The 72,089-nt window shown below is 36.9% G+C and overlaps 1 long non-coding RNA gene across 1 annotated transcript; it reads right to left on the bottom strand.

Annotated features, from left to right (window-relative positions):
• Positions 1–20,918: 20,918 nt before the first annotated feature.
• On the bottom strand, positions 20,919–52,442 carry LOC146747505 (uncharacterized). The gene is made up of 2 exons (XR_014929037.1): positions 52,383–52,442; positions 20,919–21,507 (listed from the first exon to the last, which is right to left on the bottom strand). It is a non-coding gene; the product is annotated as an uncharacterized LOC146747505 (long non-coding RNA).
• Positions 52,443–72,089: the final 19,647 nt, after the last annotated feature.

The following is a 72,089-nucleotide window of genomic DNA, read 5'->3' as shown; positions in this document are numbered from 1 at the left end:
GAATGATCGATGAAAAGTCAATATTTAAAAATGAAACCTCTGGTTTATTACAAAGTTTAAGGTAGAATAATACTCGCGAGTTTGTGACATGTGCGCATATTTTAGCGCATATAGCAGCGGCAATATTTCGTGTCAAAATCTGTCAAAATTGTTTTGGTTCACTGTCGATATTTTTTTTGAGAAAAATTGTAAAAAAAAATACTCATAAGATGCAATGTATAGCATCGACTTCAATACATATTTGTGACAATGAAAACACATTTCATCGTTAAAATCCCACTAACAAATATTGTAATTTTTCTAAGACTTCGGAACCAAAAATTTTTATTTCATTCATTCTTGTATTAAACATGATATATCAAAAATGGCGATATTTTTACTTTTGTGTAGCGTTCTACCTTAAGACAGTTTTTGTTCTACTGAGCATGTAACTGCACGTATATGCAATGCATTATGGGAGAGAACCACACATTGTATAAACAATTACCACACTGGAAAACTCACTTATTTATATGTACTTTTTTTGAAATGTTGTCACACTATAAGGATTCATATCTACAATAATATATAACTTCGTAGTCCCATGTCAACGAGCACAATTTTGAGATATGAAGAAATAATCTTACTACAGAAGCAAGTTTTGACCATTTTCCATGACATTTTGGGCTCTTGTAACACACAGATTTGACTGTTGACCCAATTTTTGTTTCATTTTCAGTATTTGGTTGTAAGAACTCATGGTGATGAAAGTATGATGACCATATGTCATAAAAATTCTTGCATTCGGCTCAAACCTTCTTAAAAAAGTTTATATGGTTGTTACGAGAATACTGCAAAGTATGAACGAAGGCAGTACGGTGATCATGTCATGTTACCCCGTCCTGCCTTAGTGCTTATTTTGCAGTATTATTGCGTAAACCTTATTATAATATATTAGTTAGACATTAAAATAGCAACACACTATCCACCATGACGTAATACCAGGACAAAGACGGAGATGTGTGAAATGATTAATAATTTTCATCATTTAAGCGAACATCCTCGTTCGGAGTCCTTTATTTCAATTATATAATACACCCGAACAAATTAATATACGCACAGTAGTAGCTTGAGATTCACCAGTGTTGTAATAGCATCGTATACGCTGGTATTTTATTGTAATGCTGTACGCTGACACGCCACAGTCTCATTCGTCAATAACAGAGACGTGATTGTCTATTTCTACAAGCTACCACTGCACGTATATTCAATTTGCTACGGTTTCGTTGAGAATAAATAAGCTTGATGGGAGTATCGTTGCTAATTAACTGTGGAATGGTGTACATTCTGTGTTCTTGCTTTACTGGACGCATACACGTAGTTCTAACTACATGGTTTATAAGTTCAGATAATAAAATGACAAGCGGCCTATAAAAGGCTTTCCTAGCACTGACATGTTAATTTCGCTATCGGCTTCACTTATGATAATATTATATTTCGTACTAGTGTGGATTTCGATAGCGAAATACAATCAACGAAATGTTCGCTAAAAAGCATGTTTCTCGAATCTGTATGTTGATTGTGGCGTTATCAGATCCAGTCATGTTGCAAGAATTATATAGATTGATGTAATGTCTGTGCCTATTGTCTTGTAGTATACCAAATTATAACCCAAATCACTCTTGAAAGTTGATATCACATTAATTCATCAGTGTATACGTGTATCTTGAAAAGATAATCTTTTAGTATAGTATAACTCTGTGACCTAATCAAACGAGTTCATTGACCGTAATATTTACAACAAGCAACACTTTAGCGACGAGTTTTAATCACATTAGGGCGCAATGGGACATGCCCAAATGTGAGTAATATTCATATGCATAACTCCATATGCATAATTCAAAATACAGAAAAAAAAAACCGCGAATGAACCAAGATTTGCTTGCCTTTAAATATGTTATCAAGTTCCTCCGCATAATTGGTTTCCCCCTCAACGAGGATTCACATGCATATATCAATCAAGTTATAACACATATGTGATGACAACACATCCTACACACAGAGGCGGCGACCGGACAAAATCTAGACCCTAGAGGCAAATTTTGCTGACATACAAGGGTTTCAGCTTGATTTTGGGGGCAACGCCCCAACATTATTTTCCAAGGGGGCGAACGCCCCCTGACCGCCCCTCCCCCGTGTCGCCGCCACTGACACATTACTTCACATCAGACTGAGTAGATTACATTGTACTAATATGCTATGGATGCACAAAGAAGTAACACACTTATCCATGTTAGAGAAAAGTGAATGCACGCAAATATCGGTGTCGGCGATTGCATTTTTATTGCAATGGCCCCAGAAATGTATTACAGAATATTGTGTTAATGCGTACATTTCAGACTGCAAAAACACATTTTTGTCATACACATTACGAATGTACTATTAATTTATATACAAACATTCAACATATCAGGGCTAAATAATTTCCATTCGACGTATAGCCATATTAATACTCTTTTCATGTCACATCTTTGCTTAGATATATTTGTGGCGCCAATTAAATATTCATGCGAAAGTCTGAAGTAGGGCCTTGCTAACAAAGACATCTGATAAATTATATTGATAAACTTAAAATATTGTAGTAATGGATACTCACGTGCTACATAATCATAGAAATACTATTACAAATTGTTACTTTCTTCTTTGAAAAGATATGGTTAGTTGAATATACTGGAGGTAAATATTATTTATTATTATTTTTTTATAATTTTGCGGTATTTTACAGAATATTTTAATCCTACCATATAAGGAAATGCGAATTCCAAATATGGAATGATTACGCGCGTTAGTGTCTTCAAATAATAAAAACAAACATGGCTACTACCATGGTTTGACTGGACTCCACACAAAGAAATTCGCTGATTCTGTTCTAAAATTTTTGGATTCCGGCACTCCCATGATGTATCATTGGAAGGGAAATATGTATAATAATAAGGTTTTACGAGAATACATCAAGTATGCACTCAGACAATACGTCGCGCATCGAACTCCGCTGCGCGTCGATCGATACTTCAGCTGTACTGTCTTCGTGCATACGTTGAGGCATCCACGTAATAACCTCATAGTATATACATATTATGAGGACATTCATACTCCTGACATGTATAATAAAATATGTTATTATGTAAGAACTAGTATTATGTTATGATTCCGAGGACATTACACCTGGTGATGTTTGGATGTATGTATTTGTACAGGTAACCCCATTGGGCCAGATGGGTGTTGTGAGACATGTTACGTGGTGTAACGTACTTATACACTGGCTACTTTACTAAACCAAGACCAGCATGATTCCCTCATCAACAAATATATCTCTAATTCCTATCTTCTGTTTGCTAATCTTCTAATAGTGGATATGATATGGTATTTTCCAAAGCTAATCTGAATGGTGTGCGGGCTGCTAATGACAACGCTTTTCGCGTTATATTTTTTGTCAGCCGCAACTTGAGTATTTCTGAAAATCAGATTTTAAATGGTGTTATAGTGAGAATTGTTTAATTATGGCAGCCATGTTGAGGGACTGTCACAGCAAAAATATATTGAAATATAGCAAACGGGAATATCTCATCGACAATGTGAATAATCTGAAATATATTATTATCACATAAAAAACAACAATAGATGCTAACACAGAAATATTTCAGTAGAAATCGATATATCTCGGTGCTCGGTTTTCTTATTCCCACATCTCATTAAAGTCTCTAATGTAGATCAGCCATATTAACTGCTATTATTATTATACATCTTGTTAACATACTTATTACAGTTCAGCTAAACTATTGCTTTCGATTTCAAAGTTTAGCATCAGGTGCTGTCCGAGACATACTTGAAATCTGCACAATTGAACACGTAAATTCTTTGTATCATTTCCTACTCAACCTGTCCCTACGATAAGCTTGTTACCACTTTTGTGTGATTTCAGACAAGCTAGAAAGTCTGTGCTGAAATTTTCTCGTATATAATTTAGTGAAATGTTTGTAAAATTCTGACAAAAAAAATGATAAAGTTCTGAGCATCACTAATCATGACATTATATCCCCCATACCAGCTATACATTAAAACTAGGGCCAGTGAATCCAGCGTGAAATTCAGTATGCAAATGAAGTTGTAAAATGGTATCATGCCCAGCGCAGAATGAAAACTGTCAAATGCTGAAGGCAGCGCTATTTTTTTCTCTGTTCTTTTGGTCATAGAAATGTTATACACGAAATACCGGAATTTACGTTCTGGTGTTACGGTACCGTACTTACAACATAATGCCTTTACTTGGACGAAAATATCGGCATTTTGTGTACAAAAATATTAATTAAAACAAACACCATATGTTTTTCCGCCGAATGTTGGTACATCATATTTATATAGTGTCCTGTATTTTGAAACAAATGACTAATATATTTTGGCTACAGCTATTGATGAAAAACCTTTAACAGATTGCAAAATATATAAAGTATATTTTGTGAATACTGACAAAAAATGTTCAAGGGGTTAATAGTTTCTCATCGAATGTTACTGGGTGGCTACAAAACAAACAAACAAACAAATTAAAGTAAGTGGATACTACTTCTGAATCAGGTTGATCGTAAGGAAAAAGAAAAAGTTAAGTTTTTATTCGCATTGTTATATTTATTTATCGTTTTATTTGTTATAACAATTGATTGTCACGATATGTTTCTCGGGTCATGGGTAGAGTCTGAAATCAATCAGTCTGAAACTTTTGGAATATCTTGTAGTGAGATTGTTCATGCAAGCGATAAACTGTCCACTGGATAACTGCGGGGTTTGATAATTAGTTCGCTGAACATTTTAAATATTTAGGTGATAAACTTTTTACATTTTGGCACACATAATATCTTCAAATATATTTCATGGCTCTATTACGAAAAACCTCATGAAATCATTTATCCTTTTAACTTGTAAAGAATAAAAGTGACGCTTTAACATGCAAAGATAACCATAGATAACTATAGATGACCATGGATAACTATAGGCCTATGACTATTTCTACCGTAGCGTCAAAAAATAATTGAAATAGATAGTTTCCAGTTTAGTTTTAACAAGATTATATTACGGACCAAAACATATTTGTTATGAAAGAGACTATCAACTTCTACAATCATTACACTGGTCCAGTATATGTCTGCTTTTTGGATGCGAGTTAATCATTTGACTTTTTTTTAAAAAAACATATCGATAGAAACATTCCATGGTACATTATTCGCATCATTCGGTATCGTAATCAACAAATTTGTGTCAGGTGGGGTAATGACTTCAAGTTCATTTTTGAAAATGAGTCGTGACATATTCCGAAATGCATTGGTCAGATGAAATCAGTTATTACTAAGTGTCACATCATTTTTTTTACTTACAATTTGAGTTATTATTACAATTTTCTTCGTTTTTTAATTCACGCTTGTGTTACATTTGCACTAGGAAATTCTGTGGTAATTTTGAGCAAGTTGCAAATAACAACTCGGCTCACACAGTTGAAACACTTTTTTTTATTTCCATCAATCAATCATTAATACTTATTGTAAGCAGTTAAGCTATCAAAACAACTTCCCGTATTTATGAGGATAATTCCCAAATGTGTGCCACATAATAATAAGATGCGAGTGTGAAGATAAATGAAATTGACAAGTCTATTGTATTTACGTTGGATGGGTAACCGTTCAACCGTTATTGGCGATTAACTAAATATTTTTGTCTGTTTTCGACGTTTAAATTTAATCGAATATTTTGATATCGAAAGGGTTGTCTTTTTTGGAAATCATCCATTTCGTATATTCTGTAGATGTTTTTTATCAATCATTTTGATTTGTTAGTGAATTTCCGTTTTGAGTCGAGATAATCAATGCTGGAAGTTATGGTTTATCATGGGAAATAACTGAAATCACGTGACGCACACAGGAGTAACAAACACAGTGACGGTAAGGGAGCAGGCCTTGCTGGAAACAGCCCTCGACTCCAATAGTAGAACTTACAAAGTAACAAATATAGAGCGATACGATGAGAATATTAAAACCCATGCTCTATAGCAATGGTTTGGACTATCTGTCAATCACATTATTAACTATTCTCAAAAAGTTCATCAGTATGCATAATTTTGTATGCTTCATGTACATGTTCACCTTCACTGTAACCTTGTACATAAAGTACAAATTCCCCAGTGTATTTCTAGAGCGGTGGACAAATATTGCTCTTCTTTTCCATCCGGTTACCATTTATGCATGACTGGTCCCTCAGTATGTAAATGATATGTAAATTCGAGTTTGTCATTATCGTATTTTTTTGGGGGGGTGTCAGACAACAAGTTTTTGTAATCAAATTGTTTGATTTTTATGAATGACAAATCTATTTCAACAATCTTTTCAGTTGGAAACTAGTTCACGGCATGTGAAGTCACGTGCATACTCATGTTTGCACTAACTTGAATAGTCGGCAAATGTTTTAGGGTTTCTCGTACGTGGTGTGATAGTTAAATGACTTTTAAATCAATTTCCATTCTATTAGGGTACATAAACAGATAGAAAATATCATACATCATTGAAAGTACAACCGCTGAAATGTTTAAAAATAAACTTTTAAAAGAGCGTTCGTTCCCTCTACTTCTCCCATGGCTCTAAGCCAAGTGGGTCGAGCGATAAATATGCTAGAATTGATGACACCATTACACCACAATATGATATAGTTGAAGTAAATGCAGACATTTGGTAGTAGCTTATTCCCTCTTTCCCAGCCTATTGACAATGATCTAGATGTGCATTAGTACATTATTTGCTATCGATAAAGCACTTAGAACCTAGTATGTGTGATCAATCGAAGCGTACGCGGTCACCACCTTCTTCCGGCACCGATATGATATACTGCAGTGGGGACATGCGGCAAATGAATTGAATGGCGCACGACAGTTTTTTTGCTAATTTAATTAAGGTTCTAATGATTCGTGTTTAGATTATAACTATTCACGTTTGAAATAATCACCCGCAAAGTTATAATTTCTCCAGGGTAATAATTATAAGTAATTGCAAAAGGCTAGACTATCACATGATTTTACCCATTTGTAATAGAAGATGTGTTTCCCGACTGCTTTGTTTTCATCTCCTAATGTCTTCACGTAGGGAGCAGCAGCCTACAAGGCATGTAGAAATGATTTTTCTCCCACAGAATTCAATTGAAAAACTTCATTTCAAGGACAATATAAATTAATAATATTCTATTAAAGGAAGCGCCGATAACGGTGGTCATATTGAATTAGTTTCCTTCATGCCACTTTTTTTACTACATACGTTGTGTCCAGCTTATAAGGAAGAAAGCGTTAATCGCGTTCCCAATAAAGAAGATTATCGTAGAAATTGATTTGCCTTTATCTTCACATTCTTTAGACAGTGCCACTGGCAGTGATTGGGTACATCGGTTACTATGGAACCTATTAATCTCGCAAATGTTGGGCACAGAATATGAAGTCGTATTTCCACTCCGGACACCAATTCTATAGTCTGCAATCTAATTTCGTCGGTACGGGGATACATTCTCATAGTATCGTCTTGATGAGCCCGTGCATATAGAATAAGTTATTGGTTTCAATTCACTCAATTCTGTAAGTAGTAACGTGGTAAATGAAACTTAGTGAGTACTGATTGCGCACGCGTGAAAGTTGCTGGGTGTTACAGAAGCCTTCATCAAACCACTCTCACCGTCGTGTAATCATAATTACTAGTATATAATTAACCGGACAGCGTCGCACATCAGTACGGCAATGGTCGTAAAATTATAAGTAATTCTTTTAAAAATGAATTTTAATTTATCTTTTTTACTTGACAAAGTACATAGGAATAATATCAACGTCATATAGAGTATTTTACTCAATTCAAGGCCAATCACTGTAATTGATAGGAAATCCATGAAAATTAACATAGTACAGTGGATCATTAATTGGAGACGGTGGGAAATTAAACAGTGGTAATTTAATATCACAAAAAGATAGAGACAGCAAACAAACATACAAACGAATGACATCCTTATTGCAATGCCTTGTCACAGATCATACGAGTACATCAACGCATGTAACGTGCTTGTAGACCGCCGACAATGTAAAATTGCCAAACAGAGAAGGTGCAAATTTCGTTTTAAAATTCGACATATACACTACATTAGACAGGTTCTCGCTATACGTTGCGATTATATATCGAATGCTGGAACGTGCTTTGTCGGATTGAACGCAGTTTGAGAGCATTACAATTAATTGAACGCTTTTCATATTTGTTCTCACCTTTTCAGAATTGATGGTAATTAACAAAATCAAAACTCGAGTATATATCTTATGATTGGTACTTACGTACTCAGATGTTCTTCTTCTTTGGGCGTGATCTCATTTTGGGGCCGTTTTCTTCCACACTTGAAATGCATATATACAATCTCTTATATGTTCTTTATTTATTCCAACTGCGACAAAACGGAATATATTTGTCTAGGCAATCAGTCTTTTTAGTCAAAGAAAATAATTGTACCTGACAGCTTCATTAAAATATATATGTCTTATCAGATGTGCTTGGGGTTGAAGATAACTGAAATATTACTGTTTGCCAGTGAGTGGGCGGGGTGAAGGATTTATATACCAATGGCTGCCACGGTTCACAGGTATGCGTGAATCAACGCAGTGCAGAAGGTGTTTTCCCAAATGACCCCCTCATGTGGGAAATTATTTCTTTATTATACGACGTGTTTTATTTGTTATACATAGATGTGGTTGATTAGTAAGAATATGTTGCAATTATTTTCAACGTGTTTTTGTTGTTGTTGCGAATAATGTATGTAAGGGTCTCATTGGACCTGACATCATCCGGATTTCACTCGTTCTACATCGACATTCAACAAAATAAATCGGTAAACTCATGTTGCTTTTTAGAAAATTGCTTTGTCACATAATGGTCTCTCAAATTCTCCATTGAATTTACCTTAAACAGTTTCCACAGTTGTATCCTTGTTGTCGAAAAATCTAAGCAAAATTAAAGATTTAAACAAAGCATAAATAATGTATTTGAAAACATTTATTTACCAAGAAAGAGCAAACAAAAATAGGCTTTACACCCTTCCCCGAGCGCTCGTCTACAGAAGACTGCACACCTTACGTATTCTTTTCAAATCGCCGGGCAATGATTTGCTTCCATAAATATCCTGGATAAAGTACAGAGAGCACGAAAACTAGTTCTATAAATATAAAGAAACACATAATTGAAGAGTTTAATTATAGTGAAGTAGACTACAGTAACAAGCGGTGTAATTCCCACTTGTGCGATTTAATATTTGGAAAGAGCGAACTCCGATTGCAAATAGTTAATACTATCCCACCGGGGCGAATTACACAATAGGGTTTTAAACCCATTTGCTGTAAATGCAAGAAGCGAAATATCTATAATTTAGACTAAAGGTTATACAGGGGACAAGGTAATCGCAACCACAGTCTCAAACAGAGAAATATACATAACATTTAAGATATACTCATTAGCACATAATTAATACGTGACAGGTGAACTATTATATTCAAAGTGATGAACTCGCTTGGTGATATTCCAGAAGGAATCGATTCCCTATGGTCGGTTAATTTATTTTAGACACTGTTAGAGGCATTTGACAAATTGTATTCGTTCAGTTTAGTTTTTTGTAGAATCGCTTTTCTACACGTTTACGGCCTAGAGTATTACATTTATGTCAAGTTCAATACGATGGTATATTAACTTACAATATTTAAACTGAATTATTTTTTGAGTTTCAAATATTCAAGGACATGCATACAAGAGTCACGTTATATTAGAATGAGAGGAAATTAATATTGTAATGAGTGTGTGAGTTTCATTTCATTTTTGCCGGAACTACAAATGGAAAAGGAAACGTTCGTCACCATAGAGGTGAGATACGCCCCGGGATATGCGTAACGTTAGGTGAAATAGCCAACAGCTGAGTGCGCAACTGCTTCTGTGTTTATGTTATTTCGAGTTTTACCTTTAGTTCTAATGGAGGGTGGGATCTCCCCTGGAGATCAATATGATCTCAATTTCTGCTTCAGACGATGTCGCTTTCTTTGAAGACCAAACTGAATTTGACATCGGAAAATGTTTAATAAGTGGAGCTGTGATGGGACTAGTTTTTTTATTCTATATAGGTAAAAACAAACCCCGCCCATTTCATTAGTGCACACCTGCGTGCATTAGAGAGATCAGTTTGAAACGGCGAGTGTGTCACAAAAAAGGTACCTGAAGGAAATAAATCACAAATCTACGCTCCATTAGAAATGCCAATGTCCAACGACTAGCGCCGAATGTATTTCCATCACACACTTACGAATTATCGGTTTATAGTTCTAAGGCCAGGCTCAGTAATGACATCTCCCTGAAGACAAAACTAATTTAATTCGCACCTGGCTGAGATGAGATATTTATTTGCCAATAAGTAAAATGCCCTGACATACGCATGCGTACTATAAATGTTAATTGACAGCGAATATTATCTTTTGTTTTCATTCGTAGGAGTGGATAAATCAATTTGATCACGATATTAGCGATCTGAAATAAGCTAATGCAGTAGTGTTATTTGAATTTAAGTTATTGGGAGTCTTAGAAAACAGTGATACAAAATGTAGGGTATTATCAGGACTTTCAAGCCATCTTCGTTTTTTTAGGGTTTCATGAGACGATCTGTCTGGTTGAAATATTTGTAGAATAACATATCGTTTTAATGTTCAACTTCAAGATTAAAGAGAATAACTTCCACTTGACTGACCTAATCATTATAAATGATAAGGGCACTTTGCAAGTCATCATTATGCTCAATAGTGTATTGCATTATAATCTCATTGGCTTAATCTGAATATTAATTTACATTGTTGTCAATTGGCATGGGTATGCTTGACTCAAAATGTCGTACCGGGTTCAGCACGAACTCACCAACTACTGTGAGAACGTTGCATAAATCAGGACATGTACATGTGTATAAAACAGCAACGAACACTTAATCCCAATATTTTATCGTCGGATGCGAACGATTAGTGCCAACTAGTCACTGCGCACGCGCGCAAAATGTAAACACATATACCCTTCTATACACCTTCACTGTAAATATATACAAATAGGCGCTTTTTATTAATTAATTTACGAAATAAACGAAATCAGCAAAAATTTATTATATGAACAATAACATTTTATCGTTTACGTGGTCTACGGTTTACTTATACCAGTTTATTATCTCAATATTCTCGAGCAATCTTACTCAACATTTTACATTTTTATTTTTAAGAGAACACCTTTAACAGATTGGTTCATGGCATACATAAAATGTAGACACGTAGACAACTGTAGACAACTGTAGACAAAATTGTAGACAAATACTTTTAATTAATTTACCCAAATGTATACATTTATAACTACATCTGTTCAAAAAAGGTCAAATATTGTTCTATTAAGTGATGATTAATATGGATTTATCACTGCCCATGGCACGGTGAACGTCAAAATATTCTGGGTGAACGTCCCAATATTCTGTGTCAACGTCATAGCGTGAACTCAATTCAATAGTGACTTGCAATCAAAACAAACTACAAACACCAAGCTCAGTATTACGATGTGGGTGAGTTTTGAAGTACACGGTGTAGAATATGATGGAAAAGATAGCAATAGTGAGGGGAAAAACAACCCCAGATTACGTTTACCAGCATCACTCAACTGCAGCAGTTATCGGGTCACAAACAAGGGCAGAGCGTAAATAATTACGACATCGCATCGCAGCGTGAGATGTCGAATATCCTGAGCAACGACCGTCAAATCATGCAAGAAAAATCGTCAAATCCAGTTACGACATTTAATCAACTGAAATCAACGGAGAATACATACGAGTCTCGAAGGACATCACTCTTTGGCCGCGCGATGATTTAATGCGAACGTATCCAGCGATCAGGTTCCATCGGTGATTTTCACCGTAAGAAAGCAACGTCACCCCGCTGTTATATACGATACCTCGAGTTCAGAAAACTCTCAAAAATGATAAGACACTTATCATATTGATGATATTGCCCAGAGCAACTTACTTCGTTTTTGAATTAAATTTGGTCGTGGTTTATTTTATTTGTTGTTGACCAATTTTCAGAGATATACCTGGGATATACCTGGGAGCATGTACCGGCGAACAACACTTCAACACATTCCGTAAACTCGAATTAACCAAGGATTAATTTCAAACTTTTGAATTACAATAATTTTGTATTCAGTACTAAAATAACAAACAAGTCAGATGTTAAATTTAGTATTAGTATAACTGTGCTGGTTTACTCGTCGATTGTACGTTAAACACATTCCATGGATGAATCGGTTCATTACAGTTTCAAAACTTACTATATATAGTTTGTGTAAGTATTGTTGTACTTCCAATGCCCTGAATAAAGCCATATCAATTCAATAATCCTGCATTTGGTTTAAATAGCGATGATTTCGCTGCCACTGAGCATGACAAACCGAAACCTCAAGTCGCATAATTGAAGTACATTAAAAACTAAAAAAAAACGATAAATAAAAGTACCACTAAAAAAATGCTATTAATATTAATTTATTTAAGTTTTGAAAAACAATCTGCTATTGTCATATGATAATCGGCTTTCGGTCAATATCGTCGCTTGGTGGGATCTCTTGTTGTTTGGGTCGCATTACAATTGTCTTCGACTCGTGTGAAGCGGCTCCATATACACAATGTCGATACAACCCCGCCAAGCGCAGTCATAACCGTATTACTGTTTAATATAACTAACTTTGGTTGTTTCTGCCAGTAAATCTGGAAACATAGTCCATATTCTCACTTCCCAATTTGGGTTATTTGTTTGCATACAGATAAGTAAATAACGTATACTGTGGAATACTTTATTTTCACTGAAATTAATTTTCACTGAAAAGGCTTTTTGGGCATTTTGTATGGAATTCATTTTCACTGATTTTTGATGAGTTTAATGTGAAATATAGGAAACAAATATATTCACTTGATTTTATTTTCACGGAATCATTACTTCAGCGAAAATAGCGAAAATAAATTCCAAGCAAAAATAAAGTATTCTACAGTATTCAACATTAAGAATACTACGTAGTCGTCGGTCCTTGGATTATAATGTTCATATCTGTTGATTTAAACAAAGGTGTTTTCACCAACAATCAGACATTTTAATTTTCTCAGACCATGTCAACCATACGACATTGCACAACGCAATGTGATAGTCTTTCCTGCTTAAATTACTTGTGGAATAATGGTCATTTGCTTGAGCAGACAACACGTGGCATTAATTTGCATACATTCGTCACCGAGATACTGTGATTCAATTTCCCGTAGAGCATCGTTTAATTTGAAAAAAAGCAGCCTTCATACGACTTCCCGCGTTAAATTGGTCTATTCAGAATCTCTGTCATTTTAACCACTGTGGAAGAAAGAACAACATACTTAATAATGATGTCAGGATAAACCAATTTAACTGTGCACAATATTCTCAGTAATGAAAGCGGCCTTCAGTATTCCGTTTCTCAGTGACTCTTTCCGTTCTGTTCAATTAATGTGATAACCAACTACCTTTTAAGAAATTTCATTTGTTCTTGCTATATAATCTTTTGTTTAAGGTGGTTCATATGCTACGACATAAAGTCATACGGTTAACATAAAGTAATACTCGACTCATTCATTTTGATGGCTGTACGCACTGTTCAAAATAACGTACCTTGGCTAGAATGCGCATCACCAAATCATACTGTATTATAATGAAACACGATTTGAGAAATTGCAATCGGTGATGATTAAAGACGTGAACAAATGCAACAATAAAGATAAAGGATCAGGGCAGAAAACAGGATGGATTCTGACTAGAAAATATGAACCAAGTAGTGAAGCAAAGTGTGGTTGGCTATCTTGACAAAACTTCACGTCTGTTGTATATCTATGAGAGTCTTCATAATAATCTGCAGTGTAATCTATCACAAATCATTAAATAGTTATTTTGTCTCTAATTCCAACAATTGGAATTTGACACCAGTGTGCCTCCGCCATTGACAATTGCCATGGTTACCACCCAAAGAGAAGTAATCGATTATGCACAATTTATTTTTACCAGCGGTGTGATTAGTCACATCGTACTATCTCGTCATCATCACTTCTAATTGTCCAGACGTTGTTACTTCACATCGAATGTCTACAGGCAAATATGAGTCATGCATACGTATGTCTATAATAATGTTGTTATCAGTACGTACATCATTCGAACAATAATGCTGTGTCTGTTTAAAATTATGTATAACTTGATTACTTTTTCATAATGTTTGATTTATACGCGTGAAATTATCGCTTAATGTAAACCCAAATGTTAACAAAGTCTCAATTAAAATATTTAAAAAAAAATATTGTAAGCGATTAAAACATTTTTTTTAGTTTAGACTAACGCATATTTGTGTGTATATTTATTCCTATATGGTCAATATAATGCCGCACGAGATAATGCGCCCTCGACGCGGCTTAAAGGGTCAATCACAATTTGTGACAAGAAATTTAGGAAAATTAGCTTTTTCATATATCACCGTATATTTTTTTAATTGTATTTTGTTAACGTATGCATACTGTGGTTGTTTGTTATCCTCTTTTTCCCTCGGAGTGCACGTCTTGGTATTTTTCACGACCAGATAACAGTCTCCACCGTGATTCAATTTCGTTTTAAGTGTAGTTAAATATTGACAAAAATGTTCTTCAACCCTTTGCACCAGCACACTAATAATACCATGGTGATCTAGATTTACGATCAGTAACTGCTAAAAACGGATGTTTCGTGGTCGTCGTAGTAACGGATTCAGTTGGTAGGGTAAGTGCGATTTGGAAGCCATGGGAATTTCCAATTTCGAACGATAGAATTCGTTATAAGTATTGTATATATCGGTGGCGGCCGCTGAATGTGGTCTGCATTTCAATAATTAAATCGCGTTTCTATGGCAAGATCGTTCGATTTCACAGGATTATTCTAATTTGGTTATATAATATCGAAACAAATATTCAGGATAGGTATTTTGCTTGATTTTACCCGGAATTGTGTTTCAGATTGAACGATTTAACTTGTTTTGTATATATTACATTATCAATGATGTTCGTTTCATAATAGGGCTGGAAGACTTGCATAAACTCGTTTTCAGGAGCTGTCGAAAGAAGAGTGAATATGTAGTGGGAAAACAAATCATCTTATATTGTTGAACTTGAAATGTATATTCACTATATTTCTCGCACTACAAAAATGTCAAATTAATTATTCGTTATCTGGAATATTTACGCTCTTTAGAAGCTATTTACGTGAGAGTTAGTGACCACGGCACACTGGGAACATCAAACTTGGAGCTACATCCGTGGTATGTCAATCTTGAAAATAAATAATTTAAAAGTTCTCTCGAACTAATATAATATATAATTCCCTGCAATTATACTGCCACAAATGGAAGTTGGTCATTAACATTACATAATCTAAAACAATCATATTTAACAAAGCAGGCAGACGCCTAGACAAATATCAATTTTATATAAACCAGGATGCACTTGAAAAGGTGACATCATACACTTACCTTGGAACAAATTTAAATACAACAGGTAAATTATACAAAGCCCAGGTAGACCTAAAAACAAAGCTTTTAAGGCCTGCTTCAAAATTAATCAGATGTTATTTCCGGCAACTTGTACTCCACTCAGAATTCACTTGAAGATGTTCGATGCAGTAGTTAGATCAACTCTCCTATACTGCACTGAAATATGATCTCGTGATATTATTGCACACAAAAAACAGCTTTGGAATTTGACAACCCCCATTAAAAAACTCCATACCAAATTCTGCAAGTTTTTATTGAAGGTAAACAGCAGAGCCTCAAACTTGCCATGTTTAATTGAATCAGGGAGGTACCCTCTTACATTACAGGGTACAAAAAAGATTTTAAAATATTGGATGGGGGTTCAGGAAATGCCTAAAAATACATTAGTAAGTGAAGCATACAAGCTTGGTATAAAAATGCATGACTCTGGTACTCAAAATAGGGTATCTGGTGTGAAAAAGATTTTGGAAAACTTAAATTTGAGTAATATCGAATTAAATGCAGCAATGCTGTTATTGAAGACATTACAGAAAAACTTAAAATGAAATTCCAGAAAAAAGTAAAGAATGTATGGGCGATGCATCAAAAAAACAAAAAACAAATTGAGAACATTTAGAGAAATAAAAACTGATTTTTCTTTTGAGAAATACCTCCATATAATTAAAATCGTGCTGCAATGACTAAACCGTTTACAGATCGAATCAGGCAGATACAAAAACATATCCATATCTGATAAAAAATGCTCTGTTTGTGATCTTGGGGAAATTGAAGATGATAAACATTCCCTGTTCACGTGCCAGCTATATGATAAAGAAAGACCAAGCCATTTTACTAAACATAAAATGCACGGAGAGACATTAATAAACGTTTTAAATAATAAAAACGATCACATAATTAAAGACATTTCAAAACACATTTTTACTTGTTTTATGCTTAGAGAGCAAAAAATTAAACAATAACTTCAGTTATACTGTACTAGCTGCCTTAAAATCATTTGTTTTCTATTACATGTACATGACTTTCAAATGGGATACGATAGCAATAAAGATTTACTTACTTATGAAACGTCTAAAAATCGAAAAGTGAATTTGCTAAATATAACCAATGGTATAATACGAGTATTTTTAGGTTTAAACCACTTGATATATATATATATACTGTTATATAATCTGGTGATGATATAATTCATTGACGTTAGAAGACACGAGCGATTACCAAGTTGGTTGCTATAGGCGATAAATCATTCTATTCTGAGAGTAATCACTTGTATTTGCTGATATATATATATAGACAGAGATTAGATATTTATCACATGTATATTTTCACAGGTAAAAAAATTGAAAAGATGTGAAATGTTAAAAGTCGTACGTAAAAACAGGAAAAACAAAGGTCATAACGTCGTAGTGGCGACAAACATCGCGTGGGATTCGAAAAATGCTAAATATTTTGAGGGATATTTCCATACTTAACAATGTGCTGTACACATTTGATGATGGTCAATTTCTATGAAATAAGAGTATTCGAACGCAATATTCTCCTGTCAAAGGTCGGTCTTTCGATGTGAGCTACGAAATAAAGAAATTCGAGTTCAAAATCAAATCATTCGTTTTCTGTGACAGAAGTTCGGCGTGCGTCTTCCACGCAAGTCGCGAGATCTCGCAGTTGAACGGAAAATCACCTATTTGTAGCAGTGCCGTGACATGATCATGAGCGTAGGTGATATACTGAAAAAATCACAGCTATTTTACTCGATCGGTACAGAACAATTATTATCTAACTCACTCACTTGCTGGCAGAGTGTTCAGAAATATATAACATTCTGGGGATGTGCTGCCAACTTCTATACGGTTTCACTGAGTAGAATGATAGTATAAATACTTGTTTAGGCATTGTTCTACGTGATCCCAATTGTGTACATAGGAATGAAGATAATCCTGTTTTGTCACCCCACAGACCAAGTTATATACAAGTCAGAGCTAGATAGTTGTGTCTGGAGATGCACCAAATTTAGTTTCAATTTATCGCACAAGGGACATGACAACCAAAATAAACATCTGTGATCTGTGATCTGTGTGTGTATTCAAGCATTATATACATACACGAGAGCATATCACGACATCATTAAGTGCCACTACATCAACATGCTCCAAACAGACATGCATGCGACACATTATCTTCCAATCTGGGGAACAGACAACAAATAACTTTATGCTGTCACCCACCCTTTCGTTCTTCAAGAATAAAACTGATGTCCACGCTGTGTCTTTCCGTGAGAGGGATGGGACAGACTAGCAAACTGCATTCACGTCTATCAAACAAAGGCCTAAGATTGCATACATTCATTACTAGTTGCATACATTCCTTACCGGTCGTACAATCCCTTATTTGAATCAATGATGTACGAGTGTATAGGAGTTTAGTGTTCAAACAACACAATGTCAATGAAAAGCCTCAATGTCACTTTCTGCCAGATAATTCTGGCACGTCCTGCAGAATTGTTGTGGGTAGATTTGATAGGCGTTGCTTTGTCATCAGCCAAAGCATTTAATTAACCAATCTTGGATCCCGGTGAACGCACTCTACAAGCTATCACTTATCGCTTATGGTATTGTAGCAGTTGCTCACTGAATTCACTTACACGAAGAAACCCCGGAAGGCAATTGTAATTTTTGACCACATCTTAAGTCATAGTGATCAACTTGTAGAAGTGGCTGTGAGCGACGGAGGGCATCTTTTTAGCAGGTTATGGTCGGGAAGATGATTGCGGAAGGAAGCATTGTGTTCTCATATTATTATCTGTAGTATCTGGTAAAGTCCGGTTTGACAAGTCCTTGTGACGTGTCTCGCTGAGTAACTTCATTGTGGCAGTGATACTTGGCCAGCTGTTCCAGGCTTTCTACAGAAGATGAGTGTGTATATGCTTGATGTGATCTTTGGTGTTGGATATTTGTCTTGTTATCCCTGATGTGTCCTAGTGAAACTGTTGGATCTGTAGACAAAGTAAAGCATTATCAATAACAATATTAGTTTCTGTTATAACAGTAACAATGACATACATGCACGTTTACCACCCCCCCCCCAAATTGAGCAGATATGTTGGATGGGAAGTAACTTTTCCAATGCTATAGAGAGCGTAGAGCAATTGGATGGTAGAATCTTTGACCATGGGAAGGTACGCCATTCACAATTAAAGTAACCGCCACATTGAAGTGTTGGTGAGGTGTTCCTGTGAAGAAGCAGTCGGTGCTATGGCTGCCTCCATGTCCCACGCACGCAAGTGCAGTACGAATTAGAAACGTTATACGTAACTGATCTGAAAATAAGATCTCTACCTTTGATAATGATAACACTTCTATTACTCATTCACAATCCAATCAAAATAAAGGCACGTACCTAACGGGGGGGGCTTCAAACATTGCGAATAGGGTTAGAAAAACAATAATTGCCAATGAACTTTTGGTCGAGAATTGTGAAAGAGGAAATAAGAGGGATGGTATTTGTCGGTTACTAAAATGACAATTAAAAAATAAAAGTTTTTCTACTCAACTGAGATAGACATAATTACTCATTTGAATGAATATTATTACTGGATAATTATTTTTTATAATAATTGCATTTTTGCTGTTACATGGAATGTGTATGGGTAACATGGCTCGTTGAAGAGATACCAACTGTTTTATTATCTTGAATTGATCAATTATTACTTCACACAGGTAATCTACGTACACTGTACAAACTGACGAGACACAGTGGCAAGTTGTGTGGAGGTCGCCCATTGCCGTGTCACATACGAATTCACAATCGGCGGGTGTAGCCATTTTTTAAAAACCGAACAACAACGTCAAAGTGATACGTGTCAATGACGTTATTCCCGATCGTTTATACATAATCATTTTTATATTGACGGGTAACTTAATTCACATTGTTTATGTTTCTACCGATGGGAATTTAGTTTAGAATGTTTTAACTGTTTTTAAACAGTTTTTCTTCGAATGACATCAATAATAATGAAATTACTAGAAGTCACTTGGTTGGCTGCTTGGCAGTGATATCTATAAATACTTTTGGTATCTGTGTAACGGTGTTTTATACGATATCCTCCTCGCCTCACCTAGAGATGACCAATTATCAAACTTTTGTTGGCGCTCAGTATTCATTTTCTTGTTTCTCCCTAACCACATGTTACTTACTAAAGCTCTAACTATCAGGCTAAATACAACACCTATTGACACCATAGACCATAATCAGCTTAATGTATTTCAGGGCTTCATAGTTTGTTCCAATATCCATATCTTGCCACGGGGAATAGTCGCTTTGGACCAAGCTGATTATCTTTATAAAACTTGTAAATCGTTTGGGTGTGAATATCATTCTATCAAGTATATTCAGTAATACTACCTTTCGGCTTGTTGCTGTTGTTATGACAGGCGGTAAACCTTTGATAGCGGACGATTTTGTTCAGCATTAACTAGTACCTTTTCTAAACAGTATTCGTTTACTAGTTTTTTTTTTATGTTCCTACCAGCAGAGAAATGTTTTTTGGGGACTTAGTTGTTCCCACATGACTTGAGTGAAAAGCACAACTTTCTGTACAAGAAAAGTAATGTAATACACGTGCACTATAACAACACTCAACTCGCAATGAGGCTAAAACACAACTAAAACACGTTAAATTCGCATTATTACTTTGTTAAAGTACGGCTACGAGGACATCCGATATTGCTTTGTAACGGTTACAATATATACACTGTTACTCTAATTTGAACCAGTCCTGTCTGTGTTTTACTAGTTACTATCTTAGTCAAATTGATAACCTGAAGGCGCCGTTAACTTTGTTTAATACTCCAGATTGTGTACTTCTGAAAGTATATTCCTACCATTTAGAAAGGGTCTATCAGTCTCTTTTACACAAATATCTAACACCCGGCACAAAATATGCGACTCATATTCCTGATACAACCATCTTAAAAATTAACATATAAATTGTCTATTGTCACATGTTAATTTTAAAACGACATACGAAACAAAGCATGGACAAATATGCTTGCTTTGGGAGATAGGCATCGAACAAATCATGACTGACGGCTATTTAACGCCAACGTCCTATCAGGGGGTAATTCTTCGTCCTCGGGGTTCTCCACACGTGTCAGGGGGGAATCTCATCTCGTCTCATTATCGCGTCCCCTTGAGGTACGGGATCGGAAAAGTCACTTACGCTCTACAGTCAAATAGACGCACACAACAAAATACGTTTCAACTCTCGTCTTAGTCGGTCAGACAAGCACTCTATAAGACACAGCGCCCTGGGGAAAAATCCCCAAGACTATCGTAAAGCTGGCCCAAGACTAGCCCAAGACTGGACTGCGTCAGGACTCGCCCCAAGACTCTCTTGGACTGGACTACTTCTGTCCTCGTGTACTCGCCAAGACCAACTATAACAACTTTATTCATTTTCAAAACTCTAACCAATTACAAAACAGTATTAAGACTCTAAGGCGTGGCCTTCACACGTTCAACTAATCACACTAAGTACTGAACACATCATATCTTTTGATTAATCGTTCACTACATTAATAACTACGAATACTAAACTGTCAGAAATAGTAGTCCGAATAGCGACGGTTATCTCGTAATTAGTTCCAAATCACTGAGTCGAGTTCCGTCCAAAACTTCACAGACATTCAGCCATTCCGCCAATTAAGTCGATTAACAGATACGCAAAAACAAATTCATCACAATCCCATAAAGTTAGAGATTTACAATGGTGTCTCTTGCACGGTGTTTATTCCACTGGTTGCTACAAATCTTGTCTTCAAGGCACTGTCACCTATTATTTCTGTAAAGAAGATGAAGATTCAGTTACTAATTTTGTTGAAGATTGAAACGGATTATTAGTGTCCTCAATTCATTTGTTACGTCATTGATCTACCGAGAAGTAAAGCTATAATACAGCTCATCGTATCCTTTTCTTGTATCTAATTGTATCTGCTAGCACGTATGTGTAGATAAATACGATATGACCTGTTTGTAAAACTGGTTGGTCGCCTTGCAATTATTTCACTGCATCATTTGTCTGATCAAAATAGAAGCTGTGTAAATTGTTCGTAACACATAATAGTTCATCTAATGCTATAATATTAGATGCATTATTAAACAGTGTGATTAGACATATTATAGTATGTTCAGTGGCACAATGGTAGCCATCTTGGATTTATACAATTTAAGTTTCTTGCACATCTTGACTTATTTTGTTCAGCGCAATCATATTATCATTGTTTTTTCGTTCAAAAATCAACCATTGGTAGCATAAGCCCCGCGGAGATACCCAGCCCCGTAATCATAAAATCACCACAGTTTGTTTCATGCGCATATTAGTAGTATCGACATTCTTGTTTCGTGGATATGTAAATTAGAGCTTGGCTAAATGCCTGTATTTAGAATTATAGAGGATAGTGTGTGTTCTTTCGCAACTATTGAGAAGGTTGGACAAGCCAGATTCGAACCGTGACTTTTTTATTCGGAGTATCTATAACATCTATTAATACAATTTAATTGAGATAGCTCTACAATTGAAGACGTTCACATATATATTTGCTGTCATAGGGTAGGTATGCCAAAGCTCTGAATAAAGTCCTTCTTGTTTAAGAAATGATATAATTAAGGCAAAGTAATTTGTGCATTTGTTTCGTGGTATAAGTCATCACTGGTAACTCATCCCGTGACTTTTAGGAGAATCTGACTAACGTGAGGATAGTACACTAAAACACAACGGCTGCGATTAACTAAGATTATATCGGAAATGAGTCATTCTTAACATTGCGAGAATCGGTGACCTACAATTTCTGGTCAGAATGTAAAATACGATCCTTATCCTTGTATCTTGAGAAATAACTATAATCGGATGAGAACTGCCATTCTGTAGTAAGCGGTGAGCTCTTTCAATGTCAATACGTCAATAGTTTTGAAAGAATTCAGCAGCATATTTTTAGTTTCCTGCCACAAGTCTTCCCCATTATCAATCTGTTGTAAAACCACGAAATATCAAATTGCAGCGTCTAAGCTGGTTGTACTGGCAGTCTTGATCGTATTCGGTTGTCTCGGTCATCTTAAGCAGTTCTTTATTTTTCTTGCAGTTAACTGATTTGTTGGTTGGTTTTTTCTCCGCCTATACATCTAAGACAATGCGTTATACGTACAAATCGTGTTCTATGTACATACAATATTCCATTTTGGTATGAGGCTCGATGCGACATGCTTATTGCGAGGTCGCACGTGTCTATATCAAAAATGTTCTTCATTCACAAGAAGCTATTTCATCTAACTTCTAATATGAGTTTTTATATTCCATAATCACTTCAAAATGTATTACCACTCAACTCATTCATATTCTGTGCTTTGGCAAGTCAAAACACAGTAATGTGATTTTAAACTGACCCCTGATAATAACAAAACCGGTTAACACTAGTTGAACTGTTTTCAAAATGACATCAATAAGGCAACATGTTTACAAATCGCGTGGTCTGTGCATATGCAAGACAAAAGGTGCAGTAGAATACGCCAAGCATTATTGTTTTCTTTCTTTCTTTCTTTCAGACCAGGAATTGACTGAGCTAGTTTCCAGCAAGGATTCTGATAAAACAGCATAATTCTAGAAATACCCGAAATACACTGCGAAATAAAAAAAATACAAAGACTATTGTAATGCGATCTTTTCCACGTGTTCTCAGCCACGTAAAATGTGTAACTAGTCATTTTCCACCCGTTTTTGAAATTCGTTCATCGAGACAATTAACGTATAAATATTTGTTTTGATTTGATATAAGCGTGATGTTACTTGCTCTGAATGTTTCGTACGTAATCCTGCGCATCAAACTTTCGAAGTCACAGTCAAATCCCAAGATATGTTATATCAAACGCAATTCCGCAGTTGTCGGTCCTTGTATTCTCCCGTGTCTGTTGTTGCGTACACGACACCAAAAGCAACTGGATCTGACAGCTGGCCCTGTAGGCAGTGATTGTAAGTACACGGCATTTGTTTCTAACCAGGGGAATTACTATCTTTTCGAGCTTGTAGAAGTATGGAGATAACGTAGGGATGTCGATAGCAAATTCACAACGGCGGTAGGTTACGTGAAATGGCGAGAATATGGTCAGATATGCCTTCGTTTATCCGTCCCGAAGTCACGCGGGTGACGACGCAGTAGTGACCCGTGGCTGCAAAGGAATTTGCGGAGAAGTAAAGCAAGGATTTATTTGAAAGTAACCTTGCATGACAATATTGCTTGTTGCGAATTTCTGCATTACAACACAATTAATGAAATAAAATAAAAATACCAAGCGATTTCGTTGTCTGCCATCTTTCCCTGGACTACTTGTACTCCAAGAAGGCAGTGATAAAATCACGTCACGTGACGAGTGATCGCAAGCTGGGCAACTTCGATGCTACTCGTGTATCTCAAGGCGGAGAATCGAATACTGTCCCTGTGTAACCAAAGTCACACAAAAATCGAACATTCAAATATTTCAAATATTCCAAGAACAAATTACATCACAGATAAACATACAAAACAAATGTTAACTAACTATTTGAAGGACGAATTACAAAACTAAAGCATGTCTCGCCAATACAGTGTAGGTTTTTAACAAATTCGTACTCGTGCTTTAGAAACTCTTTGAAGTTAACAGGGCACCTTCTCTGTGCATGTAACATCCTGCAATTTCAATGTTTGCCTCAGTTTCAATCCCTTCAGCATGTAACATAAAATAGCTGAGTGATACACATGTGCAACTACTGGCAGAATAAAACCAGTAACGATATTTTGACTATTTAATTAATTGTTGATTCCGTTAAGAAAATGTTAATTTTCGACCAGATTTAATTCAACGCATATTCTCGGCAAAAAATAATGAAATTGTCGTTGCTGTAAAATTGAAGTAATTATCATGAATATATTATATTACATTTAGCCGTTTCATATATATTTAATTAGAAAAAAAACACCCCGGAAATTTAAAGGGGAACTAAATAGAGCCAATTTTGGTGTTTGTATTTATCAAGTTATGTATATTGATTATAAATTTGAAAAAAAAAAAATAAAAAAATGATTATCTTCAGAGTTATGATGATTTAAATATAAGAAACCATAAACCTGCGAAGGACTTCCGTTTGCGCCATCTTGCCATAAAAAACGCCCTCATGTGGTATAAACAGGTAAGGTAACAAAGCATGATGACGAAATAGTATCTGATTAAATATAAGCAACTTAGGGAGCCATAGCTGGCTGGACTGGTGAATTGACTTCTAGTCTAGGTTGTTTCGACTTTTACGTTAATGTTATTTACAAGCATATCAACATACAAACATTATGGATGTGCGATTGATCGAGACAGGCATTTTGTTTTGTTTTTTGTCTAACTGTCTAATAAATGCTGTTTCCAGTACTGCACTGTGCGGCGTGCAAATTATTCAAAGTATGGATGCTGGAGTATGCAATCTTGAGTTCCTAGGGTGGTGGTGGAAACATTTTCGTCCATGTATTCACGGGGCTGCACTGGCAAATCATGGGACAAGTGTCACAGGAACACCAAGCAGATTGTTCACAGACTTCCGTGTAATTTGAAATAAAACTTTCATCCGAACAAGGGGCATCGTCGACGATATACTCTCATCACTCACACTGGACTGATCTGAATCTTCACAGTATACCGTACTTCCCTGATCATAAGCCCGGGGGCATGAACACGTAAAGGAAAAGTAAGGGATGAGCTTGTGCCCGAGGACCAACTCAGAAAAAATGATTTTGTTTTGGGGTTAAACACTGTAACCATCTTGCAAACAACGAAAAATTATCCAAAAAAAAAAAAAAATATTCGTTCACCACGCCGGGCTCGGGACAAAAATACTTATTTTTGAAAAAAAATGCGTCATTGATTTGAACGATACTTACAATGAAGAAACAAACATGTTCATAAAAAACACACACATTTTATTACAATACGATTTACATACCGTCTGAATTTACGGTGAAATATATAATGGGTAGGGTCTGTGAGGAAACAGTGGACGAAGGCATTTATCATTATCTTCGTTTTGGTATGTTTTCGATCGTACGCAAACTCTCGACGCAAAACAATTTTCCACCATGAGGTTTTTCAGCACGATTTGACCTGGAACAACTTCCTTTGACATAACAGGTCATGTCTTTCATTAACCAATCAAAATGATGTGTCGTAATGATGAAATTTTCCGATTATTGACGATGATTTTTTAGCGCAATGCGGAAGTGAATTACCGCAATGTTAAAATGCGATCTGTAGCACTGATTGCAACGAAAAAAAGATGATTTTTTCCCCTAAAAACTGGCGATTCGCAATTTCCGAGATATAAACGACGGTTAATAGTAACCGTGGGTAAACTGAGTGTGGAGGAAGAATTTAAACACCTTTCTCGGTCGCCAACATGTCTCATCGTTCACCCTAGGCCTTTCATGATAGTCTCAAAGTAAACCATGCCCAATAACCAGGTACACGCCTTGACGATCACATTTTTGGCTTTTCGAAGGCTACTACTCAAAGAAATATGGATTACTCCAGAATTGCAACATCGATGTTTATCCTGAGTAAATGACAGAATAGAAACCATGCGAATCACGTTGTGTACGTTCGCCATGTACTCTGAACTTGAAATTAATGCGAGTTTTCTCATAAAACTAAAAGCATGAACCAAACTAACATGCCAATCACGATTATTATGAAATGAAACACACCTTTTACACGCATATTTTAAAGAATATCGTCGACGCCCAGTAAAAACCAATAAATAAATACCAAGTAAAAAGATATGGATGGGCTTCATACACAGGAGGGGCTTACGATCGGGGAAGTACGGTACTTTAACGCAATTGGGCTTTCACTCTCAGAATACTGTGTTTCAAACGCATAAGGCTCTAACCCAAGTTTTAAAAAGCACATTGTGCATATAAAATTTGAGTTTATACTAATAGTACACAATGCTTGGCAGCATGAACGGCTATGTACAATGGCGTATACGAATGCGATCAGATACTAAAACGTCATAGCATTGAAAAGTACCCGGATGTTAAATATGTTCGTTCGTTAATTATTCCCCTCCATGAATGGCCTCCATGGCAAGCACTTCAAATGCCTATCCAAGCTACAGTTATAATTAAAACAAAATTAAACCACTGCAATATTATTTCGAATACAGTTTAGAATATACACAACTATAAATTAAGGGCGAATTTAGGTTCGCTATATTAAGCCTAGTTTTGGATCCTATAAAAAAGTCGCATGGAAAGAAGTCTGAGTTTTCAAATCGTTGACTCATTGTTTGCAACGAGTTTCGGCCCGAGCTGTATGAACACAGTATTTTGTCAAAGATTCACGAGAAGAGTGTGTACAAGTGGTGTGCTATGAAGATCTCACGTGATGAGAATTGAAAGAGTCACGCTATTTGCGAGATCATCACAAAACCAAAAATACTAATGCAAATAATTAGTGTTCGTCTCGAGCTGTTTTTGCTCGTGGACTTTCTAGGCATACCAGCGATTCATGTCATGGTCATGCACGCAAATACACCGTCGCATTCATTGCGCCAAAAAAATGTTAACGTCATAATGTAAGAAGAGTCTCTTCACTGGAAGGATAATCCCCCTTTATATGTATTAATGATGCCAGTGATGAGATAGAAATGAGACCCGTATTACTTGAGGAAATCACATTGTTGTAACATGCTCTTTTCGACATCTTGCGCTTGGCCTTGGGCTGGCATGCCTATGACGGAGGTTATAATTAAATCAAGCTGGTTTTTCAGCAACTGCGGAAATCACTTTATGGTTTGAACCCCCTAATTAATTTAAAGCAAACCTAAATGCGGCCTTAATTTATAGTTGTGTATATTCTAAACTGTATTCGAAATAATATTGCAGTGGTTTAATTTTGTTTTAATTATAACTGTAGCTTGGATAGGCATTTGAAGTGCTTGCCATGGAGGCCATTCATGGAGGGGAATAATTAACGAACGAACATATTTAACATCCGGGTACTTTTCAAAGCTATGACGTTTTAGTATCTGATCGCATTCGTATACGCCATTGTACATAGCCGTTCATGCTGCCAAGCATTGTGTACTATTAGTATAAACTCAAATTTTATATGCACAATGTGCTTTTTAAAACTTGGGTTAGAGCCTTATGCGTTTGAAACACAGTATTCTGAGAGTGAAAGCCCAATTGCGTTAAAGTACCGTACTTCCCCGATCGTAAGCCCCTCCTGTGTATGAAGCCCATCCCTATCTTTTTACTTGGTATTTATTTATTGGTTTTTACTGGGCGTCGACGATATTCTTTAAAATATGCGTGTAAAAGGTGTGTTTCATTTCATAATAATCGTGATTGGCATGTTAGTTTGGTTCATGCTTTTAGTTTTATGAGAAAACTCGCATTAATTTCAAGTTCAGAGTACATGGCGAACGTACTCAACGTGATTCGCATCGTTTCTATTCTGTCATTTACTCAAGATAAACATCGATGTTGCAATTCTGGAGTAATCCATATTTCTTTGAGTAGTAGCCTTCGAAAAGCCAAAAATGTGATCGTCAAGGCGTGTACTTGGTTATTGGGCATGGTTTACTTTGAGACTATCATGAAAGGCCTAGGGTGAACGATGAGACATGTTGGCGACCGAGAAAGGTGTTTAAATTCTTCCTCCACACTCAGTTTACCCACGGTTACTATTAACCGTCGTTTATATCTCGGAAATTGCGAATCGCCAGTTTTTAGGGGGGAAAATCATCTTTTTTTCGTTGCAATCAGTGCTACAGATCGCATTTTAACATTGCGGTAATTCACTTCCGCATTGCGCTAAAAAATCATCGTCAATAATCGGAAAATTTCATCATTACGACACATCATTTTGATTGGTTAATGAAAGACATGACCTGTTATGTCAAAGGAAGTTGTTCCAGGTCAAATCGTGCTGAAAAACCTCATGGTGGAAAATTGTTTTGCGTCGAGAGTTTGTGTACGATCGAAAACATACCAAAACGAAGATAATGATAAATGCCTTCGTCCACTGTTTCCTCACAGACCCTACCCATTATATATTTCACCGTAAATTCAGACGGTATGTAAATCGTATTGTAATAAAATGTGTGTGTTTTTTATGAACATGTTTGTTTCTTCATTGTAAGTATCGTTCAAATCAATGACGCATTTTTTTTTCAAAAATAAGTATTTTTTTCCCGAGCCCGGCGTGGTGAACGAATATTTTTTTTTTGGATAATTTTTCGTTGTTTGCAAGATGGTTACAGTGTTTAACCCCAAAACAAAATCATTTTTTCTGAGTTGGTCCTCGGGCACAAGCTCATCCCTTACTTTTCCTTTACGTGTTCATGCCCCCGGGCTTATGATCAGGGAAGTACGGTATACTGTGAAGATTCAGATCAGTCCAGTGTGAGTGATGAGAGTATATCGTCGACGATGCCCCTTGTTCGGATGAAAGTTTTATTTCAAATTACACGGAAGTCTGTGAACAATCTGCTTGGTGTTCCTGTGACACTCAGGCTTGTCCCATGATTTGCCAGTGCAGCCCCGTGAATACATGGACGAAAATGTTTTCACCACCACCCTAGGAACTCAAGATTGCATACTCCAGCATCCATACTTTGAATAATTTGCACGCCGCACAGTGCAGTACTGGAAACAGCATTTATTAGACAGTTAGACAAAAAACAAAACAAAATGCCTGTCTCGATCAATCGCACATCCATAATGTTTGTATGTTGATATGCTTGTAAATAACATTAACGTAAAAGTCGAAACAACCTAGACTAGAAGTCAATTCACCAGTCCAGCCAGCTATGGCTCCCTAAGTTGCTTATATTTAATCAGATACTATTTCGTCATCATGCTTTGTTACCTTACCTGTTTATACCACATGAGGGCGTTTTTTTATGGCAAGATGGCGCAAACGGAAGTCCTTCGCAGGTTTATGGTTTCTCATATTTAAATCATCATAACTCTGAAGATAATCATTTTTTTAATTTTTTTTTTCAAATTTATAATCAATATACATAACTTGATAAATACAAACACCAAAGTAGGCTCTATTTAGTTCCCCTTTAAGTCGAGAATCACGCCGTACAAAATTCCGTACAAAGGTTGTTTCTACTATTGTTTTTACAATCCATACTTTTTATCTACAGAAACCATCATTTTTTACGTTATTTGGCGTATATACGACAATTAGAATGGGCTTATTTAACCAGAGACGAATGCAACGAACTAACTTTTACATAGTTAAATTTATTTATTTCGCCATTACTGCCCCATTTAAATTATACAAATTTCATTTGAGTGTGTGGAAAGTAAGAATAAAGTGGCCATAGAAAAAAAAATTAACCGCATGCCAAAACCTTAGAAACCGAAAACGTATTTGTAGACATATGCACAAATCCCAGAGAAAATTCCGAAGAAATGTAATGCCAGCTGATGCCGATTCATGTGGCAATGGCAGCATTAAAATCAGAAGCTTTCTTCTATCTACATTTCTAACGTAATATACCCCCAGGACCTGGTTATACTTATATATAAGAGCTTGCGTGTGTTATCACATAACTTGTCGACACCAACTATGCTATGTTGATAACAAAAGGTCACAGGTCATCAAAGTAAAGTTCGGCTCGATCCAACGACGCGGTAGCGTTCACACTATCAAGCCCGATGATTCATAGGGTCGAACTAATTTTTGTTTGTAACAACATTAGCTACGAACAAGCCTGAATGATGTGGAGACGTACTAATAATATGAAATATTAATGTTCTACTTGCAGCACACAACTGAAGTATTCATTTGAGGAAACCACAGTCCCTCTATAATAGGGACTGTGAGGAAACATTGAAACTTACGCACGTGCATTGATCGTCTTGCGATAATTACTACTCATGCGTAATATGGTTAGAATGTCGATTTAGTTTTCATCAAACCGCTACTGTTATGTTTGCTGTAAAATCAACATGATTAACTTACGATGAATTATAATCAAATCTGTTTATCAACATACAATACCAAACAACAATTTAATATATATTGCATCGATATTCATTTAATGCATACGTTGAGCAACTTGAATGTTGTAGAACTGTCGAAAGCGAGGCTTCAAACATCAGCCACATTTTGAGTAGCTGCATATTTCCGCAATGGATACAGATCGTGTAGTATTCGGACCCACGTGGCCCAATTCTGTATTGAAGATTAATGATAAAGACAAGTAATCGTAAGCTGTGTTCATAAAAACAAATATTTATTGTAATCTAATAAGTCATGTATTTGTATTGAGTAATGTTACAATGAAGTCCCAATCTGATAGAAGTGGAGAATCACACGATGTCTATTTAAACACAGCTCTGACAATTTTCATAAAACAAACAACTACTCATGGCAAATATTAGTGCACGCAAGAATGAAGTTTTCATTTGAAGTCACGCGAATTACGCGATCATCCCACGACTTGCATTTCCAGAAAATTCGAATGCGAATGGTATGTCTGTGACAGAAATAGTTTTGTTCCTCTTAGGATGTTTTTTTTTCGTGTGTATTCATGGAGTGCCTTAAACCTTCAGTCGTCAATAGAACGATAGGAGTGTGCACAGTGTACGGTGTGTGCATTGAACACATTCCCAGTTTAGTCGAGGCATATATACAAGGTCGAATTTGATTCGTCGAAAAAAAAAAAACTGCCAATAAACAAGCCTTCTGATTGGTCATACTGTTAGATGTTAATGTTGGGTAGCCAATCAGCCACAATCTTGTGGATAGCTTCGCATTGACTCCAAATTCTCGATGACAATTTTCATAAAATTATACTCACATACAATCTGAGTGAATAATCATTTTGTCAGTGTTACGATGTCCCCAGGAAACTAGGAATTAATCCTCACCCCCTAAATTGTTTTGAGATGGAAATTAAAATCAGCAAATCATAGTTCACTTCTTATGTCATTACACGGCGACCAGGCGCTTCGGAACTGATCGAAAAATGATAGTCCTTATTGCGCAACGAGATTACTCGCATGAAATGCGAGCACAATTAGTCTACCCGTAGGTCTGATATCTCACTCCAATTATCACTGCGATCCCACGGGTTCTGGGTCACTGCTGATAAACCGATGTTATATAGAGGAAGCAGGTCCAATTATACTTGTAATCAAGCGTATATTGAACACCGTACAGCGCTTGCATATTGCAAAGCACTGGGCAACATCGGTTGCTATGAACGGAATTTTACGTAAAGACAATAATCGTCCGCCGTTTAGTATTATAATAATTATAGCATTTGCGGACCGCACAAAAAATAGTTTCAGCTGCGTGATAAGCGTGCATTCAGATACGTTTTTATGCATTAATAGCTTTTTTAAAACCTAACATAAATGTGTCCAAAGACACCGTCTTTGTATCTCTTTCACAAATAAAACACCAGCCGCCCCGATGTCGTAAATCTCTGTCCTGTAAATAATATAATCTAGAGTCTATGGAAGAACTATTTTAATCTTGATAACAAACCATCAAAGGGAAGTATGTATATCAACCAGTAACGGAGTTAGTGAAAAACATGTCCAGCTTTGAATGATTAAATTGTTAATTTGAGCGACATTACCTCAGCATAACGTAACCGAAATTGGGCAGTAAAAGCTTCCGATGAGGAAGTCTTATTTTTGAACCTATCGAGACATAATTTACGTGGGCATGCATGCGTTTCCCCTAGAATGCCAGAGGTATTTTGCTACTCGTATGAATGTGGTTGATTGTCATGTTTGATTCCATCCGTTAAGATTTTAGACTTTAGTTTCAGTGTATTTGTTCGGGTAAAACATTCTGTAACCTGGAAATTGTCACGGAATGCGACGTATTAGTATTATTAACGTGTACCTAGTGAGTGGCATTTCCAATGTCCAAGATACTGAACAATTATGTGATCAAAAAATATCTAGGCGCACGTGCGTGTGTGAGTGAGTGAGTGTATGTGTCTTCTCAAACATTGTTACGGCAGATGATTGAAAAATAATGACAACCCATTAAGCCAGTGTTTACAGAAATACATTTTGATCCAGGAAAGCCCTGTCATCTCGATTTCAGTATTTTTTTTACTAAGTGTTTGATGTCGAGAAGATCTTGGGATTATATGTTGTTCGGCTCTTGCATGACGTCATTGTACACATGATCCGTGTCACGTGTGACATAGTGTCCTCGAGCCCGTTCACTGGTATGGCAACAGTGCCGTATTACCGTTTTTTTCATCATACATTTTTCATATTGTAAAATATGTAACTGTGATATGTTCGGTTATAAGCCGTAGAAGTGAATTTCCCGTATAAATGCCAAAAACTACTTGTCCGCCTAAAACGCCAAAACTTTGGCGACATGGCGTGATATGCCATCATATACAACATAACTTGTCACTTTTCTTATTTCCCACACTGCGGGCAGAATTCACTTTTCAAGATGTCGAACTGGAGATTCGCAAGTTGCAATTGCAGATCTGATTTTGTCATGCATTGTTAGTCACACGTCAGGTAGGCACGCGTCTTGCAGCTGCACACTGTGATTGTTTCAGCACATTTAGATGTATACGAGTTCATGTTCGTGGATTTGCTCCGTTCCAATATTTAAACACAACCGTTCTTCATTTTTTAAATTTTAGTATGTTCAGGCTTAAACTAATACCCAAAACATCCACATTCACATTGCAAGCATAGACCAATCTAATTATATTCTAGATCAATATGACGTATTCTAAATCAATATGATATTATCGGAAACATAAATCCTAAAATTTGTATGCTAGAGCTAGACTTCACATACGGATTCTGATAGTGATTTCTTTAGCCAATCATAATTAGTTAATTCTGACCAATCATGTCCAAGGCTACTGATAGTTACTGACCAATCCCACATGGGATTAATTTTCGCGCCTTTTACCGAAGGTCAAATTATAAGTCTATTTAAAGACAAAGCAAATGTATGTTTTTCAGTAGTCTTTGTTCCCGTTATCAATAAACGTTGCTGCTCTGTTCTACGTAATTGGTTGTGTTTTTGCATAGTCGTCTGTTGCCGAACCGTCTCCTAAAATACAGTTTTTCTCGTACGCTGCAGATATATCCTAAATTAATATGACATATCCTAAATCAATATGACATATCCTAAATCAATATGACATATCCTAGATCATTGTGACCAATCCAAGATTAATGTGACATATCCTAGATCAAAGTGACATATTCTACAACAATGTGACGAATCCTAAAGCAATGTATCATGTCTCAGATCAATGTGATCTAGAATAGTGGGACACATCCTAGATCAATGTTACCAATCTTGGATCAAAGTAACCATTCCTGGATCAATGTGACCAATCCTAGATTAATGTAACATGTCTCAGATTAATGTGATCAATCCTGGATTAATGAGACAATTCCTAGATCAATGTGACATATTCTAGAATATTGGTACACATCCTAGATCAATGTGACCAATCCTGGATCAATGTGGCTAATCCTGGATCAATGTGGCCAATCCTAGATAAATGTGACCAATCCTGGATCAATGTGATCAATCCTAGATCAATGTGACCAATCCTAGATCAATGTGACCAATCCTAGATCAATGTAACATGTCTCAGATCAATGTGATAAATCCTAGATTAATGTGATCAATCCTAGATCAATGTGACCAATCCTAGATTAATGTGACCAATCCTAGATCAATGCAACATATCCTAGATTAATGTGACCAATCCTGGATCCATGTGCCCAATCCTGGATCAATCAAGCAATTCCTAGATCAATGTGACCAATCCTGGATCAATGTGACCAATCCTGGATCAATGTAACCAATCCTAGATTAATGCAACATATCCTAGATTAATGTGACCAATCCTATATCAATATGACATACCCTAGATCAATGTGACCAATCCTGGATCAATGTGACCAATCCTGGATCAATCTGACAATTCCTAGATTAATGTGACCAATTCTGGATCAATGTGACCAATCCTAGATAAATGCGACCAATTCTATATTAAATAACATGTCTCAGATCAATGTGATCAATCCTAGCTAGATCAATGCAACATAACCTAGATTAATGTGACCAATCCTGGATCAATCTGACAATTCCTAGATCAATGTGACCAATCCTAGATTATTGTGACCAATCCTAGATCAATGTAACATGTCTTAGATCAATGTGATCAATCCTAGATCAATGTGACCAATCCTAGATCAATGTGACCAATCCTGGATCAATGTGACCAATCCTGGATCAATGTGACCAATCCTGGATCAATCTGATAATTGCTAGATCAATGTGACATAAAATAAAATAAAATAAAATAAAATAAAATAAAATAAAATAAAATAAAATAAAATAAAATAAAATAAAATAAAATAAAATAAAATAAAATAAAAGAAAATAAATAAATAAATAAATGATGACGAACACTCTCGACACTAAGGGGCACAAACGAGTTAACCGTGAATGTGCTGATATGATCCAAACTTGGACGACCCCGACTTTACGGTAGAAACCACGTTGCATTTCAAATAGTCCGAGTACTTTGCACTGTAATGTAACACCATTACACATCCAGTTTTGCCAAGCATGCGTGAGATATGGGTCTCATATGAACAAAGATGGCGACTTTTACTGTTGGGCAAACCAATGAGTACAAACTGAGACGTTATTAAGTTTTAACTAGGTAATTTCTTTGGTGAATACAAGTTATCGAAGTAGTCATCGACGGTACTTAGTACACTTCTAAACTCGTGCTCGTGAGTAACATTAGAAAAGCGCATTGGATTGTGGGAAAATCAATATTTATCAACACAAATGTCGCACATGAGCGGCACGAAGACCACCGCTTTTCAACTAACCTACTACGTGGTTTAACCTATACCAAATGCACAAATAGAAATATTATCGATTATTAGGTGTTCTCCTTTATTTATTGATCAACCCTGCTGTTTGTTGTAGATGAAGTACTCTGATTTCTAACAGGAATATGAAAAACGACTTCAGAAAGCAGTATGCAAAGTAAACATTAACCTTGAAAGCTACTTATACGAATACCAGTATATATATAGTGATCTAATCACATTCATTTTCCACACGACTAGATTATGCACACTAATCAAGAAGCTTTCGTCACGGTGATCTACGAGACGTCTACGCCTCTTTTAATAGCATGGTATATTCGCTACATAGCAACAAAAATGCATCAATTTTAAATGGAGGTGAAGTCAATCAAGATTACGAAATTAAAATTCCAATTTGTCAAGATGTCAAGTTCATCAATTAACAGTATTCTGTAAAGCGGTATGTTATGCCACTTGTCACATGAAAAACTTGTAATGCTAGTAAACATATTGAAATAATTTCCAAAGTGTAGTTGTCCAACCAATATATACTTTGAGCACGTGCCACTCACTGTAGTTACTCTCTCAGTCTTGTGCCACATGACGAACGTCATGCGCAGTACGCATTTCCGGTTTCTACATCCAGCGTACGTGTGATTTAGATCGTCACTTCCCTGAGTTTATAAGACAGCACACTCACCTACTAGTACACTCACCTACCTACTTATCATGAAATAATCCCCATTCCCGCAAGGCTCGTTTGAATAATTGACTTTTCCTTTCGTCCATGATGGCTTTTAAGTACCGAAAAGCAGGGCATTTTTCAAAGTAATGTTTTCGATCTGTCTAGCGCTGACTGGCCTGGTAAGACTTGAACTTGAACTTGAACTCATCAAATCTGCTCGATTAAACTCATCTGGATCTGTGTTTTCGGTACTTAATTGAATTTCCGGGGAATTTGCTACGCACACGTACGATCAGGTCAAATACGGCGATATCGGATCAGATTAAAACAGATCGAAATTAAATGAAAAAGGTAGCGTCAAGTTTATAAATTACAATGTACCTCAAAATATATAAGAATATATTAAGCGTTCATGTGTTGTTTTTATTTAATTATGGACGTTAAACTTGATTTGCAGAGAGAGAGAGAGAGAAAGGAAAATGAATGAAAATAAAAAGAACATGCTGAAACCAATCAATTATGAAATAGAACATGGATATATTAAAAATAATAGCCTTAATGGGGTACTAGGACACCTACATCGCCTACTTAGCACCAGAAAAATATTAGCAGAATCAAGTCTTAAAACCATGGCACTTAGGGAAAAAAAGCACCTACCCGACAATGTGATCGAAGACTCAATAGACGAAGTGGAATATTGTTAATATTCGAGACTCCGATGAAATAAACATGACCATGGTGAATTCAATTAAAGAGAAATGTACATTCTTGTACTCCGTAATTTGTTTATTAGTTTTTAAGCCGGGATATTGTCCTTGGCAGTCTGAAGATGTCTATATCCAGGGTTCACTGCATGACCTCCTACTCCAAAAAGGTCGGGTAATTGAAGCAAATAAAGTGCATGTTGCAGCTTGGCTGCTTGTTTATTTATCTTATTATTCGACCTCCAATCCCAGTGGGTTACTAAAGTGAGGGCAGAGTACCTACTATCCAATAGCCAGGGCCAGGTATTAGTCGTTCTACATTGAAGTGTTTCATTTGGGATTTCAGGAATCGTCGTATTTAAGGTAGAGATGCAGGTTCGTGAGCACTTGGGAGTGAATTTTTCTTTTTTTTTTGCTTTTTATTATCCAAACAGTCTTGGCTATAGACTGTTAAAATTTTGTAAAATTGTGAATAGTGGAATATACTCAAAAAACAGATTTTAAAATATAGATATCAGGTGAAAACATTCTCTCTTTTGAATGCTTAGCAAGTATTAGCAAGGCTGTACATAAATAATAAAAAAAGAAACATGGTGAAAAAAAATAAATGACAGGATCTCCATATTATGCACTATATTTAACTTTTAACAAAACGATAATACATTTAAATTTGGAACTGTTACAGCCATTTTAATTATGAGCATTAGCAAACTTCTTACTGAGTGTATTGTTATGCAAATTAGCAATTATCTCAGCTTCTTTTTAGTGCACATCCCAGAACATAAGAAAAAAATAGCTCCTAGACGCTTTGACCTTTTCTTTTGAAATTTTCACAAATGATTGATAATGTGTTAATCTTCAAAACGCCCTCGGGGCATTGTTTTTGGTTGAACAGTGTTACAACAATCGTACAGACAACTAGCCTGGGTGTTAATTTATGCATAAACTTGAAGTAGTGAAATTTGAGCTACCGCCCTGCAAAATTGACAACTGGTAGACAGTTTTCAAGACGTCACTTTCTTCATAGTAAACAGATGTACACATAAACCAATTTTGACAGAAAACAGAAGCATGGTTTAGAAGCTATTTTTTTATTCACTTTTGACCAAAAAGCCCTTTTTTGTGCATATTTTAAACTACAGTGTCCGTAAAAAAATTACTAACAAAAAATATAAAATTCATACAATAAGCTTTCCGAAAATATATAGTTTTGTGGACAAGGGAGGTCATCTTGGTTTCCTAATTAACTAATTAAAATATTTGTCAAGTTCAACGTTTTAGACAATCGGTTGCCAAGGTAACCACCATGAATTTTGAATAGTCTAACTCTGCAAAGATTATGCAGCGACATCGATAGTAAATAGATACTAATTAAATAATTCCACACCACGATAAGAAAAGAAAATTGTATGAAAAAAATAAGAAGGTCACAATCTGCTTTTCACCCATTCAGAGAAATGGTACTTCAAACCAGTCTATTACCACTAACACACCTTTGTAGATTTAATCTTCCTAATTACGCAGACACACTGCGAGGCGAGTGTAACAGTCCCATCAACACGTACGATAAAACAAGCTGTATATAAATTGTATATTTACTACCTGCATCTCATAAAAACAAGATTGGCTCGGACGTTTATCAAAATACATGTCCAGACCACCTGACCTTGTTTACATTTCTATAACTGCTTGTTGGATACTAATTAGATATTTTCAGTTTTAGCTACTTGCGGCGTGTATATTACCTTGTTGATGGCCTTGATCCGAATGCAATACTGCGAGAGAAGAAAGAACGTTATTCTAAATAATTTCAAAACCTGATTATGTTTCTACGTGATAAAGGGGCTGAGACGATGTCATATTTTGTTGGGATTAGACATGTTTTACTTTCTCAGATTTAGATCGAAAACCTTGAATCTAAGAAAGAACTACACATAAACTCAAAGATTGTTGTTCATCTCAATGAACGATGTTCTTAATATAATTTTGCTTTGTGTGAACATCTTCTTACATTCAATGTGTGACGATGAAACATTACATCCAAATGCGACAAAATAAAAAATAATAATTTTAATTTTGATATTAACAGATTGATCCCTCGCGTTTGTTCATGGGTACGTGAAAAAGAGAACGCGTGTACTAGTTCTAGCCCAAGGGTCGTTGCGTTTTCCAAAATGTCATTAACAAGATAGTGTACAAGTTCATTAGCAACTGCAAAACAGCAATGACAACGCTATACATCAACATTATTGGCAATGAACTACGGATCCTCGGGTCTAATTTATGTGATTAACTCTATAAGAAAAATGTCAAAGGTTGGTTTCATTCCCAGGGAGTCGATTTCTTTATTTTTGGCGAGCGGTTTTCGAGTACAAATCAAATGTGGATATTCATTGTATTTCAGCTATAGTTGTACAATATATAAATATAAAAAGACATGATGAGACTTTTCAAAAAGCGTGAACCATATCAACTGAAATTATTGTGTATTATATTTTTATTACTCAGATAACCACGTGATGTTAAACAAACTGACGGTCTCAAAGTTTAAAATCACGCCATGTTCCCTATACACGGATTACCGCGAGGAAAATTAATCGACATACACTTAAAATGTTTGAAATGTTTCTTTTATTTGACGCTTATTGATTAAAACCATGGTGTGATGTGTCGAGGCCGTGGGTATGAGATTAGACGCGCATTGCTCAAAGCAAATTGTGTGATGGGACGTGACCTTGAATATACATGCCGGCTTTGAGGGCGCATTTTGATTTTTTTAAATTGATGTCTTTGTTTGAGTGAGATTTCAGTTGCATTTCTCAAATCTCGTACCGCTCACACGATTTCCTTTGCGAGACTTGAAGTTTCGAATGTGCCCAACAAAATAATCTGTTAGTCGAGATTTTTTACCTGGGAGCCTTGTGAAAAAATCTAAATAGTTAGGTAACTTGGGGTGAACATTACTGCTAATAAGTTTATTCAATCCAACTCAACAAGTTTTTTAATTAATTTATGGAGAAATAAAAAAATAACAAGTAATATTTAATGATATTCTTTATTATCGTGTACTAAAAATAAAAGTGTGGTTATTTATGTGAATAGTCAGTCATCGTCTGAAACGACTGCGATAACTGATTGCTTGGTCTAGGCATTTAATCAACAGAATTTTTAAGAGCTTTTCGTACATGCATCCAATTCGCGCTCACGCGTTAGGGAAAGACCATGATTTGCTATGGGGGAGGCCGGGCTACACTGAAATTAGTAGACGCGTATATCTTAAAGAGTCCCTCGCTATCCCATCAGAAAAATTGGTCATACCTAAAGAATTAAATATTTAGGGTACATGACATAAATAATTAATAATATATTTCAATTTTTGGTATGTAGTAAAACGCCAACGATATAGTAGCATATCAACATTTTTCGAGGTACCTGAATGTCAATTGTACTCCGATGATGTGTTAACGACTGTTGGATTGATACAATATTGACAATTTGTGGCACAATAAAACCAAATGAATTTTTATTTGAAAATAAACAAGCAAACAAACAAACGATTTTCGAGTGTTCTTTCGCAAATTGCATCACTGTTCGTGCATATATATATGCGGTAATCCCTCGACTTCATTCATATAATTTACATATCATTAGTACAATTGTCTATTCAGTTTGAACCAGATAAGCTGGGGTGCCATCTGCAAAATGGAAATAACATACCACCCGCAGACCGTTAAGCAAAATTTGCATAGGATATTTGCAACTCCAAAAACACAAAACATGCAATTGACCACACTAAATCAGTAAGAGAAATATATGTAGACGCCGTGGTATGCATGAAGCAATTTAAAGTTTTTGGAAATAACGCATGTGATATTTACATTGCCTAAATGTCAAAATTATTGAAAACGACTGGATGGCTAGGACATTATACTCAGTGGGAAAAAGCTCTGCGTATAACATTTTAAGGGTTGATTCACAACCACGTGACGATACCCATATCCCATATTATTTAACTCAATGCATTTAATGATATATTATAGATAAAATAGAATAAGACTTGCGTTTTCAACAATATCGGTAGTGACGAAGATTGTGAAATAGCTTATCCCGTTGAAAATACGAGAGAGACATGACCAGCGTTAATTTTGGAAACGAGCCTGACTACATACTACGGTGCATATCTCACATTTGAGCGCGCACGGGGAACATACATTGCCATATGTGGATATCGCGGTGGAAGCAGTTTTCTTTTATTCAAGAAATCGTTGGCTGGCCACACCTTATCAAAGCGGTCAATATCTCATGGCAGTCTTCCTGTCATTTGGGTCCCTACTAACTGTGATCTCAGCCGAGCAACACGTATACACCCAAGGCACGGATCGCTGAAGTCGATGGGTTTAATTATGCCCGTTAACTAACTAAGTTCCGCAGTGCGAGCCGTGTTCTCTGCGCTACTTGAAATTGAAACTATCTCCAAATGCTTATTAGTGCTGACAAAAACCAGCAATTATTTTCACTATGCCAGTTTTTCTGCCAATAACACTGGACACGCCAAACGCCAAACAACTACTAGTAACCAGCTTCTTTATCAATAGACAATCGATGTTTTCGCGGGTGTCACCGGTGAAGTCATCGTCTGCACACCAGAGGTAAAAAGTGCCGTCCGTTCGTTTATATTTTGCAAAAATTTTGGTTGAATATTTTTTTTTTTGTATTTCCCAATAAAGAAAAAAAAAACAAAGCAGAAATTATATGAATGTTAATTTTGTTTATAATTTAAAGGCAAAACAGTTATTTTGATATGTCAAGCTGTTCCATTGTTTGAGGGAAGGTTCAGACTAGCCTGAGAGGGGTAGCGACTCGACTTCCAAAATTAAATAATGAAGTATTTTTCGTGGGAATCGTAGTATCTATGATGGTCTAGTATTCAGTATAACCAAACGTATGAGAATGGTAGCCTCTTTTATTGTATTTAAGTCAAACTTGCCAGTATTGTTTACAGCAAGACACCAACAACGTGTGTACAATATAATTTGAAGTGAGTTGGCGTATAACACGACCAAATCACACATCAAATCGACACAAATGTAATCAAATTAGCGCTTTTCCTCAGCAATAGACGACGGGTATACATAAATGTATACTACCATTCCTTAGAAGAAATTAACCTACCTACGTAAATGTCTGCAAAACCAACTAGCGCAAAAATGTGTACACTTATTCGGTGTAATATTACTAAACCATTTGTTCTACAACCAATCTTTCAAAACCTTATTTCGTTCGTGCTTTTTTATTGAATATACTGGAACTAATCTTTCAAATATGCTCTAACATAAACAATCTATGTATGATAGACAAAATGTGCTCTCTATATATTTATTTTGTTGCATTATTTGTGTTTAGGAGTTGGATGGGGGAAGATTGTGTCACGACGGTCATCGGCAATGCCGCTTCACGTCACAGTGCCACAACACATAAAACCATATATCACGAACGCCTTTGAATTTACTTTTTATTTTGCGAAAAATGTTGGGACACACTACACTACACTACACTACACTACACTACACTACACTACACTACACTACACTACACTACACTACACTACACTACACTACACTACGATACACTGCACTACACTACACTACACTACACTACACTACACTACACTACACTACACTACGATACACTACACTACACTACACTACACTACACTACACTACACTACACTACACTACACTACACTACACTACACCGTACTATACACTACATTATCTGTAAAAGTTGATGTAGTCAGCTGAAATATGTTTGCAATTACCGTTTACGTGGGCAAACTAACCACCGACTGATAGCATTCTAGTCCTTATCGATTTTTCATATTCTATCTAGTATAGATTATTGTGCCACGACACTTCACACTGCGAATAATCGACTCTGCTCAATGCCTTCATATACTTAAAATCCAAGCAACAATACCATCTATAATCCCGAGTAAAATAACTAAACCACCGCGATTGTTTACACGCTGACTTCATGTTATTTCCCACTTGGGGTCGGCATCATCGGCACACTATTTTAACTGCGTGCAATTCCAATAACTTGTATATCTGAGAAACAGACGTGCAGCTGATTCAATCAAGTAAATTTTTCGAAATAAGCAGCTTTATAAGTGGCATGTAACATGATTATACCGCAGACCATATACAACGTGTATTATTTAGATGAGTTGCCTCCAGTTGTTACTTTCCCATTTGAAAACAATTACAAAAGACGAGACAAGTCACAACTGTACAGACGATTTAGTTTCTGTCACAAGTATGATTCCCCGCAGATGTTCACGAATATAAAATAATGAATACATTATACGCTTTACTTACTCGCACCTGGGGTCCTATGTGTAAATGTACCACAGTTAGTTGGGAAATGTGACACGTAAAGCGAAAACAACATGGTGGCCATCATCACTTTAAGAAAGTCAACATGATGAGACACAGTTGGTATCTGATTCCGCTTCTATATCCATTTACTCAAACTGATCATCCTATGATTAATAAAATAATTAAAACACACGCTAGAATCCGACCGGGGAAATCTACCCCACAGTCAGGCATAATCGCAAAATCATTATTGGCACATTTCCAATAAGATGTTTATCATTCGCGTTAATTTCGTGATGAACAAATGGTAAGCATCTGTGATTTTTCAAGGGTAGTGGTCGCGACACGCAAGCGCGAGATGTATGGGTTTCATAAAAAACAAAGATGGCGACTTTGACTGTTGCACATTTCAATGAGTACAAACTGTGACGTTACCAAGCTGTAATGAGATATTTTTTGGTGAATGGAAGATATCTAAGGAGTCACTGGTGATAATTAGTTCCAGTTGCGCCCTGTTCAACCCTCATACTGGTGATGACCACTAGGAGAGCGCATTGGATTGTTGGAAAATCAATGTTTATCAACACAAATGTCGCACATGCGCAGCGCGACGACCACCGCCTTTTAAAGTTCTGAACTTAGATTAACGTTCGTTACGTATGCTGCTTGTGTATGTACTTAAATATCAATACGCAAACCGACATGCTATCAAGGTTTGTGTACCTTATACATATATAATACGGTAACTTAGCGTCCACACGTCACAGTTTTTTTTTACTGTAAGCCCTTATTTTTTCCGGCTTTTGTTTTAATCACATTGCTAACTTTTTACTTATCGAACACTCTTAATGAGTAAAATATCATTTAAAACCCTAAGGTTTGATACTGTTTTCCCTCTACTCCATATCTGCGTGATTAAAATATACATAAACTTCTATTGTATTATGTTTTTATTTAGGGTATAACGCCAGCACCTCCGTAATTTAGACATCCTGACTGCAAAAATAAAACTATAATTCAATGTTATATAAGTTATGGGTGACATGAAATGAAGGAGCGCAGACATTTTAAAGAAATTAACTCTTGTTTCGCTTTGTTCCCAGTGGTTTTTGCGTCTATGCACGGTGGCAGTTTGTTTTCATGGGAATTAAGACAGAAAACTAATCAGTCGTTCATTCTCACGGGTAGTACGTAATTGTTTTGACCAAATCATCTATAAGAAATATACTGCTTACACATGCGAGTGTTTACATTATACACAACCTTAAATCTCAAAAAAGAGTTCAATTTAACCGAACCATTATTTTAGAGTAATATTGATGTTCATGTTGATGAAATGGAGATTTATGGGAAACAATTCGTTTTTTTTTTTTCTAATTTTGTTTTTGTTTTTTATCATACACTTTCTTCTACTTTATTTTATTCGAATTCAATATTTATTTGCTGGCAGTATTGTTTTACGTTTTGGTAATGGCGAAATCCCAAATAATGTAAAATAAGATGTACAAAATTACAAAATAAAAAAATTATATAGTAAAAATGAATTTTCATCAGATTTTAATTAGATTGAATTCAACCATTTTCATTGGCATTTTTGGTGAATTTTCCTTATGCCTCTTCCAACTTAACACATTTAATAATTATTTGAAGTCACTATGTGAATCACTCACTAACTATGTGAATCACTTACTAACTTAATTTAAACCGAACCAATAAAAGTAGAAATTACATCCTACTCAATAAATATCGAAGTTATTAAGAATGAGACCTGGGTATGAAGTCATTTATTTTATTTGAACTTGTGCTTCACAGTAAAGATGACATTGCACCATACACATGTTATATATTGTGCTAGCTTTAATTGTGAATTTTATGAAACTCGTTGTAATGAAATAATTGAATAATAGTTTATTTCCTGGATAATGTGTATTCTTACATTATTCCACTCAAAATGAACGTATGCAAATCAGGCAATAATTACGAACTTTCCGTTCCCGTTATTATCAGTTTAGCAAACTAGAAAAACAATTGTTTCTGGCCTTCTGTGGTTGTTTTTATTTATTGAGATTAGTTGCGTGTTTAAAATGTACGATTACATTATTACTATTGTTTATTCACATCTATATTTCTTCTGTTTTCGCTATTTCTTCCCATAACCTGAAATTCCATGTTATTAGTGTGATGTCTGAATGTAATTTGTGAAACAAACGGGTTAATTGGTTGCTGTGGGATCTGCAAACCCGCAATCAAAGAGCTGTACACAGTGTCGATTGGAATTAGAAAAGTTAGACATTTGTAAAAAGTTGTGTTTAGCCTTGCTAGCTTGTGCAGTAGTTGCTTGGAGAAATGTTGAATGTTGAACAGTTCAATCAAAAAAAAATAAACCTAGTTGTTTTAGAGTAGAAACGTAACAAATTTTGAGCATGGCGCTTAAAATATGAAGTCAATTATTTACTTCTTATCATATGAATCGTGTGAACAACGAATCTACTTTTTATGCGTTTGGAATTATGTAACTAGTGATAAATGCTCAACATGGTCCTCGACCCCAAATAGTTAAATACTAATATAAACACATTCCTGCTGTGATGATTTGAGGCTATGAAGGTTAGTTTAGTTATTTTCATAATGATATTGATACATTGTATGGAATATCTCATGAGTATTTAGACTCAGTTGCAGACCTAGCAGTTGAGCAATAAACATCTTAGTTGCAAGTGCTCCTCTCCTGCGTGTTATTCTTCTCCCGGATTTGGTGACCAATACTCACTTGGTTCGCTCTACCTTGAGAAGTCTGTTCTTAGTTTACACCTGCATACTCAATCTTGTTAATTATTTCTTTATATATGTATATATTTTTTAGCATTTATAAACATAATTCCAGGTCGAATTTTATATCACTGTTGTGCTAATAACACAAATGTATGGAATCTCGAAACTTCTTGTCTCGTAATCGACAACAGATTATTCGCACTTTTGAGAGAGGGCACATTGAAGACATTGAATCAGGGAATGAAAATAAGTAGATCGTGAACCGAGTTTGTTTATTATCGTATTACAACCCGTGCTTGTGTACTCGGTGGTTTCCTACTTGATGAAAACCGAAGAAGTTTCCTGTGCAACATTATCATGACATACTGACAGTATCATTTGTATTGAGCGAGCTAAGCACTTCTCCCAATCTCCGGTCTATACTGAATTACTTACTCGCATACCAGGGCAAAGGTCAATGAGCATAATCTGGGTTTATGTATGGGGTTATGTGAAGGACAAATGACACATTGCCCTATGTATGAACTGAGTAAGTTTATATACTTCCTGTTATACATTCTATAAAAGCATAATGGCGTCTAAAGATAACTTGTTAATATCGATTCATAATGACAAACGTATACATTCATAAAATATCGCTTTGCACCTAGATCGAGTTCACCAGAGACCGCCTTGCAACATACATGGATGAGCCTTTTCTTTGTCAAGTTCATCCAAACTTATCCAGTGTAGGATCAGCCACCATAGCTGAGCCTTTGTAATATGCTGGTTAATAAAGTTGACAATTTATTATCCGGCTTTTACGAGATCAAGCTTTCCAAGTATGACTTATGAAGTTATCAGTATGGTTCATGATTCATTTAAATACAACACAAAGCTTAAACCAGGACCCAAATAATATAAGTATGTTCATTGTAAACTATTCCTTTCAAAATTGTTGTAATGTAAATTTTTGTATCTACCAGGAAGACCCTTGAAAGTATACTACTTATTTGTTGCCATGTTCTTGTGCATATCAATAATATAATTTGCATATGTAAACATGATGTGAAGTAAAGTTCCAAAAGGGCATCATACACTAATCATCCAATATCAGAGACTGTATTGTATATTGGTTTGAAATATTAGGACGGACCCCTTGAATTTATTTTGTGTGGACGCTCTCGCGTGAGCTGAATAAAAGATGCGACAGTCGCGAGTGACACGTCTGAATAGACTTAGATCGCTGTGATAATTGTAACTAGGCAACCCGGTAGGTCAATTGCGCACCAATTTTCTTTATTCAGAAGGTGTTACTTCGATCGATCTAATTTTTATACACATAACCGACACGATGAATTCAACTCGGGTAGCGATTAAAACGTCTGTGTGTCTGGCGGATTTTCACATGAAAAACTCACAAACAAAAGAATGGAAAGGAAGCTGTAGCATGTATTATTGCAGTACATGGTGTACCAGGGAATAACTAGGCTTACGATATAAACTCGGGTACATAAGAGAGATTCCTCATTGCACTGATTTTATCTAGAATCCTAAAAACATGACCATTTCGTCGACACGTCTTCAGTAGGAAATGTCCCCGTGCTGGTTATTAGCCATGAATTGGAACCACAACAAACGTACTTGTTGGCAAGTTTAAAGGGTTTTGGTCGTCGCGCAGCGCGTGTTCGAAATGATGTAAACAAATAATGTATTTTACACGCGTTGTGTACGTCGCTATGAGTCCCATATCGAACAGTACGCGGCGCGACAACGCGACCGACCTTCAATAGATTGTGGTGAAGTGAATCGCGTCAAGTTGGCATGATTGCATCGTATCAATAACATCATGGGCTTACATTCAATTTATATGCGTCTGAAGGGAACCGGCTAATCGATCGCCTAAATAATTCATTGTATTCACCACGTAAAAACTCACAATGACAGCATAATGACGTGACGATTATCACTCTCGCGGTGACCAAGGAGTCTCGCGAGACGCAATCAGAACGCGGACGTTATGAGCACCGAGTGATAATCGTGTAATTTGTGTGGGTTTGTACGCCGTCATTTCGAATCATGGAATCGATTTTCTGAATTATCAAAGGTCTACACAATATGTGTTTGGTCGAATTACCCACGCAGTGTTGCCCTTGGGGAAAACACCCTACGTCTTTAAGATGGAGTATGCCGTGAGCGCGAGAATGTTTATTACGCTATGTGTGAATACTGAAGACGTGTAGACGAGCCGTGACCGTTTCAGAATGTACCATTCTTGTTCAAACATTTATATTTGATACTGTGTATCTCCTGCGAGAGCGGTTTCTGAATATTGTATTTTATTGTGATCTTCTTATTTGTGTAAAAGTGAAGAAACAAACAAATAAATAAATAAATAAATAAATAAATAAATAAATAAATAAATAAATAAATAAATAAATAAATAAATAAATAAATAAATAAATAAATAAATAAATAAATAAATAAATAAATAAATAAATAAATAAATAAATAAATAAATAAATAAATAAATAAATAAATAAATAAATAAATGCAAACTAGGTTCTTATTTTTTATCGGATTGCATTGTTTTTCTACAAAGGCAAAACATTTGCACATTTTTAGTTGATTGACATCACATGCATTTTAAGATCATTGACACCAATTGGGAGATGACAAGAATTCGTGTTTAACATTATTTCATCGAATACCAAACCGAAATATACTCAAAATAACTATTAACCATTATATTATCTTTTTTATAAACGTAAAGTGAGTATTTGTGGTATATATATACAATTTACGCTAAAAATATGCAGGTTGTCGACCACAAATGTTTTTATAACATCGTGTGAAAACAACAAGAGTACGTGCTGTCACTATGGCAACAGCAGCCTAGAAAACATACATAACATGCAGGAACTAGTTCCGTAAAGTTTAAGCATTAAACTTTTCATGTATTACATATTGCTACAAAGGTTTGAAAACAGTTAAATCAATAATTATTTAAATACCATAAGGATATTAAGGAGAAGTAAGCACGAATATATTACATTGGGATTATCGACCGCAGCGTATGATGCAACATTATGTTGTCTTGGTGCATATTTTGCGATAACCTCATAATCATATTATTATACATTTTCCCGGGCCGGACTTTGCTTGGTGCATGGAGTCTGAGCACTAAGCAAGACGGTGAAAATTAGTACAAGATTTCTGCTATGAACTTCGTTTCCAATTTTCGTCTTATACATCGCGACAATCGAGTTTCGAAATCGAAATATACGAATGAACGCTATCGAGTTTTCATATGGAATGACAAATCGAGTGGTATACCTAACCGGGTGATGGTCCATTGCTGTTATATTATATTATTAGAATGTTGGTGTACATTTTAAGGACGAAAACAATAAAATAAAATGGCCGCAAATCAGAGTAACAAAATCAAACTGCAGCAAAGTGTTCTGAATGTGATAGATAACAGACCCTTGAAACCGCATTAAACCATTCAGATACATCTCTCGTAGCAAATACATTTTGTTTTTACAGTTGTGGTTTTTTTTAGATATCGACTAATTTTAAACCATCATAACCTACTTTTTTAAAAATCGATTTACGACTACCGTTGAACGCTCGCTACATCGCACATGCCACAGGGGCTCGTCGACTGACCGCGAAAGCCCCTAGGCGAGAACGAAGTTCGAGAAGGGAGGACACTCTACCACCAGAGTGACGTCATAGCTTCACAATTATTCGAATTTAAACAGTAATCAATCAGTAATCAGTAATTTCAAAATTCCGTGTACTATGGCTGCCAGCCTGAGTACTATGGAGTCGGTGAATTCTGGCAAGTTTCCATTGGTTTCTTGGTGAGCAAACTGTACATTTTTATGTAGAATTGACACCTTTTATTAATAATTGAAATAAGCGGTCTTAGACACGCCCACATTATTAGCCAATCAGGACCAAGCATGCATTTAAAATGGCTGCGCCCGGCAACTGACATACAGCGGTAGTCATTCAGACTCGGGAAAACGTGTATTTTGTCTCTAATTTGCCGAATTTGATCGTGATGGTGGTTTGAATAGATTAGCACTTAACTGTATTCAGTTTGGGTGTTTGTTTTTTCTAAGGTAAATGATTGATTACTGATTTAAATTCGAATAATTATGAAGCTATGACGTCACTCTGGTGGCAGTGTCCTCCCTTCTCGAACTTCGTTCTCGCCTAGGCGCTTTCGCGGTCAGTCGACGAGCCCCTGTGGCACAGGCACCACAAACTCTTTGACGTTGTGAGACCGGAAGTAACGACAGAATGTCGATTAGCTGGCTTCGTTGCGTTATTTTTAAAGCCGACTTTGAATTTTTGCCTAGTATTATCTGAATATCATAATATCCACAACCTACTGTACTAGAATCTCGACCCAAAACAGTAAGTTAATTACCGTTAGCGTCCGAGTTACTGTACTTTAACAAAGTAATACTGCGCATTTGGCGAGTTTTAGGTATTGTTTTGTGGCACTCCCATCGCGGGATGTGTGTTGTCAGTGTATGCGTATTACGTAACTCCTTTTGATTGTCTAGAAGGATGTATAACAAGCCAATAACCGATACAAATCGCACCTGATTTTTGTACACATCATAGCATGTACTTGTTGCGTTCAACCACAAACCACGTGTTTTGTTCATTTAGTTGAGTAATCGTGCATTCGCACACTTAAAACACATTCGTTAGAATACAGGTTTTGTTGTTGCTTAAGAAAATGTGCATATTTTAAACAGTACGAGGAAATGTTGTGCTTTTGTCTTAAAGGAAAAGTAGAATGTCAAAAATGGAAATCAAAAAAGTGCAATGTAAGTGTGCCATTGTGTGTGTGTGTGTTTTGTTTGCGCCGTTCAGGTTGGACCATACAGTTCAACATCGATATATAACGCTGGCTTGCATATTGGTATTTGCATATGGATGGTTTGCATCTTAGTGATTTGCCGTGTCGCCAGAAGCAATACACGTAGCAACACGTAGAACGCCTTCCGAGCCAAACACTAGAAGCGTAATCTTATTGCAAACTTGCGCACTTTTTGGGCCAGTTGGTTCTTACAAATATTTCTAAGTTTCGTTTATCATTATTTAGTAAACAGGCTTCTAAAACAATTTATTATATCCGTAAAATACGTACCGGCCGACGATTGACTTCTAAACATTCGAAATTCCAAACAAACTCCCGGCATTCCTTGCGCGATATGCGTCAGATCGGTGTTGAAAGAACGCCGACCTCTGCAGGGTCAATGGGTGAGTTGCATCTTGGTGATTTGCGTATTGTTGAAGTACATACGCACACGGAGGTATATTTGGCGATGTTCGCATATTTTCGATCCTGATCAATAACAACTTTTGCCTGCATTTTCGCTGATCGAAAGTCACGGCTCTTTAGTTGTGACCCATTTTACTTACTCCTTGAACTTTCCTCAAGAGAAAAATCCCCGCGGTAGATCAATTAATCAAAGTGTGTAGCACTAGAACCTTTTATAATTTACGCTGTAAAAGTGTTATAGATTTAAACGGAGAACCTGAAACCATTAGTTCTTGTTGGTAACGAATAGGTTATTAGCGTTACATGGAATGGGAAGGTCTGGCTCTGATGCAATAAAATAATTCTACTGAAAATGAAAAACAACACCAACAAAAACACAACACAACCAAATGACGAATTCCCAGGGACCATATCTCTAGAGCCGCGTTGGCAGAGGCCTCTGTTGCAGGGTCCTCGACCGAAGGATGCATAATGAGGTATTGCGATCCGAGTGTACGCATAGTTGTGTTGCGTCCCACTGTTTATTTTTATTTAAAAAATACGACGTGGATGAAAAACACAATAGGAATGAAAAAAAAAGTGGGCGCGAATTTATACTTTTCAGGAAGTTTGTCAACTGTCAGTCAAGTGGCCCTGCGATTCAGCAATCAATGACGTTAATTTCACGGTGACACACACTGCGTGAACTAGATCCGTGATAATTAGTTGTCGGGAAAACAAGTACAAGTAGTACAGCGAATACTAAGTACCAATGCAATATCTAAAAACAAAATGTTATTTTTCATTTATATCATCGACCGAGTATAACGATAAGATATCGTATCGATCACTCTGTGCAAAAGTCAGTTGTTGACTAAATAAACACATGCATTAAGTTAAATTCGCTAAAATTGCATGCAGCTATTTCAACTTGTTTTGCAGTATGTGGAATAACAACAACACTACTAACCTTTTATCACGCCGGGGTGGTTTTAATTGTGACATGCAATTGATGTGCATCCGTCGTTGAGCTTGAATATCAACAAGTAGCGCCCTCTAGCGACAAAGATACTAAATATCCTCATAACATAATAGACGACGACATATTGTCGTGTGTAAGCAATGAAAATTGACTGTGTGGTGGTTTGCCATTTCGACCGTAAAACATATCGCTCAAAAACAGTATTTTTTTCTTAAAATGAGCGACTACAAATAACAAAGACGCCCATTCCACCTGAGACAGAAACGCTCGCCACAAGAGGGCGCGAAGTATAATAACGGTGTACTATCGTATTGGGTCACATGGCCGCCACACAGCCCCAATAAGGCGTTACTAATATGACTTTCAGTCTTTAAAATAACAAAACTCAGAGTTGAACAATGATCTATTTTATTACTTAGAAATACAATTCATAATATAAACCAGTACCCCCCACTGACAATAGGTAATTGATGCGATTACTAGTATATTGATGTATTATTGGCGATAATGATGTAATGCTATACCGGGTGTTGTATTAATAATATATTGGTTCACAAAGTTTCCTCCTTCAAATAAACGAACAAAACTACAACGTGGGTCTTATTCTTCGGATTTTCATACTTAATTGTGTTCTTTTCTTTTTGACATTCTACTTTCTTTCCTCTCTTGTTTAATCTGTCTTCTAAGATTACGTTTCAGACAAAGGTCTGACATCACTGTCAGCTGGTAGCTTGGCGACATTAACGTGAACGCCGGGTAAAAAACTTCGTCGGCATTGATATCGTCGAAGACGTGCAGTTGTTTGGGGGCGCTGTCTTCTGTGATGTCGAAGAAATGCAGAGACTTGGTGCGAAAGCTGAGCAGTATGCCCAAATGTATAGCATGATCGCGTTCAACCGCATTTACCGCCAATTTTGTACAAACCGTTTGATTTATTCGGTTATGATGGCCTTCATATCCGGTTTTATATACGTGAAGGCACCAAGCTAGTGGATGGGAGCACAGAAGAGCGCTTCTAGGGCAATCACCAACTGCGATACCGATGCTGCACAGTTCTTTGTCCAATTCGATGTCGGCATAGGATGACCTCGCACCGTAGATTTCCCAGTAGTATTCACCATGCGTCAATGCAGCGTCGCCAAGAACGGTTCGAGACCACGATATGAATCGTCCCTTTGTGGGCACTTTGGGGATGTTCGCGACTTCTCGGTTTTCGTCTCGTGGTTTCTCTGGCTGCAGTTTCTTTGCCGCTGCCAAGAAGGTAGCAATTTTCACTCCAGTGACGGGCTTCCTGTGAACGGTTTTGCGGTCTTCCGACAGAATTAATTCTTCATGAACAGTATGGGGATCAAGTTGAAACGAAAAGGCTGAAACGAAAGTCATGAATAAAATTATTTCACGCTTTACTGGCAAATCAGATTATAAAACGACAACAATTAATTGAAGGGCGGTAGTCGTCGCATCGAGCATGCGCGAAATATATATCTCATATAAAAAAAAGTCGATTTTGACTGTTGCGCAAACCAACGAGTACAAACTGAGAGGTTACTAAGCTTCAATTAGGTATTTTTTGGTGTTTTGACGGTTCGAAGGAGTCCACGGCGGTACTCGTGATTTCTTTAGAAAAGCGCTTTGGATTCTTGGAAAATGTTTATCAACACAAATGTCGCACATGCGCGGCGCGACGACTACCGCCCTTTAATTAATGCAAAACACGCCCAGGTCAAAATTCGTTCTCATGATTTTATTAGAAGAACGCATTGGATTGTTTGGAAATCAATGTTCATCAACACAATTGTCGCACATGCGCAGCGCGACCGTGACGACCATCGTCCTTTAACATACAGATACTATGAGTGATGATAACGTGTCAAGAACGGGGCATTCTTTTCTTTCTCTTCAAAATACAACAAAATTGTGGAAAGTTTCTAGCGCTGTTTACAAATATGCTCCAAATTTACATACACGCCTAGGCACTTCTATAGAATTAACGAAAATTTGAAGAAGAAAAAATATCAAATCAACTTATCCTGCACTAGAAATAAAAAAAATGTTTTCCTTCTTGTTTGTTTGTATGTATTGTTAACTCACCTGTAGTCTTCCTGATAACAGCAGGTACTAGGGATTTTTTGGGTGTTTTTTTGCGAACGTCATTGTCGTTTTTAGCATCACCCATTGAGTCATTGTTCTTCTGTTGCGATAGACATCCGTCTATGTTTAGTAATACAGGGCCACCGACAAGATCTTTCACAGTAATGTCACTTTCTGAACGCCGATGCCTTCTCCTAGGTGTAGATTTTCTATTGGTCGATGGACTTACGTTCTGTTGACTGTTGCAAGGTCCGATAGTTTTTTGTTCCTGGGTGTTTTCGCTTTCATCATGATTAGTGGGCACCATTCTTCGTGGTCTCCTGGCATTTTTTGGTTGAGTAGACTGTGGTGGAGGTGATGGGTGATGAAGTGTGGTTGATGCTGACGGTTGTTTTGCTGCTACAACAGATGGCTGTACAATTTCAGTGGTAGATACAGGTGTACCAATGCATGCCGCTTGCGCCTGGGCCACGGATTTATGCTGAATTTCTGGTTTTGACAGAGGAATGAAATGAAATTTCCGAGTTGGTTGTATGTTAGTATCGGCTGAACTCGGATTCAGAACTGAGTTATTTGCTGTATTGCTCTGTGGTTTGACTTCTACCTTTGTGGAAGTGGCAGTGACGCATGGGTTAGATGGCCGATGTGACATCGGCGTTGGCGCATTCGTCTTGCTATTTTGCACGTTGTTGACACTGGTCTGTGGTACCATCTTAGTTGTATTGCCCTGTAGACGATGGAGTTGTGTTCTGTTATCAGCCTGGGGTACATTGTGCTGTTGTGGCTGTGAAATTTGAAGACGAGCTGCCGGCAATTTGAAAGCTACACCGGCAGTAGTATTGGGTGGCAGATAACTACAATTTAAGCCAGTTGCATCATTCTGTGGTGCATGTTGTGATGCTATGTTCGTAGGAGACGCCGCTTTGGCTGTTTCACTTCGTAACTGAACGGTTGGTGAATTAGGTGTTATTTTGTCTGCAATGTTTTGAAGACTTTTAATATTCACTGGAGTTTGAGGTACTGGTGTCTTGGGTTGCAGCTGTTGAGACTCCTTGTCTTCGGTGCCCGATTTCCCATCTCCCATTGTCGCCACTGTAGCCTGCGTAGCATTTTGATCAGCATTCGTTGAAGGGTATAAAATCGTTGCATGTGATCGTTGCATGTTGGCGGTGTTCACAAGCAAACGTGGTCCTCTTCTGTGGGGTCGTCTGCTCGTATATACGGGGATAGTTCTGGCAGGAGAGCTGGTAGCAATAGTGAATCCTTCTTTGGCAGAACTCTGACTCGGGTGGGGAGAGACTGTGTTGTTCTTGCTAGGAGTTGTATCGTTGTTACGTTCTTCAAATGCTCTGGCCATTGCGTTGACTCTACTGCCAACATTACTGGACAGAGTGACCGCTACCTTCTTGTCTACCATACCTGTAATACAGTAGATACAATGTTTGTTCAGTCCGTGTATATCCAATCGCTAGTACGCTATATATCTTATTTATCGGTCCTAACAGCGTTTATGTATTTACAACATATACCTTCAGAAAGCCTTTAACCTATTATGTCTTTCCCCAAAAGCTGCATTTATTTTAATTGTTTAACAAGAAAAATCTTTTGGTGCCAAATTAACCAAATTATAAAAACTTGTTAATTATGTACTACTTACCCAGACGTTACTTATGTAAGACAATTGCCCAACACGCCTCGTTACTGACTAATTCGTGTTTCAAGCCTCGCTTTCGAATCCCCTCGTACGATACGATATGTACAAATGGCTCCGATACGTTCCATACAATGCAACACATTTTAACTTGTTTTTGAATATAATTTTTTAAAAATAAGTTTTTAAAATATCTATTTGACCATGATTTTTCGCCATCTCAGGGAGATAGTATCTAAAAGTCTGATATAATAATTATAATATAGTTTCTTACACATTTTTCATGAAACTTGCATATACATATCACATTTCGCGGTGAGCAAAGAAACTGTTTGCCCGTCATAACTATTGACTGTTGTAATTTTTTTTTTGTAAGTTTAAACCAAATGGACACAATTATCATTTGGTACAAGTCTTAGTCGAAATCTTCGAAAACAGAGTTTAGAGTTTGTTCTGTGAAAGATAACAGAGATTGACTTCCGCGTGGCATATTTTCCTTACTTTTATTTGGATCTGCCGTCTGAGGCGCACTCACAGAAGTACCATCTTCGGTCGACTCACATTCAGTGAGGTTTTCCCGTGCCGGAGAGCTCCTAGGCGCACACGGTTCGCCCGTATAGGATGACCGAACAAGTTGCACCTCTTTTATGGTAGCTATCACGTGATCGACGTTAGTCATCCGCAAATCAGGCAAACTGCCGCCGTTCTCGATCTGTTCATCTGCCTCGCTGTATTTATCTAGCAAAGAGCCAAGTCTAAAAAATAAATATGTTTGAAATATTATAAACATGTAAGGCGATAATGAATCATTTGAAAAGAACACTGTCGTCAGAACCGCCCATGTGCGCACTCTACTGTTTGCTGATTACTCGTAGTAAGTGCGGAGGTCGCATGTACACTTTTCGTTTAAAACAGAAAATGCTGTTGTGTAAACACTGCTCGCGGTCACAATTATGACTTTATTTTCCAAAAAGTCGGGGACTATGACCACGTTTTACACATAATTTGTTTTTGTATTTTTTTTTTCGGTATCTACTATCTAGTAAATGCGCATCGGGATTTTAGCAGCTCTCTGAACCGGACACAATTGTTATTTTGTGCGCCTCCTGTACGCGCATGCGCAGTTATAATGGCAGCTTCGCGATGAGTTGAAAAAGTGGACACAAAATGATAATAATACTTACTGGAGTTTCAGATCGTGGGCCATCTGTTGAAAAAAGAAGAAAAACAGTAAATTAGAAACTTATTTCACAAAACACGACATACGATACTATGTAAACGTCGCCATTGTGCTAATGTAAAAATCAATTCTGTGATTCCCAAAATTTTAGAAAATATTTAGGGAATAATTTGCGATTTTGAAAAGTGTGGATAGGTGAAAGTTTAAAAACGAGAAATGCTTTGATCAAAATGGCCCAGCTGTAAGTATGCTTCGTAAAGTGTTATTGTCTAATCAGTGTAACCATAACAACAACAAAAATGAAGTAGCAAAGAACAAAGAATTAACATGAAAGAACTAATTAAATAACCAGAGAGATGTCTGCTGGATAAATATCGATATAAATGTGAGCAGCTCAACGCAACGCAGCGCATCATAACGCAACGCAGCACAACATAACGCAACGCGGCGCAACATAATGCAACGCAGCGCGGCGCAGCGCAGCGCAACGCAACGCAGCAAAAAAACACAACTGTGGATGGATTGTATATAAACCGCATATTTCAGACTAACCAGTAAAAACGCCGCCGGATCTCTTTCCACTTTAACTAGTGCGTGTGTCAATGTCTGGAGACATTCTGATTTAGGTTGCTGCTCGTTGATAACATTCAATTTCCCTTGGATTTTCTGTAATGCGCTCTCAAATTCCCGTTTGATCGTTTCCACCATCTCCTGTTCTTGTCGTTGGATTGTGCCGTGCATAACTGCACATACCTGGTGCACCTTTGTTTTCACCTTGATCGCCTCTTTCTGTAGTATGTGTAATAAAGGAGACAAGTTAGTGAATGCGGGCTATATTGACACATACTGTAAAACATGTTGAAAAAGCGACATGCAATTTTAGCGAATTGTGGTAAAATGACGTAATAGCGAAATGTTGATTTAGCGAATCCCTCTAGTCATTGTTGATTTCCTGTTTTCTCAATACTTGTCTGTCGCGCGCAAAAACAAATGCACAGTTATCATCTCCATAAAAAAACAACGACAAACTGTCAAGTGTAATTTGATTCTGTTCGCAATTATAAAAAAATTATTCAACAGAGAATTGAAAAAGCGGGTATCGTTGCTACGTTACATTCAGAACATTAACCGTTTATATTGGGACCCACAAATTACTAAGTACTACTAATTCCCGTAATAATATATCAGTATCACTTCATTTATTTATTTTCATTGAATTAATGATCACAATGAATACGTTTATTTTTATGTGTTAATTTACTTTTCAATAAAGTATCTATTATGTCAGTACGTTTTTGGGTGTTGTTTACAAAGTGTGTGCGGAGAAAAACGACGATGTTTGGCGACCATTTTGAATTTAAAAGAAAGTCATTAGCTAAATTCGCTAAAAAGACATGCTCGCGAAAAAGACATGTTTTACAGTAATGTCCAAACCGAAACATAATACGTCCGGGCGTGGTTGTTTTGTCCAACCATGTTTGTTTTTAACCATTCACGAGCATGATTGTATGTCATGGCAGTCATGTCAAGATGCTGGACACAAGAAAGACGGTAATGAACAAGTCCAAAAAAGCAAAGGTCTTCAAAATATTTACAATTTTAGTCATCACATTTCTCACTCATATTTTTGTTGTATGATTGAATTATGGTGAGAGGAAAAATAATGTTTACGTGTTTTTAGAGCCTTGACGTCTAAGTAATCATAATTATGATCGTGGAAATCAAACATCTACTAAGTAGTCAATACCTTAGGTAATTTGGGAGTGTACTGGTCTATAATAAGGTGTAAGTGTCCCCATCCCCGGAGACTGACAGGTACATATTCACTATGCAAACGATAGTCCACGTCATGTTTTATGTGGCCACACTTTTCCTAAATAAACTTTTTCAAGTTTTGGAACAGAAAAAAAAAGGAGCGACAGTTTCAACTTACGGTTAGTTCCTGTCGCCTTCCAATGAGGGACTGCTTGAAATTGATGTGAGAACCGCACACCTTGCCGAGTTGGGCGGAGTGTGAAGTGAGGCCCTCCTGCAAATAACAGTAGAAATATTAAGTTATTGTTTTGTATACAATTGATCTATTTCACCAGCGATAGACCCAAGCTTATTGTGTAAAACATACATGTTGTATACTAATGCCAACCTGGCAACGTTTATTACAAACTAATTGCGAAATGTGACTTTGAGTGATGCACTATATTAAACAAGGCACATATTTTACTGTTTTGATCTTCAGAAGCCGAGTCACGTGATATTAGTTGCGTACTGACGTAATCTGATTAAAGAGCAGTGGTCGTCACGCAGCGCGTCTTCAAATTCCAATGCATTTTACACATGCGTTGTATTCTCGGTCGAAGCTATGCCACGGAACGTTTTATGTTGCTAAAACGCGCGCCACTTTACCATGTATTTTTATGGGATCTGTGCGCGCTGCTGTCGAGAAAACAGCACAAACTGAAACTATGAGACAATCATGAACAACCAAATTTATATATGTTGCACATGTAAGGGTAGCCTTGTTACACCGTTCAGGAGTGTTTCAACAACTAGCACAAAGTACAGTTCCCGACCGTTGTTTTCACTGGTTGTGGTTCCCACGCCGGGACGTTGGTACGGGTTCTATATCGAACACGACGCGGATCGACGACCGTAGTGCTTTAAAATAAGATGTAGAGTACGAGTATTTTGACATCTCAACTGTTGTCGATCGCCTACTCACATATACCTTGTCAAATCTATAATTGTACGACTTGAAAGGTCTGTATTCATAAATGTTTTCAAATAAAGTGAATTCCGAACAAAATGCAATACAAATACAAAGGTTAACCAACTGAACGTCAAACAAAGTAAGCTTTCGTCACCTTTCACAAAAAATATACCTATATACAAAATGTACATAGTTTTTATAACTTCCAAATGACCAAGAACTGTAGCCAAAATGATGAGAAATTATGTCTTTTAGTCGAAAACTAACAAAGAAATTATAGAAAAATACAAAAACAATTATACCAAAATGTTGCATCAATAAGTTGGCGGGAAAATATGTAGTACTAATTATTTGGGCCACTCGTCTCACATTGGGAAAATCGAAAGTCGGTTTGAGATGTCCTAGAACCCAGATCATAATAATCATCCCAGAATTCATTGCAATTTGCTAACTTACTTTAATGGACTTGTATGCTGAAGTCAGAGGAATAACTTCATGTTCCACGTGGTCTCCTTTGTTTTTACAAACACTGCATGCCGGTACGTTGCAGTCCGCACAGTAGTATTCTAGCCCCCAGGTTGCGTGTTCGGGGCACTTCAACTTGACAGGTTTAGATATTTCAACGGTATTGTGTTTAGTGTACTGACCGCGCCAAGGGTGGTATTTCTGCATGCATCCGCCGCAGTACGACAAATCGCACTTGAAACAATACTTGACGGCGGTGTTGGGCTTCTGTTGGTTTTCGCACAACTGGCAAGTAGTACGCATCGTCTTCAAGCCCATTGACTCACGGAATTTCTCGACGATGTTCCCGAGAAGGTAGTTGCGCATGAGGTTGTCAACTCCCTGTTTGGAGAGATGATGAACACGTTTGCAAACGACGCAATCGATCGCATATTTCTCCTTTTGACTGAACATTACCCATATCGAGTTGCGGCGTTTCGTCACTCGGTTGGTCACGCACGGGTGGCAGAAGCTGTGAAAGCAAGGCAGTAGAACGGGCATCCTGTACAAATCGTTGCAAATTTTACATTTTAGTTCTTCTTTCAAAAGTAATTTGGTCGCCTCATTTATAGCATCTCCCATTGTGTGTAACTATCAATATATGTGTAGCAGATGGATCTTTTTCTCGCCGCAGATGAAACACATGCGACGTGGCTGATGCGTTGGTTTGTTCTGTCCAACTGTGCAGAGCGATTCCACTGGTGAACGTTAAATAGAATGGGCGCGGCTGGAACTCGGTATCAGGGAACGCGCGCGTGTTTAATGTCACAGGCGCGCCCGCTAACTACGAACACATAAGCGCTCTGCCATGTCTGGGGTTCGTGTCGACTCCGTTGACTGATGATATAAATAGAGATAATGCATACGACAACGGAACGAAAACGGATACGTCACCGCTTTGTGCATGACCTCCGCGCGAACCAATGACGTCATCGGTTGCCTGGTCGTACGGCTGTCGTTTTGAACGTGATCAAGGTGACTGACTCGTAGTTGATTTCCGAGAGCTTTTCTCGCTGTCAATTTTGATTAATTTTCACTGACATTGATAAAACGGTTTATATTAGAGTGATTTTGTATATTTATGATAAAGTAAGAAATATTGGATGCATTTTAGCTGATATTTATACCCACTGAAAATGCATGACAATGATCTGCTGAATGAGGCCGGCAAACAGGCCTGGGACCTCAGCAGAGAGTGGATGGAAATAGCGAGAGTTCTGTCAAATGTCTGTGAAGTAACTACTAATTCTGATTCCGGACGTGAAATGACATCACAAATAGTATTGGATATTATGGTTGCCCAATGATAGACGGATTGACATGGTTCTGGTTTCAGTTACGTTCCCGTTGTGGACGCTTGTACTTAATCGTTTTCTGACACCCGGGAACGTAACGCAAACGCAATTAGAACATCACGTTACGTTCTCGCTACGTACGCAAATCTTAAACTCTCTAATATATTAGGATGTGCATCATTGTTTCGGAGGGTTTGTGTGAACGTTTTACCAAAACTACGCAGCAAATTTCGATTTTAAATACCCTGCGAAAGTTTTCTATGTTTTTAGTGTAATTAGCTATTCGTATTTAAGGGATTTTTTCACACAAAAAGGACAAATTCGGACGAATTTTGCTATCGGTTGGCTTAATATGGATCGTATTTCTGCGAAAGACTGGCATTTTTGTCCTGATTTGTAGGAATCTGAAAAACGCGTTTCACAACCTGTCTCTTATTTAGTTTTATGCCGCATTCAAGATGGCGGCCCATGTATAGTAAATATCGCATTTATATTTTATTATCACGTGTGCGCCATTTGACTGTGGTCGCGACGACCAAACACATTGTTATTCTTGTTCCATTTGAACATTTAAATAAACAACGACAGACGTGACAATTATAGCGAGAAAAACAAGTACAGCTAAAACTGTTACGTATTTGAACCATTGAGTGACCACAATCTGTAAAATTGAATCTGGTCGCCATAAGCGAATACCGATTAACAGGGTTTGTGACAAGTGTAACGAGAGCTCAATTGAAGACGAGTTTCATTTTCTTATATAATGTAGCAGCTTTACTGATATGTGCGAAATTCCCATTGACGTTCCCCCAAAACAGCATTCGACAGGTGCATTAAAGAAGAACAATTCAGTTGTTCACTCATGTAACACAATATGTTAAATTGTAAAATATGGAAAAAAGGACAGCAAAGTCTCTTAAATCTCTTGTAGTTTCATTTTTTTTGTAACCATTTCTTCCTATCTGGAGATTAATTGATATCACTTACAGTATTTGTTTTTACCGTTATGATATCGTAAAAGGGGAGTTGCAGAACTGCGAACAAGAGCGGCTTACAGAGGAGTTCGCGAGGGTATCGATTATTCGGTTCCCGAAAAGGTACGAATGTTTGTTTCCGTTATATAGCCACGGCTTTGAAAAAGCGGATGCACTAGTTCCAGCGCGTTATTTGCCGTCTCTTCTGACATTCCTGTACCACACCCTCTCTCGCCATTTTCACGGTACGTGCCGTCTCTCCCAACCACTCTGTACCCCATAAACAAATTCCTGGCATTTGCCATCGTTTGTCACCTACACCAGACGTTACCCTGTACCACCACACCCGCTCCCGCCATTTCCACGGTGCTCACCGGTTCACCCAACCACCCTGTACCGACTATAACAAAATCCCCGGCATTTGCGATCTCTTTTCGCCTACACCCGACGTTACCCAGTAACCAACACCCGCCCGGCATCTATGTGGCGCACACTGCCTGTTCTATCTCTCTTGTATCGCCTATAACCAAATCCCCGGCATTTGCGATATTTTGCGCCTACACCCGACGGTATCCAGTCACCTATACCCGCCCCGGCGTCTCTGTGGTGCATGCCACCTCTTCTGACATTCCTGTACCGCCACACCCGCTCTCGCCATTTTCACAGTGCGCAACGCCTCTCGCAACCACTCTGTACCGCATAACCAAATTCCCGGCATTTGCGATCGTCTGTCGCCTATACCCGACGTTACCCTGTCACCTACAACCGCCGTGGCATCTCTGTGATGCACGCCGCCTCGTCTGACATTTTTGTACCGCCACACCCTCTACCCGGCATTTCCACGGTGCGCACCGGTTCATCCAACCACCTGTACCGCCTATAACAAAATCCCCGGCATTTGCTCATCTTTACCGCCTATAACACAATCTCTGGCATTTGCGATCGTTTGTCGCCTAAACCCGACGTTACCATGTCACCTACACCTGCTCCCGGTATTTCTGTGATGCACGTCGCCTCATCTAAAGTCCTGTACCGCCACACCCGCTCGCGGCATTTCCACGGTGCGCGGCGCCTCTCCCAACCACTCTGTACCGCGTAACTAGACCCGACTTTACCCTGTTACCAACACTCGCTCTCAGCATCTCTGTGGTGCACATCGCCTCTGCCAGCTCCTCCGTACCGCTTATAACAAAATCACTAGCACTTGCAATTGTTTGTCGCCCACACCTGACGTTACATTGTCACCTACACCCGCCCGCCTTCTCTGTGCCGCCAAACCCGCTCTCGGCATTTCCATGGTGCGCACCGCCTCTGTCAACACCACTGTACCGCCTATACAAAAAATACGGTGGCCCATATATACAATCGGCGAAGAATGACCAAATTTCGGCGATCAATGACGCATTGCGACGATCAATAACCAATTACGACGATCAATAACGCATTGCGGCGAACAATGACGCATTGCGACGATCAATAACGCATTGCGACGATCAATAAAGCATTGCGACTATCAATAAAGCATTGCGACGATCAGTAACGCATTGCGACGATCAATAACCAATTTCAGCGATCAATAACGCATTGCGACGATCAATGACGAACTACAGCTTGTGTAAGTAATGTTAGTAAAGAGCGCCGTCTATGGTGACATTGACGCGACGAACAGTGATCACGTGGTGAGGGCGTTTATGCGCCAATTGTACTCTCCGTGCCATTTCGTCGACTTTACTTTGACGATTGATCCATGCTTGATTCTGGTCTATTTATCGCCAGGATAATCGAAGATTGTTGTAGGTAAGTGCAGTCATACCATATTCTTTATTATGATTTATCTTCTAATAGTAATTCATATGTTATCGTAAGCACTGAAACAGCGTCTTTATGATGTGACCTTAATTCGCGAATGACTATGTGTGAGGTTATTTGAACTAAAAATCGCCCCTGACAGTGGAAGAGATTATGCTTTGCTTCTACTGTTATCAGATGATGATGAGAATCTATATTTTTCATATGTAATTTGGAATTATTTTGAGTGATGACTCAAGGAAGACAGTGATATTAGGGTCTCATACTTTGTGACAGATTTGGTGTCATTCCCGGTGATTTATAAGTGTATTGACTTATTCAACGTTAAACCTGTGTATTATATCGTGGTGAGTATGCTGCATGATGCATGTCTGAAGAACAGAGAGGCGAGTGGCTGCCTATCGGTATATTTAATTTATTTTTTGATGCATTTAAACAATAATTATGAAAATTAGCATCTTCTTATCATTTTACTGTTATTTGGCAGACATGGTATTTTTATATAAAGTGAGACACCAATATCAGCGAAGAGCAGATGATGAGCTGGCATTGGAAGTTGGTGACATTGTGAAGGTTCAAGGGCTTCCATGGAAGTTTAGGGGGATGCCAGAGAATCCAAGAGGATGGTTAACTGGGGTTAACCAAACTTTTAAAGAAGAGGGTTCATTCCCTAGTAATTTTGTGGACTTTATGGGCCAAAATACTTCCCCTAGGCCCCCAACACCCCCCTTACCAGTGAAGGAAGGACAGAAACGTAAGTACAAAGTATAAGTGCAGGCATGTCATAATTTTCTTTTGCTTCAAATTAGTTACCGCATCAATTGTGTTTTAGTCCAGGAATTGGCTGTGTGGTCAGTTCTGTAAATTGTCAATTGCAACCTGAAGTGCTGCACCTAAATTTTAGAATTTCTTTTTGTAAAATAATTTTGCAGCAATTAACATATCAAGCAAAAACAGGGATGGCAATTTGTACCCCTCGCTATGTCTGTATACATGTCCTACTGATCACATTCTATATATATATGAAATACGAAAGAATTGACACTCAACCCTGGTTGGTCATGGTAGTTGATTGTCATTGTTGTTAGAATTGACAATAAACAGTACAACACTTTCGACTAAACTAATTGCACACAATCTGCCATTATGTGACATCTGACAATTAACATTATGTGAGTTGTCTGTGATCATAATTCATTTTAGCTTATCTTGTGTATCCTTATTTTTAAACATTAGTTACCTTTGATGCATTCAGGAATATTGCCAAACAGAATAGAGCAAAATCAATAGCAAAACACAAGAAAAAAAAAAAGTAGTTCAAAGGTTGCGGTAAGTATTTTCCAACATTTAAGACAGTATTTGCTCTACTAACAATGACGACACCTAACTGTCAAATAGTATGGGACAAATGCTAGATCTGATTGGGAGTTGGTACCAATCTGTGCATAATTAATTAGCTTAATTTGCATATTAATTAAAAAATTTCTGTGTTTTTGATATCTCAAGAACCAATTGTCTGGAGTAAAGATGATTTCAGCTTTGACTTGCGTATGGCCAATCAACCAGGGTAATGATGTACAGCACTCTTGAAAAAGACTGTGTCTGTAGGATTTGGGCACTATATAAAATGAGCAATTAGAATTATGTGTGGTTAAATTTACTGAAAATGGTACTTTGACAGGAGAAAAAGTGTTGCTAAACATAATAATAATTTATGCTAATTACATCCAGTCCAATGTGTGTGTATTTTGGATGTGTTGAAATTGCGGGTGCGTTTCGACTGCATTTAGGTCTTGATGGTGCTATAACCATCGTTTTTGTTTTGAAAGACAATGACAAATTCATCTGCAATTTTTTGTATTAACTTAACCAATTAACAATTGCATTGTGAAACTGCACTGACAACCAGCGTTTATGCGTGAGTTTATGCCTCACATTGAACTTTTCTGTCATTGTGACACTGTAATTGTTAAAACTATTATGTCCTTTAAAAGTAGCTTTTTATTTATGTACATTGCTATTATGGGGCAGGCTAATTACTTATTTTATTCAATTTAGATACATATCTTTCTCATATTTTAGATTCAATCAAATTTCTTCACCCTGAATAGTGATAATATATTAATGCCTTCCAGGCAGAACCACACTGGATTTAAGTTGACTGTCGAAGTCAAAGCAACAGGTTTGTATTGCTTAAAACGTTGAATGTTCAACTTTGTCTTGATTTGACCCTTTGAAGTTCGATGTTAACAGCTTACCATATTACTATTGCAAATAATTTGTCTATTTTAGCTAATTTGGCTAATGTTTTATGCAATACCTGATTATTTTCAAGAAATAATCATGAACCTGTACCATGAACTACAGTTGCGTTCATGTAACTCTGAACATATTTATTGATGACATATCATTTTTTAAGATTTTAACCTTTGTTTTCAAAACATGGGAACCCTTTCTAAGTTTGTTAGTTCCTGTTATGATGAATCAGCCGTCTGTCCATCCTCTAGGTGGACAAATGCACACACAGATAGACATATGTGTGTTTATATGTCCTGACCTGTATCTCTGAAATCTCTGGACCGATTCTTCTTAAATTTTACACATATCTAATATTTGGGACTTATGTACATGCAATGATTTCATGAGTAGATCAAAGATGGTTAACTGGGGTCATTATCAGTGTAAAAATGCCCTCAATTTAGTCATTTTGACATGTCTGGAATAAGATCTTGAATAAATGTTCTCTGACCTCTTCAAACTTTGTGGAGGGATTAACCAGAATTGAAAGTTTGATCTGATCTGATCGGTTTATGCACATCATCTTTAATTACAAATCTTACCCAAGATGGTCGACTAACAGCCATTTTGATTTTGACAAACGTATATATATCTTGGACATGCCTGCAGCAATCCACTTCTATACATGTGCATATATATTAATACTGTATTGTATTAGCTAACTATATGGTACTAAGGATTGTTAAGTTGTTTGATTTTAATGTATGTTTACTTTTAGCTACTGCTGAAGAACTTAAAAAAACTATTCTGGATAAACATTTGACAAACAACAACTTGTTAGACAAAGATGCAGAATGCCTACTACTGTTCAGGGACACTACACCTGTGGAATTCATACCTGGCACAACTGAACCTTTTCGACTTGATTTGTATAGTGAAAGTTTACATGCATCATTTAGCCGCCTATATTTTTATTTGTGTTACATTGATGACTATCAAGGTGTGTATTCTTCTGTGAGGTTGATTACTTGTGTATTCTACTTATATTTAGACCAATAATTTGTACAAATTGTTGTTCCATTGCATTGGTAGTGGGGATGACAAACTACATGTGTAACTAATAATATATTATTTAAACAAAAAAGAATGACCTGGACGCCCATAATAATTCATTCTTTCAGAAAATTTCCTCTTTTTGATCATTTGGCTTGACCGTAATGAAGTGGAGGGCAAAGTTATAGTTGTGGCAAAATGTCCATCGTAGTTGTTGTACATAGATAACCTGTATAGTTTTTTGAGTTGATCTGGCTAAAATCTTTATTAGTCCCCGTTCGGACGCAGTCCGAAAACGGGGACTTATGTTTTGCCCTGTGTGCGTCCGTCCGTCCGTCCGTGCGTCCGTGATCACCTGTATCTCGAACATGCATGGACCGATTAAGTTCAAACTTCACTCATACATCACACATTATATGGGACATATGCACATGCATTTTTTTCATGATCCGATTAACGATAGCCGAATAGCGGCCATTTTAATGCCGAAAATGCATCAAAATCGCACATTTTCACCATTCCGGACCCGGATCTCAGTTATGCATGGACGGATTTTGTTCAAATTTGGTACATACATTAAACATAATAGGACCTTGATGCACGTCATTTTTTTTTTTTGGATCGGGTTCGAAATGGCCGACTGGCGGCCATTTTGTTTTAAAAAATTCAGTTCTGGATCCGTATTTGAGACATGCTTGGATTGATCGAGTTCAAACTTCACACACACAAGGTACATCATGTCACAAATATGTATGTGCATTTGTTTCATGATCTGCTTAACAATAGCGGAATGATGGCCATTTTAAGGCCGAAAATGCATCAAATTTCGACCGTAATCTTTTGCTTAGGCCAGACTTTTATTATCCCTTGTTTCGCGAACCCACCGAATGAACAGGAGCCTAAAATGAAATAAAAATTAAATTTTATTTCTGCATAATTTCTCGCGCTCGCCGACATGTGAGTGCAAAAAATTGCTAAAAAAAATTATTTTTATCTTAATTTTTTAGGCCCGCCGCCTAACAAATCCAAGTTGCATTTTCATGGGAGTATCATGATCAAAGTACCGAAGTCTCGCGCAGATCTATACTTTATGCGCGTTGGTTGACAGTGACCTCTCTGCGTACTGCCTGCTTGAGACTACTAGGTGAACATGGCATGGCGTGGCGTGGTGACACGCCTTGAAACTCTGTCGCCAAAAAACCAAGAAATCTCTCATTAAATGCTGAAAATTGTGCCACCATTGGCGACATTGCCAACCACGTTATACATGGAATAAAATTTTATTTCATTTCTTCTCTCCGATCAATGATCTCACTTACAATTCTTTGAGAATCACACAAATCTAATGAAAAAAAAAAAGAGTTAATTTTATTTTTTTTCCGCCCTCCTCAAAAAAATTGATTTATAAAAACTCGAGAAACAAGGAATAAAAAAGTCTGGCCTTACGATGAAATAAGTTGAAATTTATTTGCATTTCATAACAATTCAACGAATTTTTTGCACGTTATTATAATCATTACTAGGTAATAATCAACAATTGTGAAACGCAGCATAACCGGATTGCACTACCGCGATCATTTGCTACTAAGGAATGCAGATGTGTTCGTTTTTATTTGAAACTCCTTTTAAAATATACTTTCATTACTAATAAATAATCGTATTTGGCGCACAAAGTTTGTTAATTTGATTTTTTTTGAGAAAAATGTTCTGATTGACATTGTAATGAAATTTTAGGCGGTCTATTTTTTAATCCAGCAAGAAAAAAATGTATACAATTTTAAATTAGCTTCTGCAATAGTTTTTTTTTTGTTTTGGGTGGTCCACTTTCATGACAGCAGACAATTGCAGTAGTATATTCTGAATTGGCATAATTGAACGCACTACACGCACTGACTCCACTGGCAAATTTTGAGCATTCGTTTGCACTCTAGCCACATGCAGTTGTACTGTAACAAAATCTTCAGAAAATAGTACTGCTTGTAGTAGCCATCCACTTTGGAGAGATGCGATCAACTTTGAAAATCAAAGGTTGGGATGCTGCAAAGGGTCTGTATTGCCACTCTTACGGGCTAATTGTTCACCACTGTCCAAATATATACAACAGTGAGGTGTTTGCAAAGTTCTAATATCAGTACAGTAACGTTCTTAGTGTCAGTAATCCTGACCATTACGCCCTGCCACCATGTCTCATTTCATCGAAACAGCTGACTGTGGCGGGCAGTGCAAAAGCAGCGTTTGATATTCAAATGAGCAAACGCAACTTAAGATCTCTCTGTTGTGTTTTATTTTTGTTTTGGCCACATGAAAGGTATATGATAATAAGGTTATTCACAAAATACCATATTTTACATTTTGTATGCTATGGTATTGTCCTTGGTGCTTCACGTCTTGAACAATACAGTCATGAATATTGTTTGGCTCAATTTCAATGGAATCAATTTGTTGCTTCATTTCTGTACAGCATGTTCAATTTAAATTAGTTCATGTGCTTGTATGCTACTTATTTTTCCTTCAACTATGTTTAAGATTCTTCTTTCTTTTTTTCAGAATCATCTGAAGAAACATCATCAGAAGCATCACTTACAGATATATTAATATTTGCAACTGGAGCTGATAAAGTTCCTCCTTTGGGATTCTTCCCCAAACCTAGTGTAGATTTCATTCATGATGGGGATATAGGGAAGCAAAAGTTGCCATTGGGAAACACGTGTGCAAATCTCCTTTATAATCCAGTTGTTAATAGTTATGAACTATTTAAATCATCCATGGACTTTGGAATCCTTAACAGTCCTGGTTTTGGACAGGTCTAGGTGTTCGGCGGTACATCAGGTTACATCATCAATTTATACCCCAACTTTAATACTCAACAAACTAAATTAATTTTGCTCTTGTGCTCTTAAATGACCTACAATATTAACACAGTGTATCTCAGTTCATCAACTTACTGGCGTATTGTTTAACTCACTCACATTTTTAATTAATTTTAAACATTTCTATTTTTTTCATTTGATATTTATATCTAATTTTGATATGTAGTTTATTCTTTTATTTTTATGAGCAAGTACTAGGCTACAATTTAAATTTGTACGCATCATGGTGTGCGTTATTTAGGTAGTTCACAGGAAATAAAACTGTGAATTGCAGCTAGTTTCCTTATTAAGATAAGAATGGTTGATAAGATAGGAATGCATAAGAAATAGTTTTACATACACCCAAATAGTTTCTTACAACGGTTCTAGGAACTATTCTGACAGTTAGCAAGGTTGCTTAAAACTTTGCAAAACACCGTTTTTTCGTTGAGTTTAGATTGTTCCATACCCTCGTTCAGATGAAGGTAATATGATACACGTTCGAGTACATGAATAGCACAGTCTAGAAAAATATTGTGCAACAATGACATCTATCTTGCTACCCGACAGTCTGAATAATTCTTAGAACTGCTGTATAAGTACAGAATAAAACTTGATTTCTAAGATGCATTATTCTCTTGACAGTAATTAACATTATAGTCAGCGTTACCACACCGTACATTATGTTGAATCAACCTTCTATGCTCGGCACTGTAACTACCATATGATAGTAAATACATATGAACAGCATACTGTATATCACAGTGATAGCTATATTTGTAGGTTCTCTCTATAATTTTTTTCCATTTTGTGACATTCTAAATTCTTTAATTTTGATGAATATTTTGGTACTTTTTAGTAAAAACATACTTTTAACAATTTCTCAAAAACTGTTTTGCTGATTGTGTTAATGTGTGTATGTACATTCATTGGGATGACCATTATTAGATTTGTTCATTTTGTAACATCTTCAGTCTGCTTCCAAATATGGATCAGATTATTTTTATAATATGCAGTACATACAGCAAAGCTATGGCAGCTGACAGGCGGCTAGTCTTATATGTACACGTATTACTAACATATACATCTCAGCTAAGATCTATGTATGTAGAGTGTCATTTTTTTTAACCAGTACAGAAAGATTGTCTGCAGTAATTGTAGTAATAGTACAGATAGTTTAAAGTTACATTGTTGGCAAAATTAAACTCGCTATGTCATATTATCACAATTTGTGACTTCTTTATCAGCATTTTAGGGTGGCCATGCGCATTCCAAGCTAATCTATATTGCAGTAGGTACATTAATTGCTTTTGTGTAGCATGTCCACTGTCTGTGATACCACGT

Source organism: Saccoglossus kowalevskii, chromosome 3, assembly GCF_978046115.1.
Source record: "Saccoglossus kowalevskii chromosome 3, keSacKowa6.1, whole genome shotgun sequence".
NCBI classification, from domain to species: Eukaryota; Metazoa; Hemichordata; class Enteropneusta; family Harrimaniidae; genus Saccoglossus; species Saccoglossus kowalevskii.
The sequence above is the reverse complement of the archived record's forward strand: the minus strand, read 5'-3'. Positions and strand labels throughout refer to the sequence as shown.